The sequence below is a fragment of the Schistosoma mansoni genome, chromosome 1 (assembly GCF_000237925.1).
Source record: "Schistosoma mansoni strain Puerto Rico chromosome 1, complete genome".
Taxonomy (NCBI): Eukaryota; Metazoa; Platyhelminthes; class Trematoda; order Strigeidida; family Schistosomatidae; genus Schistosoma; species Schistosoma mansoni.
The window spans coordinates 39,087,119-39,159,207 of NC_031495.1; the positions used below are offsets into that span (position 1 = coordinate 39,087,119).

Sequence of the window (72,089 nt, forward strand, 5' to 3'; positions counted from 1 at the left end):
ATTCTTTTACAATATTTACTGATCACAAGCCGCTAACTAAATCCTTGATGCAAAACCATGATAAATACAGTTCACGCGAAATTCGTCAACTAGAATTCATTTCGCAGTTTGCAGCTGACATACGCTATATAAAAGGCATGGAAAACGATGCAGCAGATGCGCTATCTAGATTAAACATTAATACCTTCTCAATCCATGATATAAACTGCCAAGATATTACAGTAGAAAAAGCTGGTAAACATGTTACTGTTAGCATCGACAGAATAAAACCAGTGTTTTCAGAGCACATTAAGAAGCAGACAACGAAACCATCCAAATCCGCATCAAAGCAAGCACTACACAAACTACCTGTAACAATCAATACTTCATACGGAAGTTCAACGACTACAGAAACTACTACAAGACCAGGTAGGAGAGTACACTTTCCGGATAGGTACGTAGCAACAACCATACTTATCTAGCCCAAATGCTACAAATTGTTCTCTATTTTTACTAACTGTTCTTTATTGGCCCCACGGATTTGCATTATACTTACTTTTAACTTCATGCAATCCTTATACACATACATAAAACGTTTCAACACATACAAACTATCATTACAACTTAACGCTTACTCATCACATAGGATTATACATTTATTTTATAAAAAATTTTTTATCACTTTGTCGAACATAGATGTTAATAAAAAAAATCTTTGTTATAAAAAAAACATCTACATTCTGGATGGGAGCTTATGTAGCAAGCCCATTCAACTACTGTATTTTTTGTGTGCTCTCTGTAATCCTAACATTTAATCCACTTTGTAAATTTATGTGTGAGTCTGATTGAGCGCATGTGTCTGCACATCAATCCTTAATCTGTTCTCTCATTGGTTGTAAACAAAGACAATCAATAATTTATCCACAACCATTAACACTCATAAATATGTATGGATTTTTAACACACACACACACTCACTCTTGTTTTCCCGGTGTGCTTGCTATCTGTACGCTTGTGTATTTTTACCGAGCTTCAACAATAAACTATCTCTGTAACTGGTGTTCAAGCTTTTGAATAATCTCGAGTAAACCCATAATTCTACTAGGAGATTTAGCCTGTAGTAAATAATCAGTTAGCGGGATATTATTTATTTATTGGAGTCAGATATAGAGGAATTAATCCTCTACAAGTACACTTAGGGGCAGAATCCCTAAGTTTCACTTTGCAAAACTCTGTGGCGCTGTGTTTGACCTAACTTGCGTTTCACTACTCTATATAAGCAGATTCCCTAATTGTCTGTACCTCGTACTTTATCAACTTTTCCCAGAACATGTGAAGAATTTATTATACCACTGTAAGCTTATCCTCGTTACGTTCGTAATATACGGTGTTCCTTCGAACAATTAACAAAGGGTGCTCTGTTTATTACACGGCAGTTATCCCTAATGAAACATCCTACTGGCACACCAAACACAAATTAGCCAGAAAAGGCTAAAAGTTGGCGGATTAGCTAGGAGGTCACTATGGTTATAAATGCAAATGAAACCGGTTTCGCCGTTACAGATGCACAAAACTCTGCTGACTGCTGAAGCTTCATTCCTGCACTGTTATATCATTAGATTTACTCGATGTTCACTACTTCTAAAAGATAACGGGCTAAATTCTTTCGTTCAAACCTTGTAAAATGATGGTATTCTAAGCCATCGACCAAGTGACTGCCTACGCATTTTTATACAAATTTCCAGACGTCAATTGTGATTGAGATACGAATATTTCACAGATCAGAAACCAAGTGGTGTCAAGTCTAAGCTTATTCAGTATTTAAATGGGAATTTGTTGATAGTAACTCCGAACCCACCGAAATATTATTCCTCGCCACAATTGTTGAAACGAATTCATTCCCAACCTTTGGTTTTGAGGTTCTCTGAAGTTGAGGATCAACGAGGTTGTTGGGCTGTGTACATACCCCACGTTTTATATAAGATTAGATGATTGTATTAGGTTGCTTACCAAGCAAGCTAGGAGCACAGAGCTCTAAATTCTTATTCTAAACCCACAAACATTTTAATATTCAGAATAAGACAATAGAGAGCATAACGATCTCATTAAATAAGGGGGTGAAAACATACTTCAGACATGATGATTCAGTTTTTGCAAAAGGTTTTCGGCTAATTCTTAATCACTCAGCTTAGGCTGTTTCATCAGCCTCAGCGAAAAATGGACTGTCATAGGAACGTTGGTTTGATCAAAAAGTAAGGAAGAGTCTACCTTTAAAAAAACAAATGAAATAAATTAGTCAACCTTGGACAATCGCCCCATTGTTCTTATGAAACAAACTTGAAGCGGAAATGCACGGTCACGAGTAATAAATATTCGGTTCTACATAAATTTGTAGAGGTAATACATCATTGAGCCCTAACAAAACACTCAGCAGGAAGAGTCACAGATGTCAAACAGCTCATCGTACCTCTTCAATGTCAATGACCACCAACGCGAGATAACTAATAGTGGGTCATGGTCGAAGGATTGTGGCAGTATATCTTCTTTTTACTGCTGCTAACTGTGAATAATAATGTGTGTTGTTGAATATTGAGACTATTTATTCTAGCCAGTCACCTGATTATCACGACAGAATAATCCTGGTTAGGTATCAATCGCAAGGTGAGACTTAAGAGTAGGAAAGGAAGTTAAACCGTCCCAGTCTAACTGAAGTAGGTCTACAATAACTGACACTTACGTTTGGTCTAACAGAACTTAATGGTAATCTGGACGTAATGTACACGAAGATTAAAGGGCAAGTATTAAACCAAAATATCAGGGCCAACGTTTTAAATGGGCCATGTTAAAAAGCAAACATATCAACTACCAATTAGTGGGGATGATATTCACATCAATGGTTTATGACGAGTTAAATATCGCCGAAATCTCATGAAACATTTGTTATACATCTGAGATCAATAATTCGTGCCGCGAATGTCTAGAAACGACCTGGTAGGTGTAACATTTTACACCGGTTGAATAAACCTATGGTTGTTGATTGCTTAAAAACATACAAAACTTATCCCCTAGGATCATTTTACCGTGAATACCACTCAGCCGGAGACGATTACGACAGAAGCTGCAGCGCCGGGAGGAAGTAAAGAACGGACAGTCATTGTTTGCTCCCGCTACGAATGATGGATTCAAAAGATTCTCTCATGTATACCTAGCAGAAGCTCTTGGCGACGATTTAAAATCCTTTTGTTGTCGCACATACCTCACATTAGTCTAAACAAGGAAGGAATTGAATTTATTTTTGAAAGGCGAGGTATGCCACAAGATGCTGGACATTTTGTTGAGCTAACTGTGATATAACATGATAAATGCTTGCTGTAGTTGATGAAAAGTTATTGGTCTAAGAAAATTATAACCGCCTGGACATTCTGTACTGAATTCAACCACAGTAGTTTAACGAAAGCCGCTGTATAAATGCAAACAGCGCTAGTGAATTTGGACACAACGGCGAGATGTTACGATAGATAATTTATCAATGATTGAAGTATATATGTTAATAAATTCCGACCCATTCCTGCAATCAAACTCCCAAGATTGCTACCAGTGCTGTACGATTAATATATAAGTCGGTACTAGTGCAATTATCTCTTCTACCTCAACAATAATCGCAATCTAAAGTTGTGAACGATGTGACAACCTGTTTTATCAGACTTCAGGTAGAAACTACATCATTGTTCATACTAACGCATAATATCGTGACAGTCAGCAGTCGCAACTACAGAAACCTGAAGAAAACGATAAGAACATGAAACAAATATGTTTACATGTATCTTAAGAATTTTCCGTATAGGGTTCAATTTGACCTCTTGTTTGGTTCGGTAGTTGGGTTCTAGCGCCAGGACTGACCTTACAAAAATCAGTTGTTTTTATGCGTTTTTTCTCTGTAAGCTATTTGTTGGATTCCTGGTTTTTAGTTAATACCTTTTTGCTTCTTAAAAGTTGCATGATGTAATAAATTGTTTTTGAGGTTTGAATCACTTGAAAGACCGTATTGATGTGTAATAAGTACCTTCTAACATTCCTTTCCCTTAGGTGGGGCCCTAATTGGTTTTACAATTGTCTTTCCTGATCATATATCTGTACTTATGCGAACTCTTATCAATTGGGCAAGTGGTTGATTTAAGCTTTTCAAATCATAAATATATATAAAACGGGCACCGCAAAGAAAAACGGCTACACGACACTAGAGTTTGTTGACTTCAAATTTTCCGCTTTGTCACGAATATATATATATATATACGTGCAAATGAGTGTTTGCTTTATATCCTGCGCTGTTTATGTCTGACAATAAATGTTGATCTCCTTGTCGAACAACTTGCCATAATTAAAACTTCGTCTTCCTGCATTTCGGTAAAAAAACAAAACACCACAAGTAACTGTAATCTTGTCACCACTTAGTATTCAAGTTAGTTTCATTACTGTATAACTTATATGACACCTGTTTATTTTACCTGCATATTTGACCAAGACTATGTCGAATTAGTGGTCGCGAACAGTAATAATCGTCTTAAAACCTTGTTTTGTCACAGATTTGTCTTCGAAAGCTTTACAATGCCACTCAATTGAACCCTTTTGGAAGAATAAGTGGTTCTTAAGCCGTGTTACAAATAAGTTCGGAAGTTTCATCTTAATACTTATCTGGAATTATTAATAGAATGAGATGTCCTATGGAGTCCATATTTCTTCTAAAATAAGGGCGAAAGTACCAAGTTTCAGTATTTCTAAGCATTTAAAAACGTTCTATCCAAATCTATAAATTCGCTTTTCTATGATGCGTCATTAATTTGTTCGCAATTTTCTTCCTAGTTAGCGTCCTAAAATTCCACTATCCGTAGGGTTGATTATCTCATTACTTACAATGTAATAATTTCCGGTACCAGTACATAATGTAAGTCAATAAATATGTGATGTACTTGTTTATTGTACAACCTTACGATGTTTGTCACTGTTTCTAACACCGCGACCGCCTGCACCAAACCAACGATAAACTCAAATAGACTATATTGCCATCAGTCATCGTTGGAGAGGCTCAATAAAAGACTGTTGCTCGTTCTGGAATACCTGTTTGGACTTCGGTCACGCTCTAATACGAGCACGCATGTGCTTGCGCCTCTCTGGACGCAGGGAAACTACGTTAAGACCCATTAGAGTTGCTCAGCGATAAGAAAGCCAAAGGTAAATTCCATGAACAACTGAAGTCACACTTGAGCAATTTAAAGAACGACGTTGACCCAGATGTTGATTGAAAATGTATACAAACAGCTGTGGAGACAGCAGCGACGTCAACTAGTGATTTGAATCAAAGGGTTACGAAACACCAGTGAGTTTCTGAGACATCTATTGCACTGATAAACTTTCGTAAACTTATCGCATTAAGCTCTGAACACGACGAAGAACGAAAACAAATCAGATCTAGGTTAACCAAAAGTCTGAGGGACGACTGTGAGCAGTGGTGGGCAACGAAAGCAAAAGAGATGGGAAATGCAGTAACTGCAGGTAACACAAGACAACTTTTTAGAATGATTAAAATAACTGGAATTACGAAACTAAGTGTGAGACAATCTCAAAAAAAGACGACACTCTTATCTGCTCTTAATCCAGACGTTTAGAACGATTAGAAGAACACTAGGAAACAGTTCAGCTAGTCTTTCAGCTACTCTGCAGCTACCCACCATTTCCAAACTGCCTGAATGGAACATTAAAATAGGCCTTCCGACTTTAATTAAATTTCAAAAAGCTATAGCCAATCTGCAATGAGGGAGAGCAGCTGGGCCAGATGGATTGTCTCCAGCGATCTTTAAATATGCTGGTCCAATTTTAACGATTAGATTGACTAGTATTTTGGCTAAAATCTGGGAATTTGACGCAATCCCATCTGACTGGTAGCAATCACTGATCGTCCCAATATATAAGAAAGGATCAAAATCATCCTATGATGACCATAGAGGGGTTAGTTTAACTAATATCGCATCTAAAATACTAGCCCCAATAATTATAATTATTAAGATTCATGAACTGCAAACACGAGAAAACCAAGCTAGCTTCAGACCTGGTCGTGGCTGCATCGACCACATATTCACGATTCGTCAGGTTCTAGAACACAGACATGCTTATCAGCGTCCAACAGTGGTGGTCTTTCTTGACTTAAAAGCAGCATTTGACTCTGGAGACCGAGAGGTTCTGTGGCAGTGTCTGTCATTGAAATGTGTACCTCAGAAGTACATAAACCTTGCGAAGGCTCTTTACTCAAACACTACCAGTCGAGTGAGAGCTTATGACGAACTGTCATCTGATTTCGCAACCTAGGGTGGTGTACGACATGGTTGTCCACTATCTCCATTTCTGTTTAATTTCATCATAGACCTACTGCTGGAAATAACGTTCTCATCGACCAAACTTTCGGGAACTGATCTGCTACCAGGAGGTCCACTTATCGACTTAGAATACTCAGATGACATAGTCCTGCTTGGTGAAGACGCCGATAAAGTTCAGTCTTTTGGTAGCACTGAGCAACAATACCAGGGTGTTTGTACTGTGTATCTCCCGCCTCTAAATGCAAGTTGTTGCTTCAGGACTGGCCTGCGTCAACACCTGAACTAAGGATAGGGAATGAAGTAGTCGAATGTGTCGACAACTTCACTTATCTTAGAAGTCTGATCGGTCCTAATGGGTTGGTGTCTGAGGAAACCTTTGCACAGATTCAGAAAGCTCATTTGGCTTTTGCCAACTTACGTCACCTATGGCGAAGGCGCGATATCCGTCTATCAACTAAGGGGCCAGTATACTGAGCAGCAGTTTGCTCTGTTCTACTTTACGGCTGCGAAACGTGGCCATTAAGAGAAGATACTCGTAAGTTGCTAGTATTTGACCACAGATGCCTTGTAAATAGGATCCAGATATAAAACAAAATTCCATCCATATTATCATTTATTAAGTGGTATCAAATCCTTGATACCCATTTTTTTGTACTCATCAATGAGTTAACATATCTTCATTAACTGAAATTGTTGCGACATGTATTACATATACTTAACCCATCATCTACCCTATATATTGCTCGCATCTTCTGGGATCAACGGGTAAGTAATAGTGAGGTTAGACACAGGGTATTAGGGAATGATGGTAAGTCAGTAGATAAGATTGTGAATGTTCATCGACTGAGATGGTTGGGCCACGTGTTACGCATGCACGACCACCGACTTCCACGATGCGCAATGCTGATTAGTGTTGGAGATGGTTGAAGGGAAGTTAGGGGCGGCCAAACCAAAATGTGGCATCAGTGCTTGAAGTCACCAACTTCTAGTCTGAGCCATGTTGGTAGATGGAGACTACTTGGTTGGAGTCCGTGTGACTATCGTAACCAGTGGTTGGAGACTGTGTGATGTGGCTCAGAATCGATCACAATGGCGTGTATACACTCCTTGTCTTTCCTTAAACCATGAAATTAAAACTACGTTATACTTTTCTTTCTACCAACTAATCCTCCTTCCTGTATTATATCATTATACGCAATCTTTCTTTAAATATTATTATAATTGAAGTGACTACTTCTCTGAATCTGGTGATCACCTTGTGCTAGTGTGGTGTGGCAACTTGGACCGACGTATATATATGCCTGGTCCCATGTTGTAACTAACTGACTGACATTTGTAACATTTCGGCTGCAGTTGTATGTTATAATTTAGTGGTTCATTTAGACCCAAATAGTTTGATTTCGGAATGTTTTGCAAATTAAGGTTTTTCATTCTAGTACACTTCAAAACAATCTCGTCACAATTCGTGTATTAGTAGTACCGTGAGTCATTTCTCAAGTATACTTGTGCTCAGTAACCTGGCTATATGGACAGAAAATTCAAGTTTAGCAAGATTGTATCTCAGGGATTTAGTCATTAGAACTTCAGTCACTGAATCATAAGCAACTGCTCAAATTACTTCGTGGTTTTGAATGGATTGGTCACGCATTATACTAATCACTTAAACGAGTAGTATATGTTAGCAATCCTATTTACTGACTTTAGATCTTTTATTCTTCCCGAAGTTGTGCTATGAAATCATCTTTTAAAGTGATAAACTCAAGTTGACTGAGTTCGTCCCTTGTACACCAATAACTCATTGTTGTAATACGTTTTTTTTGTTGGAAACTTGTTATGAGTCTGTTGAACAGTTCTTTTATTTGAACCATGCTGGTAAACTTTTGGACGCAGTCGGAGATGTACAATACTACCGAGTTGTTATCCTAAAAGATTTTCTGTTGCAACTACATACCTCACTACATTCTTGGTAATATTTTAAATTAACCACTAGTGGAGCAGTGGTGTGGTGATTAAGGCGTTTGACTCACCCACTAAGTCCCATGTTCGGATCCTGCCAGATCTATTTCGGATTGGCAACCGAGTGGTATCATTATGCATTTAGCTTAGTGTAGCTCGTATACAGGTACCTGGAAAATGAGTTGGTTTTTTAAAAATATAATCACTGAATAAGTGAGATTTTCCTTTCATTTTTAGATATTTACTCTTCATTATATGTGATTGAGTGTGTCTGGCTCTGTCACTCATTTATCATCTTACCAATGCTAGTAATTTCAAAATGGAAGACATCTCTTTGTCACTAAAAAGTGATACTGTTCATTCATGTACTATGGAGAAATCAGATAATCCATCGGCAAAATGTCCTGATATTTTGCCCAGTCAGGGTTCTAAAATAAATTCATCTACAAGTCAAAACAATAATAATAACGATACTTGTCGGACTGATAATGTAACAACTGAACAACGGCCAGTTGAAACAATCACTGAAGATTTGGAACCTGCCTTACGACGCAGTAAACGTGGTAAAGGCAGACCTAGCAACACTAATAATGCAAACAATAATAATAATAATGATGGAACTTCAGATGATCATGTCCCTTCATGCATTATTTCCGGTACTGAATATCACACAGGTTTGTTTTTTGTCTAGGTCCCTATTTCCTGTAATGTTATTTTAAGTATGTTATATAGTTCTTGAATGTATTACCTTTTTAATTTTTGGCACATGGCTTTTTTGTTCGTTTTCTATCAGTTGCTAAGATTGTTTTTAATAGTTATATCTAACAAATTACTTCTATTGTGAATGGTTTGTATGTTAAAGTTTCATTGGACATATGAATAATATAGTTAGCACGTACTCCAAAAAGAAGCTTCTTAATCAAACTATCTAGTTCAAAGATCACAATCCCAGTATAACTTAAAATTGTTTCGAATTCACATAATTGCCACTATTTTGACTGTATAAAAACACTAATAGAGATTACAGTTGTAAGGACGGAAGGAGCCGAACATATTCCATCCAATCAGCTTTTGGAAGAATATTCCAGAATCACTACGTGTAGCTAATAACCCCCTGTGTGCGGATTGGATAACTATAATGTTGATTTCGTTTTTACTAAAAACTATAAATACCTGACAGTTTTGTACCATAACTGACACTGTTTGGAATAACATTCCTTTCAGTCAGTCTCGTGTGCTGTTACGGGTATGAGGGCTTATATCACTTCCCGGCTGCACATACCGTGGAAGAGTATTTCTTGAGGAACCTGCAAAGGAAGTTGGATTAATGTTGGTCTTAACGACCTGGGAGCGTGAACGCAGAGTCCAAGGGACAACTGCTTGAGGCCGGTCACGCATGGCCTTTTTGTGGGGTATTTTTGAAGTGTTAGCTCCGTTCTTCAAAAGGCCTTACCGGAGACGGAAATCCATAAGGTAAGGTGAGGCGTGACATTTTCAGGGTTGACCTTTTCTAACCCCTTCCTTCCTTGTGACAAGGCAGCATCGCTTCAGATGCTGGTTATCTGAGGGAAACACCTTACTGCTGTCACACCCCTCTACAGTCAGCAGTACGACCTCTCCCTCAGACCTTGAATTGCTGCTTTTAGTTTTACCGAACTCCAATCGACCTTCCTGGTATAGTAAAACCTACAGGAACACACGTTCCAGCCAATATAGCTCGGTTAGGTCATCACGATAGGCAAGCCCAACCACTACGTCAAGGTAGCAGTTACAGTCGGGAACATTCCTTCCATTTGTCTTCTGTCTTCTCATTTTGCGACTAGGGAAGGTTCTAGCGTTCGAGTGCTCAAGTTATACGCTGCATACCAAAAGTTTAAGTTGGAGATATAACAACAGATTATAAATTTTAATAGTGATTGCTTAAAATTGAAATTTCATTTACATCATCTTATTTTATCTCTATGATAATCATTTATGTTTATATTATCCAAAAGAATTTGTAATTTTTCATAATATTCCAATTATTTATTCAATATTAATTCAGTATAATCTTAATACTGAGTATCAATTCAATGCGGTCACTAGGTTGACTTAGAGCATAGAACGTGTGAATATAATGATAATTATTATTATTTGGGGGGGGGTAGGATCACATATCATATCTTTATGAATGCATTAAACTACTATTACATAACATTTTACTTTACAATTTTATATACCGACTACTAATTGATAAAAAATTTCTTAAAATAATTCATCAAGAAATAGTGTTTTTTCGATTGTAAATAGGATCCAGATATAAAACAAAATTCCATCATCTATTAAGTGGTATCAAATCCTTGATACTATTTTTTTTCTTTTGTACTCATCAGTGAGTTAACATATCTTCATGTAATACATATACTTAACCCATCATCTACCCTATATATTGCTCGCATCTTCTGGGATCAACGGGTAAGTAATAGTGAGGTTAGACACAGGGTATTAGGGAATGATGGTAAGTCAGTAGATAAGATTGTGAATGTTCATCGACTGAGATGGTTGGGCCACGTGTTACGCATGCACGACCACCGACTTCCACGATGCGCAATGCTGATTAGTGTTGGAGATGGTTGAAGGGAAGTTAGGGGCGGCCAAACCAAAATGTGGCATCAGTGCTTGAAGTCACCAACTTCTAGTCTGAGCCATGTTGGTAGATGGAGACTACTTGGTTGGAGTCCGTGTGACTATCGTAACCAATAGTGTATATGTTATATCTTGTGGCCGAGTGGATGCCCTAGTTAATGTGTGATGTGATAAGACCGCCAATCAGAGAGCAGTGAATTATCGATTGGAACAGTGGCACACGAAAACCGTACAAGCCGTCTAGAGTACTATCGGTCCTGCTTCTGCCTAGCCCAGCCAGTTAAGTCCAGAACAGCCTATGTGGTATGAATCATTGTATTTCAAACATACTGAGTTTATATACCAAACAGACTGACCACATCGTACCATAAAGTAGAAAATAACAGTTGTACAAAATTTAGCCAAATGTGGCTGTGAATGTAAGAGGCAGCAATTATTAGACTAGGGATAACTCAAGAATGGTAAATCGTACAATAATAGTCTATAGCTCAAAATAAAGCTTATAATTAGGGGAACATGAGTATGAATAGTTTAGTTATTTAGCAATTATACGATTAAAAAATATATACATAATACTGGTCCATAAATGGATGCCAAAGTTACCATTCACTATTGTTATCGGGACACAACAGTATACACTCTTTATCTTCCTTTAAACTATGAGATTAAAATTGCTTCATATCTGTCTTTCTTCCTATACTATATCCTTATATACAATCTTTCTTTTATATATTACCACCATTAAATTACCTATTTCTATGAATTCGGTATTCTTGTTGCGCTACTGAGTTAGGTATAGCAACTTGAACCGATGCATAAATGTGCCTGGTCCTACGTTGTAGCTGACTGACTGGTTAGCGTTTTTTTTTAGCGAGTTAGTTTTTCTACGGGATAGGGTCACTAACCCCATGCCTAACCCTCCTCCTTTACCCGGGCTTGAGACCGGCAATAACTTTAGAAGAGCTACAGGCGGAGTTGGATGGAGAATGCTAGTGTGCGGCCTATGCTCCTCCTCGAGGACTAACAAGCACTGATGATGATGAATTCAATATACATCTTGTTGTGCTAATGAGTGAGGTATTGCAACTCCGGACCGATGCATATAAGTGCTCGGGCCTACATTGTAACTAACTGACCGACATAAATTAATATATGATTACAATTATCCTTTAAAGTAAAGAATTATCTCTATTTTTTTTTATTTTTAAATTATAGGTGATTTTGTTTATTATGAAGAACCAGATTTTGATTATTATACAATTGGTTTAATTGAAGAAATTAAAGTATCTAGACGTGATAAATTTTCAATATTTATTAAATGTTTTTATCGTACACATGATATACCGGAAATATCAAAACAAGGTTTACCTGATCGTGATAATTATTATCCAATTCAATCAAATAATAATAAATTAATCCGTGATGTAAGCAAAGAAGATTGATCAATGATTCTTTTTTTTTTAAAATTTTTTTTTGTTTTTTTCTTTTTTTTAATTTTAAATTTTCATCTTTATATCACACATATATCACCACCACGCACGCACTTAGTTTTAATATATATATATATAGATAGATATATGTGTGTGTGCGTATGCAGGTGTATACAATTTACATCATGCATATGTATGCACATACATTCGAAGAGAGGGAGGGAGAGAGAGTGATGTGTCTATAAAATCGTCTGTTTTCAATCGATGTGTCATTATCATGCTGTCCATCTATCCGTCTGTTCATCATCTTTGCATAAATCGAAAGTGATGTGCGCGCGTGTGTGATGCGCATCTTTCCCTATCTCTCTCTCTCTGGTTTGTTTGCCCTAATCTTTGTGTTTTATTTGATTTGATTTTGTCTTGTTTTTTTTTAATCATTATTGACTAGTCTAGTAGTAGTAGTAGTAGTCTCATTGCTACTATCATTAATATCACTATTATGATACACATTTTTTTGGTGTTGCTGTTGTATGGAAACAGCAAACCAACTGACTGGAAGATTTTTTTTTATTTGAATGGACCGTTAACAATTTTCATCTCTTCATTTTTTTCGTGTTTTTTTTGGAATAATCGGGTGAGATAGATAGACAATGATAGATGTGTCTATATATCTTTACATAGACACACACACACACTTACATGGATACTGTTCGATGTAACAAAATCAAATAGGTTTTCCTTGTTTTATAACTATGAGAATTAGGGGGATAATCAGTCATAGAGTAAAGAAAGATGTTAGATGATAGTAGGAATGCCTTATAAGGTGATATGACTTTTTTTTTTCTCTCCAAAAGTCTTTGTCATTATTTTACGGCATCTATTTACAATAATCTAAGCAAAGATAGATAGTGGATGTGTGTTGTTCCATAAATTTCAGTTTTCATTTAATGATTTTTATTATTTTTTTGAAGGCTAATTAAGATGATGATGTAACTCCATTGATCAAGTGTAGATTTGTATACTTAAGCTCTGTAACCTAATCACATTTTATGTATATGAGTGTTAATTATAATAATCGACTGTTGAAATCTGAGTGAGTGTAATGGAATTCGAACCTAAGACTTAGTGATTAAACGTTGAATGTTTTAAACATCAAACCACTGCTCTATAAGAAATATATGAGAGTAGAATTTTATTAGATAATTGTAAGCGATCAGCGAGTGGTAAGTTATTCAGTCGTTGGCAAAATGGAAGTATTGGACAGACGTTAAGGGACTCCTAGATAGTACGCATCCACAATACCACGACCAGGGTCTTAGATCACGAGCATGAACACTTAACACTTATAGGATACTGAGCTGAGATCCAGTGGTTTGCAAATCTAAGTTGAATCAGTCTACAATATTGCATGACCATCTTCGATTACCTTCGGTGGATACCTTTCTCATAACCTACAGGTTTGAACTCCACTAGTTATGGCTTTCCATTAGAACTCTGAAAAATTCTTTCTCAAATCTAGTCACTAATGAGCACATGATAATTGTCAGTATGAGGTTGTTGAGATCGTTGAATTTTATTGGTATCACGAACCGATCTAAGTCAGACAACAGATTGAAACCTAGAGGCTCTGGACATTCGTAAATGTTTACAATCGTTCTTGCTTATATAATATCGCTTTTCATCAATGAACATATCTGATGTATGGATTTCATAGTGATCGCCTCTTGATCCTCCAAGGAGCCTAGGATAAAGTTCAGAATATACGAATCACTGTGATGGTACTTCTTGGGTTGTTCAGTAATTATTCTCTGGAGAGATTGTAAACATTTTGTGAAGGCATGCATATATACACGTGGTTAGCAGATATAATTAGTGGTCTTAAACGGCTCTGAAACAAAATTTATGACAATAAATTCACTTTTGGGAAAAGAGTGACTCAAAAGTTTAAGCAGAACAGATTTCACTGAGTTAATGACCCACTCAGACTAGTAAGTTTTTTGTACCCGAGCACAGTAAGTTACTTGAGTGAGAAGAAAGCTTTTCTGGCTATCTGAATCGAAATATAGCCGTACACTTATATATATATATTCGTCCCTTTGAAGTTTAAATCACATTTTCCACCAATCCTACATTTTTCATTCCTTATAAATTGATGCTATATCTTGACCAATCGCGTGCGCAGTGTTTAGGCAATGTTGATTATCACAATTTATCAGTTTTATTGCATTCGACAATAAAACGCACTGATATATGGCATGAACAAAAAATATGATGTTTGCTCCATTCATGTTATGTATCTTATACAGGGCTCCCCAATGCTCTCACATGGCCATGTGTATACAGCCACTCCAGAGCAAGTCTTACTCTTTGCCTTTTCAAACCACGGATGTTTTTTTACGAAATTGAGGGCACAAGAAGCGAATGTCCGGCGCTTTAACCGGGTTGATGGGCACGATGGGATTATCAGGGGCAGATGGAAAACCCTCATTCCAAACCAGTGGTGCACATGGGATCCAGGATCCTGAGGAAACAAATGGCATATGAACCTATTGTTGGTCACCGACCACCATGGGACTGCATTTCCTGACGTTGCTCCGTTGTCTTGTGGATCAAACCTCTAGGTCCAAAGCTTGGAGTGTGGCCCCCCTAAGGAAACCACCTGCTTTGGTCTGAGTACCCGGTCAGTATCATAGCCCACACACAAATCAAGTGACTTGTGTGGTGCATATGTATATGTTATATATGTTATAATACTCACAAATATTTCTTCTGTCAATTTGTTCTTCTATCCATTTATTATTAATAGATATTTGCTCGTGAATTATTTGTCTCTGAAGTTCAAGAAACTTTACCAGCTAAACAACTACGTGGTATATGTAAAGTGAATTATTTACCCGATTTAAAAACTGCATTATCTACATTTTCTCCAGAAGAAGATGATAGTTTCTTCTATGTATTTGCATATAATCCTGAAACTCGTCGTTTGTCAAAAATTCGTGCAGAAATACGAGTATGTTAATAAATGAATATGGTTTTGTTTTTTCTTTGGTAGAGTTTTGTTCTCTGAACTAGATGGTTTGGTTTCTTTTTTTGTGAAGAAAACATTTTTTTTGTTTATGTGTTCACCTTTGCATAGAATGTTGCAATACATCAATATAAATTATGAAATACAAGTGTTTGTAGTTTCTGATGTAGGTTTGTTCTCTGAGCTGGATGGTTTGGTCGTGGATCTTTCATCGTCCTTCTGAACGACATCATCAGCACAAATTTTGGGTAAAAGTGAAGTGTTTAAATTTCTCCACATGTGGTTCACAGCTTGTCCTGTGCACCTCCATGTTGATTGGTTCTTGTTGACCTTAAACAATACTCAAGCTGTGAACCACATGTGGAGAAATTCAAACACTTCACTTCTACCCGAAGTTTGTGCTGATGATGTCGTTAAGAAGGATGATGAAAGCTCCATGACCAAACCATCCAGTTCAGAGAACAAACCTACATTAGAATCACCCACCTAAGCTACAAATCTTCTCCACCATCCCAAGTGTTTGTAGTCTTGTGCAGTTAAGTGTATTCTCCTTAACTTAGTCCGAATAAACAAATGGTTTTTATCCCTTAATTTGTAGTTTCTGTAAAGATCTTTTTCAAACACAATAAGTTTGTTTTTGCGAAAATCTATTAAATGATTGATACATATTCTATACCTGTCGATTATACATACAATGGAACCAAAGATAATGTTACTACCAAGGAAACTGCAAAGAAATCTCGAAAATAATACCAACGAATTTTTATCGAATAACTGAATTGTAACTAGTAGTGAAATCCAGGACATACGTTTGGTCCTGTTTGGAACTCGTCAGCTGGATTTACTTGTATCTTAATATCGGGGACCTAGCATCTTTCACTTCGAATTTCAACACATCCACTGATCGGCAATACATATTTTTTCTAAAAACTTGTAATAGTGTAATTGTATTGAGGAAATCCTTACAGGATGCATGTACAGCCAATAAACATTGTTTAAAATTCAATCCCGAAAATCAACAACAAAACAGTTCAAACCTCTGTCGGTAATAATATAATACCAATGTAGTTATTTACAGAAATACATTCATTTACTATAGGTATACCTATTAACATCAATTGATTTACTGTCCCATCAGCTAAAAACCAAGCAAAATCCACGAAGATAAGCACTCATTATGTTTATTAGCTACTGGGTCAATGGTACTTCGTAGTTGACAAGATGTGCGGATCTTTACATAAATTTTGGCCATAACCTCCCTCGATTATAAGCCACTAGGCGTGTGAGTTTTGTGTAAGCTAAAGATCATTTTGACTACGTCTTCAGAAATAATTTTTTTCGAAGATTTCGCTAGTAAGCAAATCGGCTGATAGTCGAATTTCTCCGTCCCTTAAACTCTTATTTATTTGAACACATATTACCTTTGGACAGTTTGATTCCATTTCCAAGCTGACGCCCGACTGTTGCTGCTACCTTGACGTAGTGGCCGGACTTGCTTATCGTGATGAACCTATCGGACTATACTGGTTGGAACGATCGTTCCTCAACGTCTTACTCTGCCAGGTATGTCGGTTGAAGAGCGGTAAGACTAAAAGCAGCAAATTCAAGGTCTGAAGGCAAAGTCATACTTCTGACTGTACAAAGTGTGACGGCAGTAAACTGTTTCCCTCAGACAACGAGCATAACAGCTATGCTGCCTTCCCACAAGGAAGGGTGGGTCTAGAAAAGGTCGACCCTAAAAATCCACACCTCACCTTATTCTACAGATATCCGTCTCCGGCGGTAAGGTCCCAACAAGTATGAAGTTAACACGAAGATTACTCACAAAAAGGTCGTGTGTGACCGACCTCAAGCAGTTGCTCTTTGTTCACTATGGTCACTTTCTCAGGTGGCTTAGATCAACTTTAACCGAATTTCCTTTTCAGTTACCTCCAGAAGAACCCTTTCACAATGTGGTCAACCGGGAAGTGAAAACCGCCCTCATACCTCTAACGGCACTCAAGACCACTGTATTCAAGCTGACAATTTCAACGTGTTTTCGTCATTTGTCTTTTCTATGATCAAATGTTTCTAATCTCCATACATGACCAAAAGGTCTCATGTGTCAAAGACTGTTATAAATCTTTGATAATCCGTTTAACATTATCTTTCATATATCACTTTATCAACGTCTGATGTCGTTCGTTTGAGTATTTAATTAGTGTATTCGGAAAAACCATTTGCTATTGTCCTCAGTACTGAGTATTTTTCACTGCCATTCCTACTACATTATTCCAATCTCTTTTACCACGCATCTTGTTAATTTCATCTTGTTGTGCTAATGTAGTTTGGGAACTTGGGCCATATACACATTTGTTCCAGTCTCTAAGTTGATTATAACAGAGTGACACTATGAAACATTATCTGATATGATTTGATTTCTTTACGTGTTTTCACTTGTTGTCTCTTTTAGGTCGGACAAGCCTATCAAGCTTCATTGCCTGAATTTCGTCATTTTCCACCAGCTATGTATCGTTTTGGACATAGTCGAGGCAATTTTCGACCAATCAGACGTAGTCGTAAATCAAAAATTAAATTAGAAACATCATACAAATCTGATCAAGATATTAATACACTAAAGTGTTGTTTAAGAAAATCGCATTCATTGTCACCGTATTATCGTCGTAAATACCGGTGTAAAGCAATGAAGTCAGTTACTACTGCTGACAGTGATAATAATAATAACAGTTTGGCAAATCAGCTAATGACCAATGACACTTTGAATATTTCCAATCCTGACACTGATTCTCCTACCATTTCAATGTTGAATAATAATAAAACATTAAAACCATCGTCTGATGACAACCTTATTAGTAGTAATAATCATGTCACTTGTGAAATAGATACTATACCAAATTTGTCAGAAGATACAAAAAATTCTGAAGAGAACAATGTTGAAATGGATGTTCAACAACAAACGGATATACAAAATTCCATACCACTGTTAAATTTACCGCCAAAATTAGAGAATGCAAATGATTTTAAAGATTCTTTAAATACTATAACTACTACTGATTGTTCTCATCATAAAAAGTATCATTCATATTATAGAAAACAATTACGTCATCATCGGAAAAAACGACATCGTCGCTTAAGGCGGCGTCAACAACAATCACAATCTAAAGAAGTACTTGTATGGAGTCCTGGTGGTCTGTCCTCTGCTCTGTCTGGTACATCTGAGAAATTTGATGTTTCAAATACAACTGCTTATAATCATAATAACATTCATCTTAATGATATCAATGATAATTTTACTAATGTATCAAATAATATCAGCACTGATTTCAATTCTATGCTTTCTGATGAACCATTAAAGAATTATTTAGATGCTGTACGATCAATGGTGGCATTTTTTGGATTTGGTGGAGCTGATGATGATTTAGCATCAGCTGAAAATGGTCTAGTATTGGCTAATTTAGCTGCAACAACACAACACGCTTATGATACATTACATAAGTGTAATTATTCGTTAAGAAATGCCCTACAAGCGATATCATGTAATCCTATTGTAGCTAAGGTAATTTGTTGTTTTGCCAATTGGAATTCTTCCTTTTTTTCATTCTCATTACAAGAACAATAATCCTTTTTTTGGAGCGAACGAAGTACAGATTAGTGCATTTTACTTCAAGCTACACTTTATTTAAGTGTTAAGAGCTAGTGATACTATCTGGTTGCTCAAATCGAAATAGTTAGAGCGGCATTCAAGCCTGTTACTTTATATTTTAACGTTAAAAGCCATAACCACTATACTACCATTCCATCTAAATGGTTAATACATTTGATACTTAGACACTAAGTCACTGATTTGAACTCCACTGACCTTTCTTTATAAACAAACAATGTAACATGTATTTGTACGTGGTAAATGAGTTCGTTTATGAATAATTTAGAGAGATGAAATTACGAACTCAGTTATCTTGTGCACATTCGTCTTTATTTTAGTTTCATGTTAGTTATTATCAGTGAACAGTAATATTACTCTCTCTGCTTTCCGCAAGGCTAAACTAGTGAGGTGTTGTCACTACCTATTGGGTTGTAACTAACTTCACATCATTTGAAAATATTTAACACGTACTCTACCCTTTTTCTATTCTGTACAGAAACAATCAGTAAACGTAATATTTACAGCTGATTGATTACTGATCAATGTTATGCATGTCAAGTCATTCTTAGTATTGGTCGGATCGTATCGATCCAATTGTGATGTGACCACTAGTTGAAGTAAACCCACGTCGCGTGCACTATGTTGAGATGTAAGGTGATGGTTGGAGGTGATGGGTGAGAAAACCTGCTTGACCTAGTTTTCGTGTTACCTGGTACTTATCAACAAGATGTATCTGTAATCCTGAGGTAAATGATGCTCCTTGACAGATTGATAGAAATCGATCAGCACTAAGAAGGATTTGACGTACATAATATTAGTCACTACTCAGTGACCAATCAATTGTAAATGGATATTAGTCCTTTAGGAGGTCACTCGTGGTAACATCTTTGCCTGTCAATCTGGGTGACACGGGATCGAGTCCGCCAGAGAGCATCAGTTTCCTCAAGATTACGGACACATCCTTTTGATGAGTGCCAAATTGTACGGAACCTAGGTTCAGGGTTTCCTGTCGACTACCTGTAACTATTACTTGATTATGACTTTGCTTAACTTAAAGCATTTAAACGACACTGGAAATTTGTATTAATATATTTATGGAAAGAAAGGTTTTTAAATAGCTACGTTATAACAGGGTTATTATACGTGTATATTTCTTATTCAATATTTAACCAATTGAAATGATGCAAAACAGTTGGGTACACATTTCAAGGCTAATAATCTATGGTCTGATTCTTTCTTTTTGTTGTTATGATGGTTTCACCTTTCAGGTAGTTCATTTAATACGGTGTTCTTTTGTGGGATGGGGGTGATAGTATGGTATGTATAGTTATATATTACATACAACGTGATCCTCATTGTTTTCAGTCAGTCAGTCAACTACAACGTAGGATCAGGCACATATGTACATCGGTCCAAGTAGCCATACCTCGTTAGCACAACAAGATGAACACTGAATTCATAGAAGTAGTTAATTTAGTGGTGGTGATATATAAGAGAAAGATTGTTTTAGTTAAAGAGAATTCGAAAACCTTTTTATTGACATTTTTTAGTTGTTTAAACAAACAACTAACAATTCGAGAATATCAGTGATTAAATATCTATTGTCTCATTAAATTCATTTAACTCCATACAATCATAGTTCTGGAGAAAAGTTGTATAAACTAGATTGTTCCATTGATTACTTTATTCCTCGATTGGTATTTATAAAATTCATCGGGATCATTTATAAGATTGCCGAAACTATTTAAAATTATTATCAGAAGGGGGGTTTTTGTGGAGATTGTAGTAATTTAGTGGTTGAGTTCATGAGCCAATTAAAGCTAGATCACCATGGAAAACCTGGAAGCACTGGACGGCCGTTTCGTCCTATTATGGGACTCCTCAACAGTGCTCATCCACGATCCCTCTCGCGGAATTCGAACCCAGGACCTTCGATCTCGCGCGCGAGCGCTTGACCTCTATATTTTAAAATTCTATTGAATATCTATATCATTAAATCATCTCTGTATACTCAATTAAGTGAAGTTTTTAATTACAGTTATGCACATTGTCATGCATTTGACACCCGGAAAGTATCCCAGCCCTTACACAAGTTGAAGGATTTGTGTGGCGCATATCTATTTGGTACCTCCTTGTTTTTATTTATTTATTTAAACACATAAATATTGGTACAAAGGGGCACCAGATAAATATGCGCCACACAAAAATTTTCATTTCATTTATTTGTGTGAGGGCCATGATACTGGCCGGGTGCCCAGACCGAAGCAACTGGCTTCCTTAGGGAGACACACCCAGAGTCTTCGACCTAAAGGTCTGATCCACAAGGTAGTGGAGCATCGTGAGGAGATGCAGTCCCGTGGTAGCTTGTGACCAACGATTGATTCATACGCCATTTGTTCCCTCAGGATACTGGAGTCAGCCCATGTGCACCATTGGTTTGGAATGAGGGTTTTCAAACTCCCCTAGGTTTATTTTCCGTGTCCACTGGACGGGTAAATCTGTGGAATTCGCTTTTCGTCCTCTCAATTTCGTAAAAAAAACCCCGCGCCACGAGAAGGCCGCTTTGTATCAATGTTTATGTGTTTAAATAAATAAGCAAGTTTAAAATACATCTTCAGCTCTTAATATAATCAAATCTATGTTACCTGTATAAATTCAAGTTTCAACAATTCATGATTCATTAAAGGATATTTATTTAGGTGAAGTGATTTGGTTCTAAAATCATAAGTGTTACATTGATCTATTGACGTAGTATTGCTATTATTACCAATTCTTTTTCTACTTAGGATACACCTAGGCATTGGACAACAGATCAAGTTCGTTTATTTGCACATGCTTTACGTATTCATGGTAAAGATTTTTTTAAAATTCAAAGAAATTTCTTTGGTGGTAAAACATCTGTTAACAATAATAATGATAATAATAACAATAACTCTACCAACAATAATGGAAATAATGTGGATGTTGTTGGTCTATGGAATTCAAGTCAAGTTGTCAATGGACGTCTACGTGGTCGTGGTCGTCGTAAATTGGGCGGTGCTAACGCAGTTGGTGTATGTTCAAATGCATCAACATTGAAATTATCCAGTTTAAAATCCGATGAAATCGGTAGTACCTCAGTAGCAACATTGGTACCGAGTAAACTGGATGAAGTTAAACCAGAAGATGCTACATCTGTACCTACCTCTGGGTCATCACATGACGGTGGAGAATCAGTTGAAAACGGTATTGTTTCAGGTAGGTTTAGTTATCAATATGTTATTTATTTACTCATTGAAACTACATGAGTTATGGTACAGTATAGTTTCAAAGAAGGGCCTCACACAAATGAAATGAAGATATTGTGAAAAAAATGATAATATAGTTAATAAATAAATGTAAAAGTATTTTACTCGTTGGGTGATACTGTTCATTCTGAAGTAAAACCCAAAATGCATTCTTTCATTTATGGAATCTCTCCTCGGTAACTAATAAGCAATGTGGGAGCAACTGGGATAAAATTCGATTAACCTGACTATGGCTTTGCTGTCTGATGTGACCAATCATTGGGAATCCCTGGACATTCCGAGCTCAGATAGTGTAAGTCTCATTAACATAAAGTAGAACTGCTGTAACCGATGAGTTGTAAATCCAAACTTTTACATACAGACTGTCATCATGATAACTCTTAGGATACCCCAGAATGTCTTATAACACTAGATTTCACTCCATTTCATCTTCGACACCACTACTAACACACACTACGTATATACACGAACTTTTCAACTATATTTAATGTTTCACCATAAAAATGGGTACAGACACGGATTCCTCTCAATCTCACAACGATGCTTTACATTTATAAAGCCAACCACGTAGTTCTTACATAGATGTTCCCAGAATGCCATTGATGGTTAGGTGGAAGAAGGAATCCCGTGATTGACCGACCATTGTCTAATCCTCTACAGGGTCATGAATTCAAATCGCATAAAAAACTATGATTCATTCGTGTCCATAACCCCAGTATGCTTCCCATCGTTAACCCTTAAACCCATGTATCAATTTGTTTGAATTTTGTTATTATGTCCACACTATGACAAATTTCTTTAGTAGATAATTCCCAAATTAATCCGCTATAACATGTGACAAGTAGCATAATTAATTACTGGAATGGTATTCATTATCTCTTATACATGTCTATATGTATATGTACGCTTAAATTCTAAACTGGTCATCAAGAATAAGTGATTGTTTTCTAAACGTTACTACTGAATAACATTCGTGGTTATTTCGGTTAGCACCCTTTTTTTTAAGCAAATAATTGTTGCCATTCTGATAATAAGATAGATGTTAGATAGTCGAATATATTCCTCAGGAAGCTATATCCTATCAAAGTTTCGTGCTAGTTGGCACTTGTTAACAATGCGTATTTGTCACACTACAACTTGGTGGATAGGTTTCGATCATCCGTGAAGATTAGACAAATGTGAAGTCGTCCACTACTCGGTAATCAATCAATGTAAATATCTCAGTTCTATGGGAGATCAGTCACAGTCCGAATAACTCAGTAGTTACATGTGATAGACTGTGTGACCGTGTGATACGGGTTTGGTTCTACCAAGGAGCGTCAAATTCGCTCAAGACTACATGTGGCCCTTGCTGATGAATGCCGAATAGCACGAAACCTAGTTTCAGAGTATCTCGTCGACTATCTTCGACCACTTAACAGCTCAACATAGTTCACACGATGTCGATTTACTAAGCCTAGTGGGCACAGTGCAAGTTGATCGATAAAAGGATTGAGCATACTTAAAATTGTTCGCTACTCGGTGATCAGTCATTTATTAATATGATACCCATGAAATTATATATATATATATATATATATATATATATATATATATATATATACTTGTTTAACCAAATTATTTGTGTTGGGGGAGATCCAGAGCATTCCTCGAAAAAACCGAAAGGGACCCTAAAACCACTGGTAAACATTTTATCTAATCAGCATTGGATAGAAGTGTTTCAGAAACATCTAGCAAGTGAGGAGTCACGTTTCTGACTGGATGGTTACCTATCCTACTACTATGTTTAGTACGGTCTCAGAAACTTCCAGAAACCCAAGGGCATCTGAGATACCATAAATACCCGTGGAGTAATGCGTTCTTTCCGCATTTCGCATCTTTTCTCTCATGTTCAAGTTATCGTGTAGATTAAGCCCGGGATTATTAGAAGAGCTTAGGAAACCGATTCAAGCGTTCAGTCAGAATATTTCTAAGTTATCAGGAGGATAAATTTGCATAAGTTCTATTTATTTGATGTTTCCTTGAACACACATGAAAAAATAATCATCATCTTACCATAGATGTATGTTAATCCTTTAAAAATTATCTCTGGAATCATTTAGTTGCCAACAATTGTTTACATAATTGATGATTACAGTGAAGTAGGTTAACACAGGGCAGCGATTTGACCTAAATAAAGCTTTTAAAGTTATCCATTGTAATCTATCATGGTTTACTACTCGTTCTCGTTATTTACTCCATACTTTAGAAGCTCGTGAAACCCATATTCTAAAACCTAACACCTGTTTCCAAGAGAAGTCTATGAGGTACTTATGTCTCTGTCTTAATCATCAATAAAAGTTATACTGGAGTAGGTTGTTACTGGTGTTTGACTCACTTCTACTTCAGAATTTTTCCACTATTTTTCTCCTTTGTGTCTTTACATAATTCGAATTTTCATCTCTAATCTCACATAACTGTCAATATGAAGTGGCGGCGACTGTAGAGTTTCATTTAAACCATGAACTGATCTAAGTCAGACAATTACTCTAAAGGAGAAAAACCATTGGACAATCGTTTCATCTTTATGCGTAACTCCACAGCAGTGTACATCCACAACACACACACGTCAGGGGTCAAACCAATGACCTTCGGGTCTATCTTGGAGCACTTAACCCTCAGAACACTAAGCCCCGTATCCAACAGTTTACATAATCTAACTCCAACCAATTCGCAATATTGCGCTATCATTGCCCATCGTCATCGGTGATATCTGTTTTGCTCCGTTAATCATCCGACCTTATTTTCATAATCGTTAATGTAATTTACCATATAATTATTCTGTAACAACATTATTCTTTATGTTCGAAAATAGATAAGTTGTGGGAACAATAAATAAATATGTCTTTGTGTAGGGAAACGATGGAAACGATTAGTCTGTTCCTGGAACACTTATTACTGCCTTCCAAGGTGCTTCTTATAACTCCAAACGTCTTTTACATAACAACTTGATTAATTTAGAAAAGGTGAGAAATGCTAGTAAGAGTTTTACTCTAAGGTTAGTTTGTCTACAGAAAATCAGAAGTGTTTATAGAGTTTTCAATGACTTTAAACTTTAAGAACTGTCTGGAAACATGGCAATTATAGTAGCGGTACGTGACACGTGATTCTTTATTGTCTAAATGTTTCTACAAAGCTTCTATTCAGCACTGATCGGATATAATGTTTGTTGACGCTTTTTGGGACCTCCAGAGACTTTGACGAGGGATATTTTGATGGCACTTCAACGAAAAATCCAATTGAGAAGAACTATTACTCCTCTCTATTCATCCTCGTCTTTTGAGTGAAATAACTTTGAATAAGTGAAATCATCTTTTTCTGTTACAATATCTAGTCTGTTTGTACTGTCAATTTACATTTATTTACTTAAATTTAAATGAAATGTTACGGGGGTTGGGGGGAGCTTACTTTACCAATATAAATGTTGTACTTTGTTTCTTTTCGTTATTGTTACAGGATCAACCACATTGAAAGGGTCAAATGGTAATGATGAAAGCAGTCTATCCACAGGTGTTCCTGTCACAAATGAACCAATCAAGACTGTTAAAGAATTGATAGCTTTCTATTATTATTGGAAGCGGAAAGGTACATCGTCTTGCTCCTCGTCATCGTCAGCATCAATTAGTGGTGTAGGGGGTGGTGGACATGGTGGTCTGAGTTCAGTTGCAGCGAATTTCGCAACTGCAGTAGTTGCAGCCACACATAACACTGATACTACTACCAGTAATACTGCTGCTGGTGCTAATAACAATCATATCCCATTTTCATTAAGTGGCAATACAACAACTCCTTTCGAATCAGCTAATAATCCGAATGGTAGTGCATTCTCTACTCAAGCTCATATCACTTCTGTCAGTGTTAAGAAACGGAAACCAACTAATCGTGGTTGTGTTCGTAAGTTTATATGTATACATATTTTTTTAAAATTCACTAAATAGGACGTTTCTTTGCTCTAATATGATATAGCAACTTCAATCGGTGCATGTATAAGTTCTTCGTTGCGTATGTTTGATTGATCGATTGACTGACTTAAGTTTATACGAACAACAGTAGATTTTATTAGTAGTTTCATTGTACAAAAAGTGTAATTTTGACTTATAACATCATTCTTTACATAAATCATATTTAATTATCTATTTCAAACAGTCACTGATGCACAGTTGTTGATAAGAATTATGGTTCTATGGTTAAGTGATCTTATTCAAATCTGAACTACTCTAGTTGATGATCCAGCCAAATTATTGAAGTAGTATTTGTGTTTTCTAGATTATATGCATCATTACATAGTTGAACCTTTGTTTAATTTTATAGATCGTAAGATTGGTTATTGGTGCTTGATTGATCGTGTATCGTAAAACGATCAAGTGAACAATTAAGATACTAGACAAATATAGTTGGTGAGATTGTAAATCTTTATTGACTAAAGATGGTTAGGATATGTATTACGTATCCCTACATACCGTCAACCTCGACGGACTATGCTAACCGGGTATGCTCCCTGTGTTATTCGAGTGAGTATCACTCAGCTTCACACTCTGAAACGTAACTACTTAGTTATTCAAGCGGCAACTAACCTCCTGTATGACTGAAATTTTTACATTAATCGATCACTGAGCGGTGGTAAATGTTATGTTTGTCTATTCTATAAGGTTGGTTGTAATCTATCGATTAAGTTAAAATATAACAACTAATCTAAGTAATTCGACATCATTTCGCACAGGTTGAGTAAGGTTTCGTCCCGACTATATCTAACCACTTAATTTCGATATCTACCTTCGTTATGATAATTAAATACTACTACTATTGTCCCTCACATTTATACACACACACACACACACTGAACTATATGACTACTAATGTGTTGATGTCTAAGTCTAAAGAGATCATTGTTCACTGTGTACTTGTCTACTTATCGGTGTTGTTCTCTTTGTTGTACTGATGATTATTTTCCCTTTCACTCTCTCTTATTCTTGATTAACGAACTTATCAATATGTTACTTAATTCTATTCATTAAAAGTAGTATATTTTTTTCTCGAAAAAAGTGTTTTGTTTTCATATCTTCCTGGGAATTATTATTATTATTATTATCGATTCGTACGAATAATTGTTTACTTACTACCATAGTGATCATGATGATGTGGATGATGATGATTTCTTTGTGATTCCTCCTTTTGTTTTTTTTGAATGACTTCATATATGTGTGTGTGTGTGTACTTGTGAGCTTTCAACATAATCCTTCAAAAACAAAAACGATGCATTATTTCGCATTTAATTAACAATGGATTATTTATTTATTTATTTATAACATCATCCTCACTTTCCTCTCATCATCATTATTATTATAACTATGTGTCTACTTTTCTCCCTTTTTTTAAAATTATCGATATATATTATATCCTCTCTATCTATCTATCTATGCGCCTTTCAAATGAAGTAACTAAACAAGCTTGGCTTGGTATCATTGAACATCGTAAAGCTGCCGAGTATGAACTACGAAGATTATTAACATTGAAATATGAAAAGAATAATCATAAACATGATAGTAATGCATTACAACATCAAACAACTGGTATATATATATGTATTTGTGTATATAAATGTATACAATGTGTGCTTTTTTCTGTGTACATATGTGTTTTTTTTTTTAAAAATAGTTTTGGTTGTTCCATGTCCTGTTTTCATGGGTGTGTGTGTGGCGCTGGTTGTTGCTACTGCCCTCTATCATTGTTTATGATGTTTCTCTTTTCAATGTTCTCATTATTTACTAAATGTAACACTTATATATTTTCTGAATAAAGAATATTAGTTGGTCGATTGGTTAGTTAGTTAGTTAATTATTATAATTACCAATATTTTAATATAATTCTGTGTCGCCTCCTTATCATTCGCTTTTTTTGGTATATGAAAAGTTTTTCTCTTGTCAATGTATTTCAATGTATCAATATACATGTATATCAATGGGTATGTGTGTGTTTATTTGAGTAAATGCTTCTTTCATTGTCAGTCAGTCAGCTACAACGTAGGACCAGACACATTTATGAATCGGTCCAAGTTGACATACCTCACTCATTAGTACAACAAGATGTGTCTAACCACACTATTACTTACCCGGTGATCCCAGCAGATGCGAGCAATATTTTTAAGGCATCTGTGGTCAAATACTAGTAACTTACGAGTATCTTCTATTCTTAATGGCCATGTTTCACAGCCGTAAAGTAGAACAGAGTGAACTGCTGCGCAGTATACTCGTCCCTTAATTGATAGACGGATATCTCGTCTTCGTCATTGTGATTGGTTATGTATTTTATAATATTTTATAATATTAATCTGAGTAATGAGATCCATATGTATTGGTTGTTTAGATATTCCCATTGATGTTTAGAACTGCAATTGTTCATTATGGTATTGCCATATGGGCATCCTGTGTGGATTGACTCGATATTGCCAATAAGTCACAGACACTATAAGCAGACATGGATAGTGGCTAGTAGGTGTAATTCATGACGTGCGTCGTTTCATTCTATTTAGGACTCATACTAATCTGGATACACCTATATGCTAGAGTTGATGCTCACTGAGAGGTTCGAACCCATTACTGTTCGTGTAGCCTTATTCGCTTAGCTACTGAGTTCAGATAGCCACTGGCTTGTGTAATAAAGTGATCAGTGAGAATTGATGTCATTGTGTAGATCGATAACTCACTATCATCGTTAATCAGTATAGAGTTATCAACTAATCAGTCGAGCCATACTGATTGACCGATTAACTGACTATATATGACAAAATAAAGTTGGTGCAAATATTCAATGTACATAATGCATTCTATTTCTATTCTTCTATCTTTTCCCTGTCCACTCTACAAACTCAATTCCCTCTATAGATAAACTAATATTTTTTATTTTATTTAAACACATAAATATTGGTACAATGAGGCACCAGATATATATGCATCACACAAATCGAATGAGATTTGTGTGAGGGCTGTGATACTGCCTAGGTGCCCAAACCGAAACAGGTGGTTTTCTTAGGGGGCCACACCGCGAGCCTTTGACCTGAAGATCTGATCCACAAGGCAGTGGAGCATCGTAAGGAGATGCATTCCCATGGTAGACGGTGACCAACGATTGATTCATACTTCATTTGTTCCCTCAGGATACTGGAGTCAGCCCATGTGCACCATTGGTTTGGAATGAGGATTTTCCAACTCCCCTAGGTGAACTTTCCGTGTCTTCCAACCCAGTTAAAGCTCCGGACATTCGCTTTTCGTCCTCTCAATTTCCTAAACAACACCCTTGGGACGAGAAGGCAGTCAGTAAGACTTCTCTGTCAGAGGCTTTATACGCGTGGCCATGTGAAAGAGCATTTAGAGAGAGAGAGAGTGCAGACTCTCCCCACTCTAAGCCGTACTATAACAAAAACTCCTATTCTCTTATTAATCGGTTATTTATTGATTAAAAATACTGATCGCATGGCAATTAATGTTTTTTTGACATTAAAGTGTTTACAATTTGAATGTTTTCATTTGTTGTTCTTGTTCTTGTTGTTGCTGCTGCTGCTGCTTCTGTTTTCACTGTTTTTTGTTCTCGATCTGCAAGACAAAACTTGTAAGCAAGTGAATTCATTCCAGTTTTATTGGAATTCAATCTGAAATTATTTAAATGATTCTAAATAATTTTGTATTTCATGATATCTATGTCTAAATAAAAGAGTAAGAGAAATTTGTTAAGATCTGATACTACTACTCATACTACTATCAAAGATTCTGCATTGCACTACTGAATAAAATGATTAGAATTTGTCATGGTAATTATTACCTTGAAGAAGTTCAGACAAGTTAGCTGGACGAAACATTAGAATTATTTAAATTTGAATCGCTGAGACTATTTCAAATATAGTTTTTTTTTCCACATATAATGACTTCTCTATACTCGGCGCCAAATTTTTGTTAAGCTATTCGTTCTAACCTTGATGAATATTCGTATTTATTATTATTATTATTATTATGTATTTGAAGTATAATAGTTTCACCGTATTTATGGCAACTTGGACCGATGCATAATATGTCCCTGGTCCTACGTTGTAGCTGAATGACTGACCGTATTTACTTATTTATTTATTCATGATATTATTACGTAATAATCGTAATTTTTCTTTTCTCTCTATATTTCATTATCTCTTTTTTTTTATTTATTACAAGTAAATAATTCAAAACCAACATCAAATACTGAAGATAAATTAGAGTCGATTGATCCAAATCATCATGAATCAGAAATTGAAGATCAAAATGATTTAGGTAAAAAAAATGTGATAATGTTTGTTTACTTTTTATAATTGACAAAAACTGTTATTATCAGAAGGGGTTTTGTGGAGATTTCAGCATTTTTCAAAGTTGAAATCATGAGTAGATCTATGCTAGACCACCATGGAAAACCTGGAAGCACTGGACGGCCGTTTCGTCCTATTGTGGGACTACTCCTCAGTGGCAGTGAGCATCCACGATCTCGCACTCGCGAGATTCGAACCCAGGACCTACCAGCCTCGTGCCAGAGCACTTAACCGATAGACCACTGAGCCGGCATCCAACGGTGTGGATGCGCACTTCTGAGGAGTCCTATAATAGGAGGAAACGGATGTCCAGTGCTTCCACGTTTTCCATGATGGTCTAACTTCAATTGACTCATCATCCTGACTAAATAAAATTACTAAAGTCTCCACAAAACCCCCTTCTGATAATTATGAATTAGTTTATCGTTAATCTGTCAATAATCTCGTTGACCAATTACACAGAGACAATTATTGTGAATAATGATCGCAAGAATCTAATGCCTTTTTGTTCTGTGAACTTCTTTTTTAACCCCTAACAGGCAATCAGAAGATGAATATAAAAAGAGGTGATAAACTCTCATTCTGTATTTGTCATCAGGATCTGTACCAAGTTGTCTGAGCCTACCTACACGAGCCAGACTAAAAGTTGATGACTTCATGAACTGATGCTATATCTTAATTCGTTCGCCCCTACTTTTCTTCCAACTTATTTGTACACCGATCATTGTCGTCTGTCTAGGCAGTCGATGGATTGGTGTACGTAATTCATGTTTTAAACATCTCAGTCGATAAAAATGTTGGGGCAATCCTGAAAATTTCTCGTAGTAGACAAGAAAGGCTCAGGAAACATCAAGAAACATTTTATCTAATCAGCGTTTGACTAGAAGTTTTGCTAGAAACATCACAAAAGTGAAAAGTCACATGTAGAGTTTCTGATTGGCTGATTACTACACTGCTACTATGTTTAGTAGCATTCTAGAATTTTCAGGCAAACCCAAGGACTTCTAAAGTACTATAAAAACCCTATATTTTCTGTACATAAATGAACCTTTGGAGTAAAGTGCTTCTCGCATATTTTGTGTCTTTTCTCTCATGTTCAAGTCGCTGTGTAGTTCTAGCTTGGGGGTTACGAGAATAGCTTAGGATCCGAGTATAGCGTTCAAATCAGCAAGACTTATCAAAAGATTTATTGCTTCAATTAATTTACCGTTCCTACCTAATACTCTATGTCTAACTACAGAATTGCTAATTCGGTGGCCCTGAAATACACGAGCAATGGTTCGATAATTTAAGGACCATAAAATGTATAACAAAAATTAATAAACCCAACAGAGGCTTGCAATATGAGTACTATAAAGATGACTATAATCTGTGTATCTAATAGTTATACAGGAAAAATAGATCTATCATACTTTCTCGTAAAATAATTTCTCCAAATATCCGCTTCAATCTAACATCTACCAATTCATTGCTCGCATCTGCCGGGATCACAGGGTATTAGGGAATGATGGTAAATCAGTTGATGAGGTCATGAATCTTCATCGACTGAGATGGTTGGGCTATGTATTACGCATGCCCGACCACCGACTACCACGACGCGCAATGCTGATTAGTGTTGGAGATAGTTGAAGGGAAGTTAGGGTCGGCCAAACCAAAACGTGGCATCAGAGCTTGAAGCCACCGACTTCTAGTCTGAGCCATGTTGGTAGATGCAGACTATTTGGTTACTGTCCGTGTGACTATCGTAACCAGTGGTTGGAGACTGTGTGATGTGGCTCAGAATCGATCACAATGGCGTGTATACACTCCTTGTCTGTAAATTTTCATATATATATATATATATATATATATATATATATATCAACAGTGGTATCCAATATCAGTGACTGACATCATTTCAAAACATCTCATACATTTTCTTTTTTTCTGAATTCTCTACCTAGCGAACAATGGGCATGATGATGTTGATATGCCTGTGACATCTAGTGAGAAAACAGACGAAATTACACCGGTTTCTACAACATCAAGTGCTGATTCACTGTCAACTAGTCGATTACGTAAACGAGTATGCAGAAATTGTGCTGTGGAGTTGCCGTCGACTGGAGAAAGTCCGCCTTCACCCATGGTATGTATGCGAAAATTACATTTTACTGTATTTCTCCCTAACCATAGCTTTTATTCTGATATGACAATCGAGGTTGTATATCATGTTGACCCAATTGGACTATATTGGCTGCTACACTTGCTTGTTTAGGTCTTAACATGCCAGGCGGGTTGCTTTTAGATTGATAAAACTAAAAGCAGTAAACTCATGATCCGATGATGAAATCGTACTACCGACTGTACTATAGCCTGATGGCAGTTCTGCGTTTTCTCCAGACAATCAGAATTTGCCTTCTGACAACACAAAGAAGAAGTTAGAATAGTTTGGCTTTTAAGACGGGAAACCTTATGGTGTCCCATGGATTTCCATCTCCGACAGTAAAACATTATAGAAGGATAACTCATGTAAAACTACTCTCAAAAATGTCACATTTGGTCCACCCTAAATAGTCCTCCCTTAAGCTCTGCAGTCACACTCTCAGGTCACGACGATCACTCTTTATTCAGCTTTTTCAAATACCTCAAGAACTTTTCTTCCATGGTCTGAACAAGTAGGAATCAATAACAGCCCTCATATTTCTAATAGTACTAGGCTGTTCAGTACTAACTGTACTTTTTAAATGTAAGTAGAAATCATTCAAACATGCAGTGTGATCAACAAACGTAACAGTCTAACAACGTTTTTCCATGACTGACGTACTTTTTTATAGTTCAATCTATTTATGGTCTCAGCTTCAGCCATTTGTTCAAACTCGGATCAGCTTTATATCAGTTTAATATTCAATCGATGTATATTGGTCAGAGGGCAACTACGCATGTACCATTCCTCAGCTTTAGTAAAAATCGCTTGATTCAGTATGGTAAAGTATTTTCATCACAAAATATAGAATGTAGAATTGTGAATATTGAAAACATATAAATATATGATTTTCACTATGGGGGTGTTAAATTTAAATGAAATTATCAAACTAGAAGCGCTGGACAGCCTTTTTGTCTTAGTATTTTCACTAGTGACTAGCTTCAAGAGGAAATTTCCGGAGTTCTAGTTAGAAACTGTGACCGGTACACCCAAATCGCGTCGAGTGTGAGGCTGTTTCCTACCGAACACTTTGGAAGATGGTCACTCAATATCGTTGATTGATTGAGATTAGAAATTACAACCGTTGGATGCCGGCTCAGTGTTTTAGAAGTTAGGCGTTCGGGTGCAAGACTGATGGTCCTGGGTTCGAGTTTCGTGTGAGAGATCGTGGATGCTCACTGTTGACGAGCACCATAGTAGAACGAAACAGCCATCTGGTACTTCTATTTCTCCAACGGTTTTTTAAATTAGTTTGGTTCACGATTCCTATGAAATATATATGAATAAAAGTTTTGCAACGACAGATAATGTTAGTTCACACTAATAATGGTGTAAGCAGAATGTTAAACATTTATAAAGGTGACCATCAAAAAGTACATATTAATAAAAGTGAGCATTGAAGGGAGAATAACACTTTTTTAGTGATGTGAAATTTCTTCAATATACCTTTCGTTGGGGAAAAGCTTCCTAAAATGAACATTGTAATAGAGGGATTCCATAGAGGCTTCAGCCAACTTGTTGGTGCAGCTCGTCCAAGTATATGGAAATGTATTGATGCTTTGAAAAAAGAACAATCAATCAACAAAGGGGCACCAGGTATATATGTGCGACACAAATCTCACTTCATTTGTATGAGGGATGTGATACTGCCCGGGTGCCCAAACCGAAACAGGTGGTTTTCTTAGGGGGCCACACCCCGAGCCTTTGACCTGAAGGTCTATTCTACAAGGCAGTGGAGCAACGTAAGAAGATGCAGTTCCATGGTAGCCGATGACGAACGATCGATTCATGTGCCATTTGTTCCCTCAGGATCCTGGAGCTCATGTGCACCATTGATTTGGAATGAAGGTTTTCCAATTCCCCTACGTGAACTTTCCGTGTCTTCCAACCCGGTTAAAGCTCCGGATATTCGCTTTTTGTCCTCTCAATTTCGTCAAGAAAACCCCCGCCACAAGAAGGCAGTCAGTAAGACTTCCCTGGTAGAGGCTATATACGCGTGGCCATGTGAGAGCATTTGGAGAGGGAGATTTGACTCTCCCCACTCTCGACCGTACCAGGGCATTTGATGGCCATAGTCAAATAGATTGCATAACTATACATATATCAGACAGAAAGTATAAATTGATCGTAAGAAGAAGAATATAGATATACTTATAGAAGTGATAAGTATAATCAAAATTCTAATGAATAGTTAAACTTAGGAAGTAGTCGGTCAACATTAGATAATATCGACTTTAAAATAATAATCACAAAACTATTAAAATTATGTAATAAGAAATGTATGTGAAATAGTTGATTAATGAAGAATAGAGACGGAAAGAGGTGAAAAATGACAAAAACAAATTAGTCAGTAAATCATGAGTTGGTGCAGGCCAGCAACAACAACATAAAAAACAAATTTATGTGAAATAGATGGACTGTATGTAATTAGCAATCGAATTCAAGATAGAAATTTCGTTCTATTTGCAACTTGTTAGCTGTTCGGATCTGTACCCCCAGTGTTTCGTTATCCTGCTGGGGACTCGGACCCGGTTCTTTTCTCTGCAAACATCAGCGCATTACCCATTGAACTAGATTCCATATAACTACTCACTTGTTATTTTGAGATCAGTATTGTCATAGAATGCTACAAAATTTCTCACTTTAACATTTACTATTTAATTTACATTCTTTTCATTTATGTAAAAATATTTATGTGAAAAGAAGAAGATAGAATAAAATTGACCGTTGATTCTCATGTACTACATTCTTGTTTATGTTTAATTTATTCTAAAAAAACCGGTTACTTACTTACGCCGGTTACTCCTCGTGGAGTAGCATAGGCCCTACACCAGTATTCTCCATCTAACCCTGTCCTGGGCAATGCTTTCCAGTTGTTAAAAATACCGGTTACAAAGTTATATTATATATATCACATTTGTATAGTATGGAAAAAAATGGTTTTAGAGTAAAATACAATTTATTTTAAGTTCAATAAGTAGATTTATAGAAGAAAACAAAGAAAGCTACTTTTTTTTTACTTTATTGGTTAGCGTTTTTTAGCGAGTTAGTTTTTCTACGGGATGGGGTCGCTAACCCACTGCCCAACCCTCCTCCTTTACCTGGGCTTGGAACCAGCAGTAACTCTAGAAGAGCTACAGGCGGAGTTACTTTTTTTTAGTAGTAAATATATATATTCATTTAATCGGATTAACTTTTGAATACCATCTGACAATAAATAATTTATATTTAGTTTTCAATTAACTTCATTTCAAAATATATTTATCCTCTTTTAATATTATATAACACTTTGCAACTGTTGAATAGTTGTAATTAATAATGAAATCCAGGATGTATCAGTCTGTCGGTCAGCTACAACGTAGGACTAGGCACATATATGTATCGGTCCAATGTTGCCACACCTCATTAGCACAACAAGATGAACACCGAATTCATAGTAGTTAATTTAGTGGTGATAATACATAAAAGAAAGATTGTATATAAGGAAGAAAGAAAGATATGAAGCAATTTTAATCTCACATTTTAAGGGAAAACAAAGAATGAATCCAGGATGTATATTTCGTTCTATTTAGGACCTGTATCTTAGCGTTAATGTTCATAGTTGAACTTGAACTCAATATCTTTCTTTGCAAACTTCTAACGTGTTGTTCACCAAGTTACTATGTTCAGGTAGCCACTTAGTTGTTCAATATGTCGTATGATATTGTGGGTTTTATGTATCCTGTTGTCGAGTCATACTTTGAATATCAACATTGGAATAAATGGATGCGTATCTAGCTGATGAGTCTTAGATAGGATGAAACGCGTACCTCAATAAAGACTTCTTAAAATTTAAACAACCATTTCAAGTGTTTCTGTCATTTAATTTTAAATACGGTCAATTATTTTCAAATCGCTAATTGATTTTGAGTTACTCAACTGTGGAAATATGTATCGGACTTTAGATAAATATCCCCAGTACCGACATTTGAGGGTAGTCGTACAGTTTCACAGATTTAATGAAGTCAAACTCAATAGTTTGAAAGTTAAGCTCTCACAGCAAAGCTTGCGAATCGTAGGTCAAATTCTAGGCAAGTAGTCTTGGGTGTACACTACTATGGAGTTGTCCAGTACTTCCTCGTTTTTAGTCGTTATTTAACCAATGTAACTCTGTGATGTTAAACTTCAAATTCAACACCTTACAATAATACTTTAGTAGAATCAATATTATGATAATCATGTTCAGTAAATTATTTTGAAGAATTGGAGCAATTTACAACTGCCCTCTGTGAGCGTCTTCAGTCTGGCACATGTCAGACATCTCGCTTGAAAAACACAGGTATGGTAAATATTAAAGAGTAGAATGAGAGTTTCAATTAAAATCAAACTCACCAGATATAATGTCTGAATGTACAGAGATACGATACATAAAGACGATGCGGATAACCTCAGCCGAATTTAGAAGTTTCCAATCTTCTCCTGACTTATAAATCCCAAATCATGTGGTCAGTTAGTCCAGTAAATCATGATCAAGCACAATATTTGTTAGATATCGGTTGATTTTCGCGATCAAACACGAAAAGTTCATTCCTCTCCTTCCTAATCTCACTTAATATGTAATAACTTAGTCCATTGGGCACTTGAGGGTAGTCTACAAGAACTTTTGTTTGGACTGGGTTTTGTGCTTTTTAGCATTCGTCCGTAAGGTGTACCTGTAATCATAGAGAAACTAATGATCCCAATTTTATAACCCAGCTTCGTAGTCAAGATATTCAACTAATATTAAGTCTAGGTCAAACATAGTTTCCTGTCTACAACCTCAAACTACCACTTTACATCTCCATATAATGCATACTATGCCGAGTCATTTAGACTAGTAGTGACCATATTACAACTTGATTGATAGAATTCGTCCATCAATTGCTGATCAATAAAACATAACAATGATCGCAATACTTAGTTGATCAATCAGTTGTAAATAACTTGATCTTGCTTCTTAAATTTTCAGTGTATACCCTATTAGGGCATAATCAATTAATCTCAGAATATCAGAAGGGGTTTTGTAGAGATTTAGTATTTTCATAGTTGAAAGCGTGCGCACTGCTGAGGAGTCCCATAATAGGACAAAATGGCCGTCCAGGTTTTCCATAGTGGTCTAGCTTCAATTGACTCATGCTTTCAACTAATCTCAGAATGTTTATCATAAAAATATTATATGACTTATCATTATTATTTGATTTGAATTATACTTTTATTAGCCTAATCATCATCAATTGGGACAATTACAATTTCTTTGTTCGGATTGTCGTATTCATTTGCAAAAATATGGTGAATTAAAGTGTACATCAAAAGAAGAAGAAGAAGAAATTAATAATCCATCTGAAGTAAGTAATATACAATATTTGTCTGTGTTGTTGGTTTCCTGTTTAATCAAATGATTTTCTGTTATGTGCTGTTCGAGTCATTACTGTTTATTGACTAAGTTGAATAGATACCAGAAAGTTTCAGTCAGTCAGTCAGCTACGATGTGTGTTTTATCCTATTTTATGATACTCATCAGTTGTATGTACTTGGATCCCTGAGTTGATACAGGTATATCCAGCTGATGAATCCTGGATAGAACAAGATGCGAGTCTTGGGTTCTACTACTAGCCATAAATAAACTTATGTTATAATGACTACATTAGGACAGTCCGCATAAGGCGTATATGTGCCAACTAACGAAAGATTCAAAGCGTTAGGAATGAAATTAATGAAAACCTTTAATTTACAATAATGAAAATCAATGTTACAACATCATCAATTATTATTAGTCTGTCATAATCAGCATAGAATCTGTCACGAATGTACTTTGGTTCAAATTACCACGACAAGATGAAATTAATAAGTCGAATAGCAAAAAGAAGTCGAAGTAGTACTCATATTTGTACCAATAAAATGACTATGATTGAGATACATCACCCAAAATCTCTAATGATTAGTTAAGATAATCGCTCGAACCCCAATCAGCTAGTCTGTGCCTATCTACATGAATTAGTTCAATTGTTAAATGCTTCATGAACTGATGTCATGTCTTAGTTTAGTCTCTTCTAGTTTTATTGCAATCTATTCCTTCATCAAGTAATATCACATGTTTAGTTAGGGAGTGTGGTTTGGGCATATGTTTTACTTTTCGAACCACCTTATTCGATGAATATGCTCTGCTTTATCAACATTTTTAACATATTTCTCCTAGTCTCTATTCATAAACTCACTTTTATTCATCACCTCGTATTCTATTGGGAATTAACTTGTTTTTCTCTGTTAACACGTAGGAGAATGATCGTGTCTTTAAAAATTATCATTCTTAGGTGTATGAAAAGTTTTTAATTCTCACTTTAATGAGAATAACATCTCTTCATAAACTAAGTTCTCTGTAAGCAAAGATGGATAGTGGCTAGCAGTGGAATCCAGTTTGACGCGCGTTTCGTCCTCTTTGGTACTCGTCAGCTGGATGTACTTGCATCTCAGATTTGTTGATGTTCATTCTGGGACTCGAACCCAGTACCGTTCGCTTCAAACGCCATTGCGTTATCCACTGAGCTACTGATTCTTGTTGTCAATAGGAGACTGATCAATTGCAGTCGCAAAAATCAATGGGAATATTCAAACAAACAATACCAAATGAATTTAAGTTCTCTGTGTTTGTACATTGTGATATTCTTCTTATGTGTTGTTATGGCCGATTGAATACATTAATCAATCAGTTAAAACGTGAATTCAATACATCAGTCAATTTCATGATAGTTTACATTTATGTGTGCCCTTTTTAAATGTTCTATTGTGTAACTCAGTTGTGCAATTAATTGATCTAGTATTCAACTATTAATTGATTTACAACTTTTATTACGAATATTTTCCATCTGTTCAAATTTGACAACGTCAGATTATCATTACCGTAATTTGATTTGATCATAACTGGATATTCCACATTATCTTACTATGTCAGTGGGTTTGTTTTTTGTAGTACACAGAGTTGCTCTACTTAACATTTAAATTCTTGAATATCAAGTTTTACCTGAACTTCTTACCTCTCTGTCTATTCTTATGTCACGTAGTGTAGGCTAATTTTTTATATACAGTTGAAATCACAAGTCAATTGAAGCTAGACAACCATGGAAAACCTGGAAGCACTGGACAGCCGTTTCCTCCTATTATGGGACTCCTCAGCAGTGCACATTCACAATCCCGCCTCGCGAGATTCGAATTCAGGACCTACCAGTCTTGCGCGCGAGCACTTAACCACTAAATCACTAACACGGCATCCAACGGTGTGAATGTCTAACTTCAACCCATCCACGAAGTTGAGAAACCATTTCACCAATGTCTTCACTGAGTTGATATCTCCCGACAGACCTGGTTGGATACCGGCTCAGTGGTCTGTCGGTTAAGTGCTCTGGCACGAGATGAGTGGGTCCTGGGTTTGAATCTCGCGAGTGCGGGATCGTGGATGCGCATTGCTGGGGAGTCCCACAATAGGACGAAACGGCCGTCCAGTGCTTCCAGGTTTTCCATATAGGTTAATTGTTGAAGTGTTGTGTGTGTGTGTGTATCAGTTATCCAATCTACTGAGGTTGTATAGATTCAGTTGTTCATTAAAATAATATCTCAATCATTGATAATTAAGAATTACTGTAGGCTATAGGAAAATCTAACAATCTTGATGTATTAATACAGTTCAGGATATCTATATATAAGACAAAAACTATCATCATTTATGTCCATAAATAATGTTGGTACATTTTGGTTACATATTAAATAGATAAAGTGTGTATTACTGCTGTGATTTTACCCCTATAGGTTTCTATCATTATGTCCCTGTATAGATTAGTTTTTTATTTCCTTTCGTAAGAAAAACTAGATCCGTTGATCATTGAATCACTTTTTTCTAGGTTCTCTTCATGTTACAATTATTGATTTTTTTCTTCTATTTTGTTATTTAGACGCTGAATTCAATATCTAATGGTGAGCTTTAAAAAACTTTTTTTTAAAATTTTACTTATTATGTTTTGACTTTGAAATTGCATTTCTCCCTTTACATGGCCTACTTCAGTATTTGATCTGTTCTGTTTTTTTCTCACAAAGTCATATGAACATCACTGTTCTCTACCCTACTTCTCTCTATAACAATCGTTGGCGCCACTCTTCGACTATCTGTATGAAAGGTTTATGGGTTTGCCGGTTCAGTGACCTAAAAGGTTAAACTCTCACGTTTAAGTTTGTGAAGGTCGTTTGCTCGACCTTCTTTATTGAGGCCGTTCATTTGCACTGTTACTGAAGAGTCCCGTTTTTAGGTATATGCTACTTATGTTGACAGATGTAAGTATTATGTAACACCTATCTGAGGTATAATGTTTTTCAGAAGAAGATTGAATTGAAGAGAACAGTAAGGAATTGGAAGAATCACGAAGAATGTAAATGACAAGTAATAGAAGATGTGCTAATGAAGTATTTAGTGTACGATTTTCACAATTTACAAAGACACTGTAATTTTGAACTGATTATAAATTGGTCGTCCCTAACTTGAGTTCGCTCGTTACTTTTGGTGTCTCTGCCGAACGGGAGACGGAGAGGCTTCAATTCTGCGGACACCGTTGCGGGGCTAGAAGAGGAGGCGTTGACTGTAACAATCGCTGTCGATGGGGAGGAGGAGTGGGACGTCTGGTTGCTGTGCGGGCATCGGATGTAAATGGCACGGGGTGTATAACAGTAATCCATGTGCTGTAAAACTACACAACTGGCTCATGATTTCAACTTTGAAATATACTGAAATCTCCACAAATCCCCTTCTGATTATAATCATATGCTCACTAGTGACTGACTTCAAGATACATGTCCTGGAGTTCTAGTGGGAAGCAGTGACCAGTGGAGTTCAACCACGTCTGTTGTGAGATAACAACTCACTGAAGGCAATTGGTGAAGTGTCGCTCATAATTCGTGGATCAGTTGAAGTTAGACATTGACACCGTTGGATGCCGGCTCAGTGGTCTATCGGTTAGGGCTCTGGCTCGTAACTGGTAGGCCCTGGGTTCGAATCTCGCGAGTGCGGGATCGTGGGTGCGCACTGCTGAGGAGTCCCATAATAGGACGAAACGGCCGTCCAGTGCTTCCAGGTTTTCGATGATGGTCTAGCTTCAACTGGCTCATGATTTCAACTTTGAAACTACACAATAAATGTAAACATTAATGTTTAAGCCATATTGCCAGAAACACTTGATCTGTCTACAGATTGCGTCTGAAATACTTATTTGTCATTTGAACGTGCTTGATGTGATTTATTCAGGCAATTTAGTCGTCTGGCAAATGTATTTGTGTAGCATTCTGTTGTTCTAACCTTAACTACTAACCGCCTTTTTACTTACTATAATGAATAATTCAGGATGAAAAGATCTATTAATCATGTGTTTCTGAATAACTGATAAGTCGTTCAAATTCCCTAGTATATAGTTCTACTAAATTGGTCTTGTTTTTTCTTACCTCTCTTACATCCTACTTACAAGTAGTCAAAATGTATACATTCGAAATTTTTCGAACTTTCATTCTGTGCCTTTTATTATCATTATAGATGGAAAGCTTCAAAAGAAAGAATCAAATGATAGAAATCTTTTAGATACCATTGAAGAAGATGGATTAGAAGATGTTAGACATGGAATAAAAGATGATCATTCTAATGAAATCACTGTTAGTTCCATGTTGGATGCAATAAAACCAACATGTTCATTAACAACATCATCAACAAATTATCATAGAAAACATAAGAAACATACATTAGATCGATCGAAGAAACAATCTCATTCTGATAATTACGACTCATCAAGTAGCTTGTCATCATCATCTTCATTATGTTCACTTAAACTACACATGGATAAATATTATTCTATTTCATCGTCAGCTTCATCATCACCGAGATCATCTCAGTTGGAAGATGAAGATGTAGAGGAGGAGGAGGAAGAAGAGGACTCAGACTCTATTGGATCTGATTATGAATCTGACAGTTCACCCAGTTGTAGTAGTATTGGTAGTCCCATTAGTTGTAAATCACCTTTAATACATCATGAATTGAATGAAATTAACTCAGAATGTCCTAGTTATCGTCATATGAAAAGAAAAAGAAAAAATTCACATACTGTTAATCATCTACGTATCAAAGGTAAAAAGCATATATGCAATGATATAGACTATATGTGTAAACCACCACCTAAATTGGATGATAATAGAGACTATGATTGTAACGAAGATAATCAATGCTTCTCTATTCAACGTGAGTGAATATGTTTTGATTGTACGTCATACTAGTACGTTATTTGTATTAAAGTAAACGGGTTTTTTCGCGTTACCTAGCACCTGTCTTTCAAAGGATAAGCATTTTGCTCAATAGTTTGATCTGTATCATTTAACAGACCTATGAAAGTATAAGACATGGGTGATTGTGAAATATTTATAGTCCTTTCCGAGGCATTGTTTACGTTTTTTGAGACAACTACCAAGTGTGTGTTGTTGATTTCAAACTTGATTTGATTGATGAAATAGTAAGGTTTTAAACCTTCATCGTTTGAGACAGTTTGAATTTGTGTTGCGTGTACGTAACTACTCTCTACTGAGATGCTTACTGCTAGCTGACGTAGAAATAAGCCTACAAAATAGTATGAGTAGGCAACATGACACTAGTCCATAAAATCAATAACTATTGTCTTCGAATCTGTCTGTATAGGTTCCTAGGTTTTTACTTGTAGGACATATAACAGATAATGGGATCCACAGGATTAAACTTTAGACTAGGTTTCAAATCAGTGGACTCAAATAGAATACCATAATTAATCACATGGGACGTTCTTAAAATTTATTGTTAAAGACCTGAAGCACTGAAAGTTTATTTCTTCTTAGTCTGGGACTACTTAACAATGTTCTCCTATGATCCCGCCATCGGTAATCAAACCCTGAACCAGTTACCCCGGCTTCTGAAGAGTCACATACTAGAAAAAATCGACCATCCAGTTCTTCCAGGTTTTCAGTGATTTTCTAACTTGGATATGTTCATAATATCAATAAAATTGAAGTCTCTACAATCCTAAACTTAGGGCATAGATTGTCCACTAAGCTTGTTCTATCCATGTATCAGTCAGTCGTAATCAACAAATAACCTGGTACAGTTAGTTGTGCACTGCCTCAAGTTGTCATACCATACTGGCACAATGAGTTAAATTAACATGTTGAATGGCTAAATAGATTAAAGTAATTGTAGTAGCAATGAGATTCAGTAAGATACGTTTTGAATTTCTTTGTTAGTCAATGGTAAAAATCCTATTCTATTTATTCTTGGATTTAAGTAACCGGATAGTACTATATCCCTATATACAATCTTTTTTATATATATAACCACCACTAAATCAACTACTATGCATTTGGTGTTCATCTTGTTGTGCTAATAAGGTATGGCAACTTGGACCGATGCATATGTGTGCCTGGTCCTACGTTGTAGCTGACTGACCGGATAGTGTCACTAACCATCATATATTTAGTATATAACTTGAAGTACACTAACATGTACATTTCGTAAGTGAATCCTTTTTTAGAACCATTGTTTTATTTTTCTTCATTTTCTTCGTTGCTTTACGTTTAGCTAAGATTGATACAAATGATTCTCATTGTTCTGATACTAACAAGTCTGTTTTACAAACATCAGAGATTCTTTCAACTTCCAATCTTATTGATTCACGTGATACAAAAGGACATATTTCCAATGTTTTGTATTCTAATACTACTAATAGTAGTATTAGTAGTACTAATAAACTTGATGAACTAAAGAAAGATTACACAATGAAATTATCTGCTCCCATCGATATTAATAATAATAATAGTGATACTACTAATAATAATAATGATCGACAATCACCTGGAGAAATTGGTGATCAACAACGGAATAATGATCCTGATGATGGTGGTGATAATAGTATGCGTGAATTAGAAATTGATAGGATAATCGCTGCAACGAATGAATCAAATCCACTGTCTTGTTTCATGTAAGTAGTATTCATGTAAATAATTGTTTCATTGTGTATATGGTTCTTTGTCCATACTTTGTATCTGATAGTAAGGTCCTCTTGAATATCTGGGCTACTTGTTCCTGCCATCTAGATATTTCAACAAGTTACCTGCTTTTTTATGTTTATTTTAATACATCATTATGTCTATTAATTGCATAACCTATTGAAGTGTGTCCATGAAAAGTTTACGATCTTTCCCTGTACAAGTTAAAAAATAGCCCTATCAGAGACATCATGGTGGTTGGTAATTTGTAGATTATTCAGATATCGATTCCTGAACTGTTAACATCTAACTGACGATCACTCAATACCTATCATCAAAGATCGATCAAGAAATAAGAAAAGGAATCTTGTTGAAATACTTTGTACTGAGAATTCTATATTGTACCAGAAATATAATATTGAATAAAGCTTATCATCATCATCATCATCATAATAATAATAATAATAGAGACTAAAGTTTAATTTTCTCTGATTTATCTTTTGATTTTTTTTTTCACACCATCCTATATATTCATATACGTTTTCATATGTATTCAAAGTTACTATGAAGTTTAAAACACAGTTATGCAATCGTTCACAGTATTCCTCTACTGGTACGGACGAGAGTGGGGAGAGTCCGCTCTCACCTGGCCACGCGTATATAGCCTCTGACAGGGAAGTCCTACTCACTGACTTCTCGTGGCATTACTGTTATTTACGAAATTGAGAGGACGAAAAGCGAATGTTCGTCGCTTTAACCGGGTTGGTGGACACGGAAGTCCACCTATGGGAGTTGGAAAACCTTCATTTCAAACCAATGGTGCACATGAGCTCCAGTATCCTGAGGGAACAAATGGCGTATGAATCAATCGTTGGTCATCGACTACCATGGGACTGTATCTCCTAACGTAACTGCACTTTCTTGTGAATCAGATCTTTCGGTCAAAGGCTCCGGATGTGGCCCCCTATGAAATCCACCTGCTTCTGTTTGGGCACCTGGGCAGTATCACAACCCTCACGCAAATCAAATGAGATTTGTGTGACGCATATGTATTTGATGCCCTTTTTATACGAATGTTTATGTTTAAGTAATAAAATTGAACTTCACGACTAAGAAAGCAATCGTTTATGTTATTGTTGTCTAAGTTCCACTTATTGATAAATAAATTCACAATCCTATTTATTATTCATATATTTCTCATTACCTCCTATCAAAAAATAAAAAAATCTAGAGATGCACATCGTTCCACCTGGTCACATCTTGTACGTATCTGGGATAGACAAATACAATATTCACATACAACAACAACAACAACTACACCTGGAACAACAGATTATCAATCAACAAAAATTGAAACAAATCATGGTTCATGTGCTCGTACAGATTTAATTTATTGTGGCAGAGGATTAGATAATATCTCATCGAATAATCAAGAATTTTGGAATATACAAAAATGTAATTTATTTACAAAATATGCTGATACAGCTATTGGACCTGGTGTTAATCTATATCTTTCATCATCATCTATAATACCAAGTAATATGGATAATCCAATAAATATAGTCAGTAGTGAATCAATAAATAAGTTGGAAATATTAAATTTAACATCACCTAATGTAAGTTGACCTGTTCATTCAATATATATTTTTTATTATAATTATGTAATAATGATTGAATAATTGAATTTATGAATAGATCAGATAGATGACCTAGCCCTCTTCTCTCATACACACGAACAAATACAGACAAAGACAACAAAAGTAGCAGCAGCAACCTCTGCATCAATAGGTCTCAATATACACAAAGGAAAAAGCAAGATTCTCAAATGCAACACGGAGAACACCAACCCGATCACACATGATGGGGAAACTCTCGAAGATGTAGAAACATTTACATACCTGGGAAGCATCGTTGATAAACAAGGAGGATCGGATGCAGATGTAAAGGTGAGGATTGGCAAAGCAAGGGAAGCATTTCTACAATTGAAGAACATATGGAACTCAAAACAACTCTCAACTCATTTCAAAGTGAGAATCTTCAATACGAACGTCAAGACAGTTAGTTCTATTGTACGGAGGTGAAACGTGGAGAACTACTACATCCATCGTCAAGAATGTACAATTGTTTACGCGAAATACGCAACAACAGAGTTTTTTGGGAGAGGACGAACCAGGTTCCAGCTGAACAGGACATTAGGAAAAGACTTTGGAAGTGGATATGACATGCATTGAGGAAATCAACAAACTGCATCACGACTCAATCCCTAACTTGGAATGGTGAAGGGAAGCGGAAAAGAGGAAGGCCAAAGAACACATTACGCCGTGAAATAGAATCAGATATGAAAAGGATGAATGACAACTGGAAAGAACTGGAAATGAATGGATAGGACAGGGTTGAATGGAGAAAAATGGTATGCGGTTTATGCTCCTCGACGAGGGGTAACAGGCGTAAGTAAGTAAGTAATCAGACAACTCGTAGCCGTATGTCCTATTAGTATATAACGTAATGATATCGCCAATTAGAGACCAGTGACTTGTCGACTGGACCAATGATGCATAAACCCGTACGAGCAGTTTAGTGTCATTATTAGTCTTTCTTCCTGTCTAGCCCTACGTGCTGACTCGAGAATGCAATTCTGAGATTCCGCGATATGAATCATGTATTTCAAACATACAGGGTTTATGTACAAACCAAACAGACCACATCGCAACATAAAATAAAAAATTAACATTTGTACAAGATCTAGTCAAAAGTGACTGTGATCGTGTGAGACTGTAATTAATAAAGTGAACATAACTTGAGAATGTTATTTATTGTTGTCGTCTTCAATAGGTGTGAGTATTTTTTTTGAATGCTTACTCTTGTGGGTATTGTTTTTCAATAATAAAGTTGTACTCTATATTCTATGGAAATTGATTTATGCTCCAAAATCATATTCATTACTGTGTTCCTATTCCATCTTCCAATTAAGTGGACGATTGAGGAGGAACACTATGGAGAACGCAACAGAACGACAATCATCACATATTAATACGAGAGAGAGAGTTGAAGAGAATGAGACATTTCGGGATAACTTTATATTCCGAATAGAAGTTACAAATCAAAATGAAAGAACTCTGTTTTAAATAGTAATACCTAATGATCTTAGGACAACAAAATTACCAAACTAAAGAGTGAAAACAGCTAATCAGATTATACCTAAGATCATCAGAGAAATATAAATTTTAAAAATACCATCGAAGTTATCCCTCTAAAGGAAGAACTAACATGTGATAAGAAAACAAACTACTCTCTTCTTAACAGTTTCATAATTGATTTGTTTTTGATGGAGTTTTACTCTCGGAGCTGGATGTTTTGGTCGTGGAGCTTTCATCGTCCTTCTGAACGAAATCATCAGCACAAACTTCGGGTAGAGGTTTGTGCTTCCCCTGAGATACAGAGGTCTTCATAATCGATGTTGATTGGTTCTTGTTGACCTTAAACCTATCATTGTTTAAGGTCAACAAGAACCAATTAACATCGAGGTGCACAGGACAAGCTGTGAACCACATGCGGAGAAATTCAAACACTTTACTTCTACCCAAAGTTTGTGCTGATGATGTTGTTCAGAAGGACAATGAAAGCTCCACGACGAAACCATCCAGCTCAGAGAACAAAACTCCATCACAGTGATGAATCATTACAAAATTAATTGGATTTTAGATTCATCCTGTTGATATTTTTTGTTGAGTTTTAGTTGAAATATTCGGAAATCCTGTACGAATCACCTCTATATAGCAGTTATGAATAGATAGAAATATGGCTAGTAGTTGAATTTTGAGCTCATGTTCCGTCCTATTCGGGAACTTCACTCTGGGACATGGTTTCATCCATCTGATGAGTCCAAAATAGGACGAAACATGCGTTATAGAATCTGCTGCCGACCACTTTTTTATCTACTTTCATTGATTGTATTAGTTTGAAAATATGGATCGATATAGTTTAATTGTACTTACTATCAAAAAAGAATATCTTCATTTTTCATGTAAAGACTTAATTAGTTCTATATCAGTAAAAATTTGGAAATCTACTCATTCACTAAGTGTTGGGGGTATAAGTCACACTCTTAGTATGAGCACTAATGATACTCTACGATTGCCTAAAACCGAAGTCGGCGGAGTGAAGTTGAAACCTTGGATTTAGTGGCCGATACCATTCATAGTAAGAAAAGATATTACTTACACCAATAAGTTGTAATCCTATTGAAGTTAAGAACTTCACTGGGAAATGGCAATTGGATGCTATATAACATATATATGATTTTTATTTTGTTTATTCATATAAACTTCCTTTGATTATTCTACATTTATTGATGTTTTTAGGCGAGCTATACAAATATGTCCTGTAATCCATCTCCAGGTATTCATGATTCATCATCGACTGCACTTGATTTATGTTCACGTAATAGTTCCAAACGATCATTTATTCCATCATCATGTTCAACGGAACAACCATGTACAAAATCTCGTCGATCATTTCAATGTGATACTATCAATAATCCTTATCTGCATTCGATCTCATCAAATATTCCAAATGTCAATACATCTTGTACTACCGTTTTAAATAGTATTAGTAATACTATATCCAACTCACAAATATTACAAACAGGAGCTGGATTGAAACCGACTGTCAACAATACTTCTACTACTAATACTATTAATAATAATAATAATATGTCAAGCCAACAACAGCGACAACTTCAAACTATGTATGAACAAGCGTTAATATTTGCTGCAGCCGCAGCAGGTCATTATCAACATAGTCCTCCTGTTCCTTCTGGTCCACTGCGCGACACATCTAAATTTTTCCCAACTAATTTTGAATTGAATAATCAAATGAAACAAACACCTGTTGTATCTTCTCCAAATCTACGCTTTATAAGTTCAAATAGTAGTAATAATAATAATAATAATAATAATAATCCTTTAATGTCAACTAGATTGGGTGCTGCAACTGGGACATTCTATCCACCAATTTCTTCCTTGTCAACTTCAACTGGTATCTCATCCTCATTATCGTCTAGCAATAATAATAATAACAATAACAATACTTTTGGAATAAATAAACAATCAATTAGTGGCGCTCCGTTTAACTTCAACCTAACTGATTCTCAATATCAGTCATTAAATCTTCCACCGGCACAGATGACCATGTCCGCTAATAATGTCGGTTCCATGTCTAATCTTCACGGATCGAATTTTAACCCTACTACTGGTAGTAGTATTAGTAATTGTTACAATGGCTGTAAGTATCTCATCAGCGTTCGACATTTCTTTATATGTTCATTATGTTTCTTTAACATTGGTATCTCATTTAATTAAAGGCTTCACAATTTTATCAGCTGATTCTCCATCTTCGGAGCTGTTTACTCCGGTATGCTCAGCTTCAATAGGGCTGCCAATTCGATTGTCCCACAATATGCGAGCAATGCAGCAAAGACAACTATGATTTAGATAAACTACAGCCTACATATGTCTTCTTTCTAAAACAATAAATCTTATCTTTAGAGTAATGCTCACAGGACTGCTCCATAGCATACTCGTCCTTCGGTTGTTTGACTGTCTTTGCGTCTACTGAGGTTTTCAAGTTAAGCGAAGTAGTTGGTACGCTCAACTACTTCAAACCCTATCATTAGTTTGGTGTTGATGCAGACTATCCCTGAAGTAGCATTTTACATTTAAGAGGAGAGAAACTCATCGTAAACGTTTTGCATCGTCGCGATCAAAATACTTTGAACTTTGTTAGCGTGTTCAACAAGTAGGACTATGTATCCCCGGTCAACTGGTGAATCTTCTGGTTTGACAAATGGAATACAAAATGATGGTTATCATTAAAATTATAAGCTGGTCTAATTTAGACCATTGTTAAAAACCTGAAAGCACTAGACAGCCACTTCTTCCTATTATGGAACTCTTCAACAGTGAGGATGTACGTTTTCGCACTCAGAAATCGAATTCAGGACTATCAGTCTTGCACCCGAACGCTTAACTTCTAAAACACTGAGCCGGCATCCAACGGCTTTAATTTCTAATCTCAATAAATCCACGATGATGAGTGACCATCTTTCATAGTGTTCGGTAAGAAACTGCCTCACGCTCGACACGATTTGGCTGTACCGATCACAATTTCTAACTAGGACTTCGGAAATTTCCTCTAGAAGCTAGTCACTGATGAGAATACTAGAACGAAATGGCCGTCCAGTTCTGCCACGTTTGCAATGATGGCCTAACATTGATCGGTTCATGATTTCAATGAAGCTTAACAATCACCACACCCCCACACTGTACATTTAAGACTAGTTGTAAGTAGATAGTAGTTATGAACTAATATCAACATTACATTGATTGGAACTGTTAAAATCTGGTGTTTCGATGTCTACAACTTCAAAAAGCTCAAAGAAATAACGGTTATTTATGAATATTCATCTAATACGATCCCGAACCATTGTTTAGGCTAAACAACTCATATAAAATTATGAACATGTTAGGTGATTTATTGTACTTGACAAGAAACCCTACTGGAAATAGGTTTTGTTCTGGTTGACAAGTCACCAAAGCATACCTGTAATTGATGCTCCTTGTAGGGGACTCAAAGACGCGTCACATATCTTCACAGTCTAAAATGTAACGATAATGTTATTTGATCTATGATTGACCTTTTTATGGATGGAGATGGTTGCTATTGATTGGTCACTTAATAAGTGACTAATGTTATATTTGTCTCAGAGTGAACATCAACTCTGAGATGCAGGTACATCCAGCTGACGAGTCTCAAATAGGACGAAACGCACGTCCTGGATTCCACTTCTGGCCACTATCCATCTTTGCTTACAATTTCTTTAAAATTGTCTATTATTCATAGTATGTGAATAGGATACACACAAGTCTGTAACTAGTTAATCCGCTAATTCACACGTAGACTTGTTTTCGCAATATTTTCTGCCCTCCCCCCACCTCTCTCTCTATCTACCGAATAGGTAGTTTAACATTGTAATGTACTATACTTATTAAGTGTAACATTTTAGAAAAAAGAATGTTGACCTGTATATAAGTTTACTTAACTATCATGAAGATAGGAATGTACAGTTTCAATGATTTTTGTATATAAATTCCAAGATTTGTCCACTTGCTTGTCAACTATCCGTTTGTGAATCTTCATTGACTGAAATGTATAAAGTGTATTTATGTACACTTAACCATTGTTCGCCTTGAGGAAAGATGCTTATTAGAGCAGAAATAAGTTGTAAAAAAAGCTAAGAACTGCTAAACTAAGACATGGCATCAGCTCATGAATTCATTAACTGTTGATCTGAGTCATATTGATAAATGCAGACTACCTAATTAGGGTCTATGTGATAACGACGATCAGTGGTTAAACACTTATGTGACATGGCGCCTATACATTCTTTATCTTTCTCTCGATCTTCAGTTCCATTTATCATTTCATACATACCTCCCCACTCCGTTTTTTCGTTCTATATTTCGAATATTCAGTCGTTCTCTTTATCATTGCTACTACATGACTTCGATATCTTTTTTAAATCGTGTTATTTTCTTCCTGTTGTGCTAATTCAGTATAACAACTTGGGTCAACTCACACTTGTACCAGGCCCTTTGTTGATAATGAATGTCATCACCATTATTGTTGAGCAATTCAGATGTAATATGATTGTTGAAAAATGTATATTATAGTATATGATATACATCTTTTTTTCTTTCAGTGGGATCTTCATCATCAAACTCATCAGTGCCAGGGAATCAACTTTATAACCATCCAGAGTTTTTACAACGGCAGCTAGCTTTGATGGGATTACTTCCACGTAAGCAAATTTCGTATATGTATATATACTTCTAATGTGTCCATGTGTGTATGCTGTCTTTCGGTTATCAATCAGTCTAATTTACAAGTTTACTTCTAAGGTGTAGGTAACTCATTGAATTTCCATTCGATCAAATCTCCAAATGAAAGATTTTCAATGTTCATTATTTGATTTATTGTTAATAACTAAATGATTATCAGAAGGGGTTTCGTGTAGATACTATAGTAATTTTAATAGTTGAGATCACGAATCACTTGAAGCTAGACCACTATGGAAAACCTGGAAGCACTGGATGGCCGTTTCGGAAGTTTCATATATAATACATTAAATACCAACTAAGTAGTCTGAAGGTCAAGAGCTTGATGCAAGACCCGAAGACCTTTAGTTCGATCTTAGTTGAGGATGTCAATGCATGCTGCTAGAGACTATCATACTTGCCAAAGATAATCTTTCAATATCACTGATTGATTGAAGTTAGCTATGTACACCATTGAACTCTATCTCAATGCTCTAGATGTTAAGGTCTTGCGCACGAGATTGGAGCTCCCGGAATCGATTTCCAGTGGTAGTGGGGTCATGAATTCTTTTTATGAGAAGTCCTAAACTAGAATGAAAAAACTGTTCACTCTTCCTCAACTTTGATCGGTTAGTAACGTTAATAATGATAATAAAATAGGTTCAAAAGTCTGTTTTGCATCACTTATGTTAAAGTAATAATATTTTTGATTGTTTTGAACTGTAATGGTGTAGATATTTGATGCAAATATAAGTATACAGTCATATGACCTTTTTCTTAAAATGTTATTATGAGAGATCTTATATATAAAAAAACTTGAATATATGTCCCACTAGAGATAGGATATGTATCCATGAATTGGTAGTTCATCCTTCTTTTCAATATTCAATATGTGTGTAGTATCAAACATTTTCGTTTTTTTTTTCTGTTCATTTAGCGAGCGAGTCAGTGAATGCTGGATGTAAGAGCATGATTTTCACTGAGAATTATATTCCATACTTCAACATTCACTTTATTTGTTTTATTCATCCGTCACTTTGGAATGTGCTACAGTAGCATGTTCATAGATGATAGATGTCCAGATAATTTCAAATGCCAGTCGGTCAGCTAACATAGGACCAGGTACACACACGCATCGGTCGAATTTGCCATATCTCGTTAGCACAACAAGATGAACACCGAATTTATAGAAGTAGTTAATTTAGTGGTGGTAATATATAAAAGAAAGATTGTATATAAGGATATAATACCGGAAGGAAGATAGATACGAAGCTATTTTAATCTCAAGGTTTAAGGGAAGATAAAGAGTGTATACACCTACGCCAATGTGATCGATTCTGAGCCATGTCACTCACAGTCTCCAACCATTGGTTACGATAGCCACACAGACCCCAACCAAGTAGTCTGTATCTACCAACGTGGCTCAGACTAGAAGTTAGTAACTTCAAGCTCTGATGCCACGTTTTGGCTTGGCCGCCGCTAGCTCTCTTCCAACCATCCCCAATACTAGTCAGCATAGCGCATCTTGGTAATCGTTCAGGCATACGTAACACGTGGTCCGATCATCTCAGTAGATGAACATTCACAACCTCATCAACTGATTTCCCATCATTCCCTAATACCCTGTGTCTAACCTCACTACTACTTACCCTATGATCCCAGCAGATGCGAACAATATTTCTAAGGCATCTGTGGTCAAATACTAGTAACTTACGAGTATCTTTTACTTTTAATGACCACGCTTCGCAGTCGTAAAGTAGAACAGAGCGAACTGCTGCGCAGTATACACGTCCCTTAATTGATAGACAGATATTGCGCCTTCGTCATAGATGACGTATGCTGGCAAAAGCCAAATGAGCTTTCTGAATCTGTGCAGCGATTCCCTCAGACACTAACCCATTCGGACTGATTTTGAGGATCCTAACTGAGTAATAGTCTACATCTACCAACATAACTCAATTCAATTCGAAAGGGTTTAATGGAATGATACCATGTTTTGATTTGATCATTCCTATTTTTCTTTCCAACCTACTCATATACCAGTTAACATTATTATTCATCGAGGTAGATGATATTTGGGCATATAGCATCAACATACAATTAATGTATCATCAGTAATCAACTCATATAATGTTTATTCTTCATTTGTTAATGATAATTTTGTTCATCATCAGGTGTATTTTCACTTTTTTTTCCTTGTTATCATTTTCCTCTATTGTAATTTCTTGTCATATATGCAACTCTTTTAATTCGAATAATTAAGGATATTAATCATTTATTTTCATGGTTGAGAGCACTAGTCGATTGAAGTTAGACCACCAAGAAAAACCTAGAAGCACTGGAACTCACTGAAGACAATCGGTGAACGGTTCCTCAACTTCGTGGATTGTTTGAAGTTATGCATTAAAACCGTTGGATGCCCGCTCAATGGTCTGTCGGTTAAGTGCTCTGGCGCGAAACTGGTAGGTCTTGGGTTCGAATCTCGCAAGGTGAGGTGGTGGATGCGCACTGCTGAAGAGTCCCACAGTAGGACGGAAGGGCCGTCCAATGCTTCCAGGTTTTCCATGGTGGTCTAGCTTCAATTGACTGATGCTTTCAACTATGAATATACTAAATCTCCACAAAACCCTTTCTGATAATTATTTTTTTATTTATATGTAGCTGGTTCAATAACTCCTGAAAATCTAATGCCTATTACATCCATAGAACAACGTGAAATTGAAACATTACAACGATTAATGACTGAAAGACTTGAATATTTAAGAAATACTACAAATAATAATCAACAGCAACAACAACAACAGCGTACTATAACTCCAGTTGAACAAATTTATCAACAACAGCAGCAACAACAACAACAAGAACTTTTTGCTTCTGCATTTTCAGCTGAAATGGCTTCAAGACTTGAAAGTATATCATCTAATAATTATTCAAATCAAGATATTCAATTCCCTTTATCATTTAATTTATCACATTGTGAAACTACTAATGGTGCAATGACATCTGCTGTGAATAGTATATCAACTCGACCTACAGCTTCTATTCAATTACCACAAAATACACGTTTTTCACAATCTATTCAATGTAATACACCTTTATTAACTAATCGTTTCCCTATAAATCCATCAGATATTCATAATATTAATAAAACACCACCAATAGCACATCATAATTCTTTATATTCTACATCTCGTGATAATTCTACAAATTTAAATGTGAATATATCACCTATGTCATTAAATATGGTGGGATCTACACGTGCTCAACCAAATATACCATTTAGTACACCTAATTCTCATGGAACTAGTCGATCAACAGCTCGTAATTCGAATACTCAGTCATTGTCATCGTTGTCATCATCATCTTCCAATTTACAGGAACAAGTATTCAATGCTGCTAAACTGGCTATGATGGCTGGTGAGTTCTTCTTTTTGTCAAGGTTAAATCTCTGTAAAATTCCATATCTTATTTGACTGTTTTGGGCCCCCAAATGCCCTAGTACGGCCGAGACTAGGGAGAGTCTGCTCTCCCTCTCGAAATGCTCTCACATGGTCACAAGTATATAGCCTCTGCCAGGGAAGTCCTACTCACTGACTTCTCGTGGCATTACTGTTGTTTACGAAATTGAGAGGACGAAAAGCGAATATCCGGCGCTTTAACCGGGTTGGTGGATACGGAGAGTCCACCTATGGGAGTTGGAAAACCTTCATTTCAAACCAATGGTGCACATGGGTTCCAGTATCCTGAAGGAACAAATGGCGTTCGAATCAATCGTCGGTCACCGACTACCATGAGACTGCATCTCCTCATGATGCTCGACTGCCTTGTAGATCAGTTCTTTAAGTCGAATTTCTTAGTCCAATGTATTCAGACCATAGGAACTGCGATGACATAATAGGTTAGGATTATTCCATTGTTGATATTTTATATAAATTTTAATCAGTCTTAGTTAGGGTATCTATTTTCAGGATTCGAAACCCAGTAACTAAGTAGATAACGCGTTGGTATTTGAAACGAATGATATTAAGTTCAAGCCTCGGAATACGTGTTAACTCCAGGATGCAAGTACATTCAGCTAACGAGTCTTAAATAGAATCAATCAACTCGCATCCTGGATTTCTCTGCTAGCCACATTTCATCTATTTTATATTAAACTCTATTTTATCATATTAGCTAGATACTAACTATCTAAAAAAACAAAACTTATTTTGATCATAAATTTATAGCTAATATGCAGTCGGATCCAAATAAAGCATTAACATTTGCAAGTTTAGCTGCTGCAGCTTTCACTGAAATGGCATCATCATCACCACAAGATAAAAAGTTATCATCACGTAGTAATGATCATTCATCAACAACATCTCATCATCAATTGTCTGGAATTCAAGAGAATTTATCACAAAGAAATATGAATATTCCAACATCCAACATGAGGTTACGTTCTCCAGTTGGCAGTAGTAGTGGACAATACAATTCAGATTGTAATAACAACATTCCTACTCCTGGTGTTGTATTTTCTAATTTTATGCATCAAAATACACATAAAGAAAGACGTCGCCAGAATAGTCATTTATCTTCAAGTAATATTGCATCTCATTCACCTGGTGTAGTATCTCAATCATCAAATCGTTTACAATCTCCACCTGTACATTATTCACATTCAGAATCCCGATCATTTAGTAACGATAATAATAATAACAATAATAATCGTACACCAACTCCTGCAGCTAATCGTATACATCAATCTTTGTCTGGTAATAATGATTCTTCATTTGGCGTTGGTTCAACAGTACCTGGTGGTGGTGGTGGTGGTGGGATACCTCCTGCACAATTAGCACAATTAGCTCATCTTGCTCAAATGTCTGGGCTTCCGCCTGGTTTCTCATTTCAGGTAAACAAGTTTTTAGTGTGTTATTAGTTCATTTTTATTTTTCCTATTTTGTGTAGTATTTACATTGGTGTATGAATGAATCAGTGCTTCAAATGACTACACTTAATCACGTCAGTCAGAGTCATAATTAATTTAGAGGCTGGTACAATTGTGAGTTAGCCGAATTTTTTGTATCGCTGACAGTACGACTAGATGAAATTAACTAGACAAATATTAAAGGTGTTGATGCAAATGTAGCAGGAATAATAATGAGGAAGATTGGATATTTAGAACATGGTAGAAAAGAAAGGTATATATAAAAGAATATTGAATAAGACAAATAGTGAATGTACCTGAACTATTATGACCGGTTCAGGTTTATGTTATTTAAACTTAACAACCACTGATCGCATGGATCTCAACCAGATAATCTTAATCAACCAATATAACTCAGAAAAAATAGTCAGTGACTTCATGAACTGATGATTCGTCTTAGTTTGGCCGGTCCTAAATTTCTTCCAGCCTATTTCACTAGTAAGTATCGCTCATCGAGGTAGGCAGTTGTTAGGCATAAGTAACACATATCTTAATCACCTCAGATGATGAGAATTCACTACCCTATCAACCGATTTCTTACCGGTGCTTAATACTCTACGACTAACTTCGACAATGCTCACCCAGCCGTTCCATAAAGTGGATCCAATACTCCGAAGACACATATGATCATAAACCTGCAGTCTACACATGTTTTTTTTTTTAAATTTCAAAGACCATGTTTCAGAGACAGAGTTATACAGAACGAACTGCCATTTGGTATACTTGTTCAGTGATTGATAAACACAGGCATTTCGATCACCCCATAAGTGATGTTATTTACATTTAAAAGTTTTTAAATAAGCAGATAATTGACCTCCTTTATTGTGATTTAATCCAATTAGACTTATTCGTATTGTAGATGAAAATCTGTTTACTGCTGTTTCGGGCAGAACAAGCTTGGATCCCGACGGCCATTACCCCTTTCTCAGCACCCTTTCAGTCCTTATGAACTGAACCGACTTTCAAAATAGTTCCCATGTTATGCAACCATCTGTTATTATAGAATATTTCCTGAATAAGATAGCATTAAAGCCCGAATGAATGATTGTTACATTTTACTACTTAACTGATAGGATAATGAGTAGTGTAGAAAAAAATTAAGTACATAGCGAAACCTAAAAATGCTAGATACGATGCCCGACGAAGTCATATGTGGACGCTGCTGTAGAGTCCAATATTAAATGTCCATCCACTGCTCTATACTTGGAACCCAGGCTTATACGTTAAAGAGTTCAACTTTCAAATACAAAGTCACTGGTGCTAGCTTTATTCCACCTGCTTCGGTTTGGGAATGCTAACAATATCAGTATTTCTTACAAATGAAATGTGGATCAAAGCTAAACATTCAAATTTGCGCCTGACAAATGAGTCAGGAAAAAAGCCTTTGAATCTAATGGATTGCCTGGGATTTTTCAGGGTTTCAGTTACTTTTACAGAAGATATCGACATATACTATTTTTTTAATGGTATGTCGATCGTATGTCTTCCCACCGATTCAAGGATATATTTGTCAGAAGGAGGTATTGTGGTCTCATGGTTTCTGGAGAATCACAGCTTTCGCTATGAAGCGTCATAACTCTTCTACATAAAGGCCCTTCAATTTCCTAAATTCAGGCCTAATTTTGTTTTTACCTAGTTAGCGATTTTATCATGGGCTTCTCTTTTCATGATGTGGGGTTGAAAATCATATGCCCGATCCGTCTTTATCCCGGTTTGTGACTGACAGCAGCTCCATATGTGGTTAGGATATACATATATGGTTAGTTTTCAGTAAAGTTATCATTTCCTTTCTTATTTAACGAAACTGGCATTTTTGTCATCGGAATAAGCATATTTTATGTATTTACAGGATCCAGCAGTGTTGAATGCTTTCGCTTTGGCTGCAGCAGCAACCTCTTTAGTGGCTAGTGGTGGTGGTGCTAATCAACCAGATCTGCTTCCAGATACAAATATGTCAGCGAATCCAGTCGATCGATATCGGTCACCGGTTCCGTCATACACATCTCCACAACCGCATCAACAACGTTATCCTTCTAATAATTCACAATCGCAACAACAACAACAGAAAGCGGCAGCTGCCGCGGCAGCAGCAGCAGCGGCAATGGCCAATGCTTTTGGTTTACAAAACTTACCAGCTCAATTTAATACACGCCTATCATCGTCATCATCACAACCACCGTAATTAAGACAACAATGTTCTTATTAAAAAGAGATTAAAACAAGCTAACTGAAGTACCACACTATTTGATCAGGTAATGAAAATTTCCCATCTAACATTTCTTCTATGTATTACTTGTAAATACAGCTTGATCTTCCCCCCTTTTTCCTCTTCTTCTATCTGTATTCATCTTTTTTTTGTTTCATTATAAAAATTTCTAATGAATGCATATGTTTGTGTGTGTGTGTGTGTGTATGTAGTGCACGGAATGAAACCAATGTGCCCACACGTATATACTCTTGTATGTCAATGGTTGAATGATAAATCCGACACACACACAGAGAGAGATAAAAAGGTAAAGGGAATGAAACAGAATAGCACAATTCATGAATATATCTGCTCATCTATATTCACCGTAATCTTCAATAAAACCGATTGTTTGTTTTTTTCTGATTTCCATCGTATGCTTTAAATAAGAACCAACCACATTATCATTATTATGATTTATACTACTGAAAACTAAACATCATTCTACATTGATCTTTTTTTTTCTTTTTGATATTATACTGAATAATAACCCGACTTATCCATTTATTCATTCATTGTATGTAATCATTCTTGTTTTTTTGTCTTCTGTATGTGTGTGTTTCTGATTCTTGTCATTGAAGATGATTACTCTGTAAGGTATGTTTGCCCTTTTTTTATCCCAGACCCTTTTATGCGCATATATATATATATATATTGATATTCTCATATGATATGAACGACTTACTTAATAATAATAATGATAATAATATAAACAGTATGTAGTGTTCATTCAGTCTTATTCATGTTAAATTATTGAATAGACCAGGCCAAACTAGATACATTGGTTCAATGTTAAATGAAAAGTGAGAGATGTTGATGGACACCGGTTATTGGACAAGATTTAACTTAACTTTCTGAGAGAAATAGATATGTATTAATTGGTGAGTTTGTGCATACATTTCTATCCAGGGTAGCCCCCAAATTCCCTGGTACGGCCGAGAGTGGGGAGAGTCCGCTTTCCCTCTCGAAATGCTCTCACATGGCCATGTGTATACAGCCTCTGCCAGGGTAGTCTTACTCACTGCCTTCTCGTGGCACTACTGTTGTTTACGAAATTGAGAGGACGAAAGCGAATGTCCGGCGCTTCAACCGGATTGGTGGACACAGAAAGTCCACCTAGGGGAGTTAGAAAACCCTCATTCCAAACCAATGGTGTACATGGGATGACTCCAGTATCTTGAAGGAACAAATGGAAGATGAATCGATCCTTGATCACCAGCTACCATGGGACTGCATCTCCTCACGATGCTCCACTGTCTTGTGGATCAGACCTTTAGGTCCAAGGCTCCAAATGTGCCCTAAGAAAATCACTTGCTTCAGTTTGGGCACTCGGGCAGTATCACAGACCTCACACAAATCAAATGAGATTTGTGCGGTGCATATATATCTGGTGCCTCTTTGTACCAATATTTATGTTTCAATAAATAAATAAATAATCCATGTTAGTCAATAGAGACTGCCTACTTACTTTTGGTTTTTGCATTCAAATTAGCTAGGTTGACTCGGTTATAGTAAGTGTATGTATGTTAATTGCAGAATCGGACGACTACACAACACAAAAGATAGTCTAAGATGATGGTGTATTTGCATACATTCCTAGTTATGTTCTACAATAAACAAACAGTCGGAAATATACCAAATGGTTCCAAGTTGACATTTTTCAAGTGTTAGTTTGATGACAAGAAAATAATGTACGTTTATTTATTTTGGTGGTGTCTTGTACTGGGATGCATTTTATCCTACTTATGAATGCCAAATCCATGTAAATACTATCCATTGTCATCTATCTTTTGTTAAGCGGAAAATAATCATTTCAGCTTATAATACCTGGCTACGAATATTATCAAGACTGGTTTAACCAGTTTAACTCCCTTACAGTGGCCGCTTAAATACTAGTTATTTACTTATTTCGATTGTATCCACTGGAATTCGTTACTCCAGTTTCACTTCAATTTGGACTTTTCAACCAGCGCTTTCGGTCAGATTAATATCTGCCAGATGTCAAGACGGATTGGTTTCTATACATTGAAGCATTTCTGTGTTCCACTTGTATTTTGTACTTTAAGTTCGTTGATATTTACGCCAGACATTTCCAGTTGTTTGATTTTAATTCCTTGGTCCCTTAGAATACTGAGTTCCTGTAGATAGGACACAACACTCAATAACTTATTGTATCGACACTTAGCCGTTTTCTCAAATATTTATACTCTATGCTTTATTACTCATGCGGAAGACCAGTGTGTGAAGCAATGACGAATGGCTTACCAGTGCTTATACTTTAATGTACTCGAAATGTTCTTAAAAATGACTTCCTGTGGATCAATAAGTAGTAATGCGTGGTTATCTGGACTCAGTAGTTCAACGAATAACACGTTGGGTGCTGCGTTCAACCTCCGCTATGGATGCAGGTGACAACTAGGATGAAACGCGTATCCTGAATTTCACAGACCATCTATCATGTAGGTATTTGTGAAAAAGTGGTTGTATCAAGGCAATCCGCATAACAAGCACACATATTAACGGAATTCAAAACTCAGTCCTAAATGTCAACAGTGGGACTTTTGAAACCCTTTCTAATGACGCTATAAGTTGTGAGTTTTTCACTGAGATTTAAATTTATCAACCTCAATAGTCTAAAACTGTTCATACGAACAGATTATGTGCCTATCAACAGAGTATGGGCGAAAATTATTTCACGCGATAAGTGAAATTGGATAACCTTGTTGATGTAATCAAACTGACTAGATGCATAAGTTAGTCTTTAGTTCATATTAACAAGTTCTATCAAAATCTGTCTGTCATCATAGTCAGATCAAATAAGGGAGATGAACTCCGAAATACTTACAGAGTGAATGATAAATGCCCCTTGTAGCTTAGATTTTCTTTACAGAAAAGGTATCTGGCTAGATTTTTATGTGATAGAATGAGACGCACATGTTTACAACCTAGAAACTAGGTGGATACTCTAAAGTGATTATTAAAAAGAACATGGTAATATGAAAGGATAGATGAGTTATACCTTCTCTTGAGGAAGGCCAGTTACCTCTTACTCATTAATCGCTAACCTTATCAAAAAATCATTAAAAGTGCTTTGACAACCACCTGCGAATCCCTCTGATGTTGTTGCACAGTTAATGGACGCATACATTTACTTTTTTAACACGATCTCCTTAATACTCTTGACTCATTACCCAAACTACTAAGAAAACAGAAAGTTGGCTAATTCTGATATGAAACTGTAGAGAATATATTTTATAGAAAAATGCTACAAATATTCTCAGTTATTGTTAATTACTGTTAAACAATAACCTAAGTTAGACATTAACACCGTTGGATGCCGGCTCAGTGGTTTGTCGGTTAAGTGCTCTGGCGCGAGACTGGTAGATCCTGGGTTCGAATCTTGCGAGGCGAGGTCGTGGATGCGCACTGCTGAGGAGTCCCATAATAGGACGAAACGGCCGTCCAGTGTTTTCAGGTTTTCCATGGTGGTCTAGCTTCAATCGACTCATGATTTCAACCATGAAAAATACTGAAATCTCCACAAAACCCCTTCTGATAATGTTGATTTGAACGGCGGTCATTACTGATGAGTCAACCGGTAATCTTACTTTTGATCTCTTCTTATCACTTCTGTATCTATGATATTTTCTAAATATCGCATAATTCGGAAGTTGTAGAGGTTTTACCACAGTTTTTACACTATCAGGTTGAAACACCTGAAATGATCCAATAAGTGGCTAACTAGTTCTTCCCTTTAAAGCTTAATTTAAACACATATTCGTTTCCCAACCATTTCAAGACTAGGAATATGTTTTAGAAGTTACCGAATCTCTTTATTGATCATCTTAAACGGAGTTGATAGTTATACTTTATTTGTACTTACTATGAAGTTCATATCAGGAGCCAAAGGAGTCTCTCTCTGCTTGCTAGCAATAAACCATCATCAGAATATAATTACACTAGACAGCCACCTTTACTGGTGCACAGTAGACAACTTTCGCTTGGCTGAGCTTATCTGGCTAGAGACCTGTTGATTCACCACAACTAACCCTTAGGCAAAGTGAATATCACACTCAGACTCTGTATACGATATTCAAATAGCTTATACACGCCAAAGGATTCTTCAGTTTTGGCCACTTAGACCGGTTGTTCAGTTTGACAGAAATGAAACACTGGAAGCCCCAAAATGTGGTGTGGAGTGTATTTTCAAGAGACCAGGTGTAGCACATTATAAATTTGAATGGTCGGTAGTGCTTGCACATTCATAGTCAAGATCTAAAACCCGATTGACTAAAATATATTGTAATGTGGCTCTTACCAGTCAGTCTATCTTAAAATGGATTCCACTTGTTTTCAAGACCCGTTTCATCGCATTTCTTGATCAAGACTTCTGTCCACCAAAAGAAGGGACGATGATTTGTCCACTCCAACCGAACATCTGTTAGACTGTTTATAGTTGTATGAACTGGGCATGATTCGAATTAGAATGCAATATTTCGGTACCCTGTTTTTAAGTGTCAGACGTATTGGTCGGCGGTCACACAAGATATCGATAATTCAAAGCGTACATCAACAATCAGTAAAACAAAAGATATTACTAAACTTCCACGAAATTATAAACAGACATTGAGGTTGTCGAAAAATCATAGCAAAAAGGTACTAACTAACGTCCTGAGTTGCATACAAGTAGATATAAAACCGATGAAAATTATTTATGACAGAAACTTACAGGTTGGTGTTACCACTCACAATATAGTACTAGTGATTACCATCAATCTGTGACCACTCAAAAAAACTGATTAACTTCAATAAATTGTTTGAACCCCATCATTTTGGTGTATATACTTATTTACATTATTTAAAGTGCTCAACTATTCGAGTAGTAGGTCCTCTTTGAGAAACAAAAGGATGTCTTGTCCATTGGCACTACAGTTCTACCTTACCGTCAAGATAAAACAACTAGAGTTCCGTACGAGTTAAGCTATTTTGACTATGAAGTTTACATTAGGAATACTCTCGTGAAATCTTGGTTTATCCTAAAGTAAATTTAGACTTTATAATGATTCTAATAATTATGTAAAACCTGAGAAGCCTGTACATCTCATATTTAACGAGTCCACAATAAAAAACACTCTAATTACTCCCCTCTCTATTTATCACTTTACAAATGTATTATTCCTACCCAATAATCACGTGTTGCAATCATAATTCATTGACAGAAAAAACAGATATTTGGGGAACTTTTACTGTGATATTTTTTATGATGCAACCCATAAACTTAGTGCAGATTTGTACAGTGCCGTTTCTCAATGGTAAATAATGGTGTTAACGTTGTGCTTGTCAGTTAGTCAGTCACAACGTAGAACTTCGTACGTACGTACATCAGTTCGAGTTGCCATACCACATTAGCACAGAGAAGAAGTTGTCGATTCAAATCCCATAATGGTAGAAGTAGTAAGAGTATAAGCATTCATGTGAAAGATTAGGGTTTGAAGATGTTATTGAAGGAGTATAATACAATGAAATAAATTTGGAAAGAGAAAAAGGATACAGACAAACGTTGTACTTGAACCTTATTGGGAAGACTAAACTTTGTGTAACTCTCTGATCACCCTTAATATAAGTAACAATACGACTAACAGACTGCGTCAAAGTACTGACAGGGTAAATTGCATATAACTGACATTACATGATTATGTTTTCACCACAAGATACACTATACAGCCGGAAACACAATCAATTACTGTGAATAACTAATTATCGATGAAACCTTCCAAATAAACGTGAACTTCAAATAACGCACGAATACCAATTTACCAACCATTAAATGTTCCCAAATGCCCTAGTACGGCCGAGAGTGGGGAGAGTCCGCTCTCCTTCTCCAAATGCTCTCACATGGCCACGCGAATATATAGCCTCTGACAGGAAAGTCCTACTCACTGCCTTCTCACACCACGGGTGTTGTTTACGAAAGTGAGAGGATGAAAAGCGAATGTCCGGCGCTCTAACCGGGTTGGTGGACACGGAAAGTCCACCTAGGGGAGTTGGAAAACTCTGATTCCAAACCAATGGTGAACATGGGCTCCAGTATCCTGAAGGAACGAATGGCGCAAGAACCAACCGTTGGTCACCGGCTACCATGGGACTGCATCTCCTCACGATGCTCCACTGCCTTGTTGATCAGACCTTTAGGTCAAAGGCTCGGGGTGTGGTCCCCTAAGAAAACCACCTGCTTCAGTCTGGGCACCTGGGCAGTATCACAGCCCTCACACAAATCAAATGAGATTTGTGAGGCGCATATTTATCTGGTGCTTTTTGTACCAATATTTATGTTTAAATAAATAAATAATGAATAACCATTAGATGAGACACTGTACTTTATTTTCTCAGGCTTCTGGAATGCTTCTAAGAAGCACGTAGTACTATGGAGAATAAGATTACGTTAAACTGGAATCTAGAGATTATACAGAAAGTGAGAGCTGTGTTCTCGTAGTGACTACTCCGTATGTTATCCATGTATCAGTACGAAATATATTTCGGTTATACAGTATTCCACGCGCATTTTACGGAGCCATAATTTCGAATAATGCTGAAGACATAACCATCCACTACCAGTGGATTAACAGAAAGGTTTTGCTAGATCAACAGTTGGTATTTGATATCAATGCCCAGTAGTTTCTCAACGCGTCTTCGTCTGGCCAACAGAATAGAACATCGCCAACACAAAAGATGGGTCGGGATGGCATGTAAAACCTAGAGTCGACGGAGTGAGAAATAGGGCTACGCAACATTTAGCTCTGGGATTCGGGTCATGTTTAAACTGGTTGGTACAACCTTTGATTTTGACTGAGATTGGCAACCGAGCGTCTGAAGATGTATGCAGAATTAAGTTTCCTGAAGAAAAGCTCCCTGAATTTGTCACAAGATCTTGGGCATAATGTCCACATTCACGAAATACGGGTACCTGACATATACATGACTGGAAATGTTAAACTCCAAGATAACACCTGTCCCAACGAGTCTACATCAAAAACTAACCAGAAAATCATTGAGTTTAGTATTTTTGTGCATTGATTCACAAAATATTTCAAGTTGAACTTGTATTACGTAAATATATACAACACAGTATTCGATCGATTTTGAAATCATATGCCAGCATATAAAGCAAATGAAAGGAAAACAATGGCGACGCAACAAACGTGCGCAACTTAATAAAACTGAAAAATATACATAGGTTTTGAAATAACGACAGTTACGGTAGTTTCTTATTAATAAACATTTTAAACCTGTCAATCCGATTTAGTCTTTGTATTACGCACATAGCTTGCCACTTGACTCCCAATATACCGCAAAGACTTGATGCAAAATGATAGTAAGAAGTATAACGTGGCCAACAGTATGAAAGACACCCAAGCAATCAGAAACCATGCAAACCACGTAAACTCCACATACTGAGACATTTCTGGATCATCCAAGGTCATTATTCACAATATTCAACATCCAAATTCCTGCAACGAGCTTGTACAAAACTGATTGATTTATGTGCGTCTATTTCTTGATGTCAAGGTACGGTTGCGGGTCTTTGATATCACCTAATTTTTACAGTCTACTCACTCGGCTGGCCAAGGTCGAGGCACTGAAGTCAGACATGGAAGTAACTGCAAGCATGCTCCACGTTCCATTCAGAAATATTTGAAAGGAAGAATAAGTGCCACTGACAGACTGGAAGGAAGGACACCTCATCAAGATACTAAAGAAAGGACATCTGAGCAAATGTGAGAATTACAGAGGCATCACACTGTTGTCAGTACCAGGAAAAGTCTTCGATAGAGTGTTACTGAACCCGATGAAAGACTCAGTAGATGCCCAACTTCGAGATTAACAGGCTGGATCCTGTAAACATCGGTCATACACAGACCAAATTACGACACTACCAATCACTGTGGAACAAACAGTTGAGTGGAACTCATCACTATACATCAACTTCATTGACTATAAGAAGGCGTTTAACAGTGAGGATAGGAGAACATTATCAAAACTTCTTCAACACTATGGAGTACCTGAGAAAATCGTCAACATCATCCGTAATTCATACGACAAACTACATTGCAAAGTCGTGCATAGAGGGCAGATGACAGATGCATTACAAGTAAGGACCGGAGTCAGGAAAGGCTGGTTACTCTACCTCTTGCTCTTTCTTCTGGTGGTCGACTGGATTATGGGGACCTCGACATCCGAGGGAAAGCATGGAATACCATGGACAGCTCAGGATCAATTAGAAGATTTGGACTTCACAGATAACCTGGCCTTTCTATCCCATACACATGAACAAATGCAGATGAAGAAGACTAGTGTAGCAGTAGCCTCCGAAGCAGTAGGCCTCAACATACACAAGGGAAAAACCAAGATCCTGAAACACAATATAGAGAACACCAACCCAATCACAGTTGATGGCAAAACTCTGCAAGATATGAAATCCTTCACGTACCTGGGAAGCATCATCAACGAACAAGGAGGATTCGATTCAGATGTAAAGGTAAGGATCGCAAACTAAGGGTGGCATTTCTACAATTGAAGAACATCTGGGATTCAAAACAACTGTCAACCAATATCAAAGTGAGAATCTTCAATACGAACGTCAAGACAGTCTTAGTGTATGGAGTGTATGGGAAACTACTACAACCAACATCAAAAATGTACAAGTATTTATAAATAGTTGTCCACGCAAGATACTCAATATCCGTTGGCCGGATGCCATCAGCAGCAGCCCGCTGTGTGAGAGAACAAACCAGCTTTCGGACGAATAGGAAATTATGAAAAGACGAAGGTGGATACGACACGCACTGTGGACACCATCAAACTGTATCACGAAGCAAGCGCTTACTTGGCATCTTGAAGGGAAACAGAAAAGATGAAGGCCGAAGAAAACACTACGTGGGGAATCGGAAGCAGACATGAAAAGGATGAACACCAACTATAAGAACTAGAAAACATTGTTCGGGACAGGGTTGGATAGAGAGTGTTTGTGAGAGGGGTAACTAGCGTATATGTGTAAAGGAAGTAGCTTGGACAAGCTCAGACAACAGAGAACTTAAGCATACGACTACTCTTAAGGGGTAGAAGATTTATCTACAATCTGTTCTCCCATATAATGTCTTCAGGTTCTAGGTGTTACCCCTTAAGTGCGAGTTAGGACTGAACACAAGTAGGTTTTAAAGGGTGTATCAGGAAGTATTTGGGATGCTGTAGGATAAGTGAAGATCCAGGGGTTTGAGGCGCTCTTAATAAGGTTTGAGTTTGAGTCCCTAAACAGATTAAATAGCTCGCCGATGGACATGTGTAGTGTTTGTATGAACTAATGACTGTTTTTGATGTGTGGGCGAGAATGACAATGATTGGTTGCCTTGATGAGTCAGACATTAGATAGGATGACAGGTGTTATGTGTTATATATATTCCCCTATCCTTATTATGTATGGACACTTATTGATGGACTGTTATTGATTGACCGTTCTTTGTGTAGGATTTTGGTGTGGAAATATATTGACGTTGTAGTCAGGCTAATCTTGTGTTCTTGATCTGAGTCGTGTTGAAGTCCTGTAGAATAGACACTGGGTGGGAATCTAGTGTAGATATTCGTCTAAGATAAATTAGCATCCCACATACGTGTAAAAAGTGAAAGGACTGTTATAACCAGAAACCCCGCAAGCGTTATAATCAGTATCCTCTCTTTTACGTTTATAACAGTTTTGTATTTGATTTCTAGTTCATTTCGAATTGTAAATATAATATGTTCGCTTGTGCTCACCCAATTTTATTTGGCCTAAATTATACTGTTTCGAAAACTCCTAGTTCACACAATGATTCAAATACTTCCAATTATGATATTGGCGTCACGATGGATTCAGATCTTTGACAGTTGGATATAAATTGAAATAGGAATGACTCCGAAGACTACATTGTGCTGTTCAAAGTCTGGTGCATGACTAGAAAAGATATAAAGCATAGGAAATTCACGGTTTATTTCCTAACGTTCATTGACAAAGAATCCTACAATTTGCTAAATAATCTGACTTCCAGAGAAACTAATTTCATTGGAATATGAAACTCTAAAAGAGTTATTGCTTAATCATACGCAGTGGGCTAGCTTCGAATGCAGAGAGAGATTGAAGTTCCATAAGATTATGTGACAAGATGGTCAGAAATTTAGAGACTTTATACTTGAACTACAGAAACAGGCCGTGAAGTGGGATATTGGCAACCGATAGCGAACTCAACTTCGAGATCAGTTTATTTCCGGCATCAATATTTCGAATTAAAAAAGGGAATCAGTTCAGAAACCCAAAAGTTTATTCCAAGAAAGAAAAGCAGAATGTATTAGTTAAGATGTAGCAAATGGGCTGGATTTGCAATTAGTGAAAATTTCCAGTACTTCTCTTTGTCGTCACGATTAACTACACTGTCAGAGTCATTCAGAATCATTTCTGTTTGGTTCCTATTTTCATGGAAATATGTAATGAGATTTAACAAGTAATTAAAAAGCAGGTCACAAAGTTGAGTACAAGTGTGGTAAATTTTTGTGCTGTGGCAAGCACATTTGCTCAATTCATGTACTTCGTTATGCTCAGTGCTTTAAACGTGATTAAATTGGACACATCCAGTCAGTTTGTAAAACTACTATGCATTTTGCCGCAGGCAATAAACATTTTCATTCAGATCCTATCAATTTGAGTGTTCCTAATGACCGTTTATCTTTAACCACAGTTTCAAAAGGTAATGCTCACACTCAGAAACGATTATATACATCCCAGGTTCATTTCATGACTTTACTGACGACATACACGGTAGAGCCCATTATTTCACTCAAGAAACTGAAATCTTTAGATCCTAACGTTGTGATATGACCCACTGAAGTCGTAGTATTGAGGAAAACTGGATATAGACTGTCTATGCAAAGACGCTGCGAGCTGTGAATAAGAAATGAAACAGAACCGCCAATACTGTGTCTAAAAAATTTGAAAGGGCTTAAAGTAAAGTTGTCTCTATTGATTTCTGAAGGATATTCTGATGCCATTCTTAAAGATTTGATACCTGCGTATTCTAAGTGCAATGAAGGTATGAAAATTCAGCCTATAAAACTCCAAGTACAGGGTGATCCAGTATTCCTAAAAGACGAATAATTCCTTAATGACTTCGAGAAACAGTACACATGATATTGAACGATTTGTATGCAAAAGGTATAAGTGAACCGATTAGGTCTTCAACATGGGGTACTCATATTGTTACACCATTGAAGTCGGATGGCAAGACTCCTAGAATATGTGGTGACTATAGAATAACACGCAACTCCTGTTTGTTGAAGCAAACGTGCACGACGGTGGAAAAACTGAAGATATTCTAACTCGGCTTTATGGTTCTTAGGTGTTTTCGAAAGTTGATTTAAAAGATGCTATCTCCAAATCCCTTTAAATCGATCTTCATCTATTTTTACAACAGTTAACACTCATTTTGGTCTGTTCAAATACAACTTCCTTCCACTTGTTTTAAGTTATTCTCCAGCCATATTTCAGGAAGTTTTGGATAAGGTAGTCAGTGGTCTTGAAGGCATTAAAGTTTATCAAGGTGATCTCATTGTTCATGGTGCTGACAAAGTAGTTCATGATTAGGGACTTATTGCTTTATTGCGTCGTTTAATTGAGAAGAATATTACAGTGAGTCCAAATAAGTGTTCATTTTGTGTATCTAGTTTTGAATGCCTTGGATACCTAGTTGATAGTAATGGTTTTAGACCACATATGAAACGACTAGCTCCACTGACAAGGGTACCGTCTCCGAAAAGTCTTACAGAACTACTTTCACTAATGGGTGCTCTTCAATGCTATTTCCGTTCTATTCCTAATTTTTCTTGTCGTGCCAACTGTTTATTTAATATTTTGACATTCAATTCATTCAAACGAGGTGAGGAACAAGAGTCGTGCTTACGAAGTATACTGAAGTTTCTTCAAAGTGATGCTGTTCTTCGAACTTACTCACCCAGTGTACATTCTATACTTATTGCTGACTCATCACCTGTGGGTAGTGGTACAGTTTCGGAGCTGCG

General features: G+C 36.4%; 1 protein-coding gene and 1 non-coding gene across 2 annotated transcripts; one reads left to right on the forward strand and one right to left on the reverse strand.

Annotated features, from left to right (window-relative positions):
* Window positions 1-8,622: 8,622 nt before the first annotated feature.
* Smp_170540 (hypothetical protein) lies at window positions 8,623-60,199 on the forward strand (the record flags this gene model as incomplete). The annotated part of the gene is made up of 18 exons (XM_018794359.1): window positions 8,623-8,977; window positions 12,144-12,352; window positions 15,165-15,368; window positions 17,836-18,939; window positions 21,813-22,263; window positions 25,809-26,246; window positions 30,551-30,646; window positions 32,622-32,803; window positions 38,098-38,223; window positions 40,822-40,843; window positions 42,444-43,139; window positions 44,499-44,898; window positions 46,137-46,521; window positions 49,267-50,188; window positions 52,665-52,763; window positions 55,441-56,196; window positions 57,006-57,670; window positions 59,595-60,199. The coding sequence occupies 18 exons, from the start codon at window positions 8,623-8,625 to the stop codon at window positions 59,925-59,927; spliced, it is 7,443 nt and encodes a 2,480-aa protein (XP_018648780.1). The 3' UTR covers window positions 59,928-60,199.
* Window positions 39,361-39,427, reverse strand: Smp_tRNA_01720_Gln_TTG.1.1. The gene has a single exon. It is a non-coding gene (tRNA).
* Window positions 60,200-72,089: the final 11,890 nt, after the last annotated feature.